At 36.4% G+C, this 72089-nt stretch overlaps 1 long non-coding RNA gene across 2 annotated transcripts; it reads left to right on the top strand.

The window, feature by feature from the left end:
* The first annotated feature begins 4486 nt into the window (after positions 1 to 4486).
* LOC139076386 (uncharacterized) lies at positions 4487 to 36228 on the top strand. 2 transcript variants are annotated; one of them, XR_011527951.1, is made up of 6 exons: positions 4495 to 4744; positions 20435 to 20592; positions 20943 to 21002; positions 30568 to 30646; positions 35534 to 35601; positions 36048 to 36228. It is a non-coding gene; the product is annotated as an uncharacterized lncRNA (long non-coding RNA). The 2 variants fall into 2 exon arrangements; XR_011527952.1 differs by lacking the exon at positions 30568 to 30646 and having other exon boundaries at positions 4487 to 4744.
* The last annotated feature ends 35861 nt before the right edge of the window (positions 36229 to 72089 follow it).

The raw sequence follows: 72089 nt of genomic DNA on the forward strand, positions 1-72089 counted from the left end.
AAACTGTTATAGTCCTTGCTAACCCTTCAAGCTGAAAAATTAATTCAGAACTTCTGCATAATTGTCCCATACCAATAAATTTAGGCTGATTTAATTTGATGTTACTTCCACCATCATTCTTCACTCTTTATACCCTTTCATGCACATATTTCCCAAATTACTGTCTATAAATTAGTAAGCAGCATAGCTCCTTGTAAGGTACGTGTTTTGCCTCACTCTTCACAGCCTACTGGGGCTTGAGTGTGGTTGTCCCTTGGTATCCACGGGGGATTGATTCCAGGACCCCTGTGCATACCCCAATCCACAGATGCTTAAGGCCCTTAGTCATCCCTCTGCCTCCTTGGGTAAGCATAGTACATAACCAGCAGGCAGTTAGTTGAATCCACTGATGCAAAACCCACGACATCAGAGGGCCAACTGTATATTTATAAGTCTAGAAGCAAAGAGAGATGGCAGAGGAGAGTCTTGAGAGGACTCAGGTGTGTCTTGAGAGGCAATAAACACAAGGAAGGCCATTAGAGTTTCTTAGGCAAATCAGGGTTAACCTCCTCAGTCAGTAATGGTGGAAGGACTGCTTCTCCTGGCAAAGAAGACTCAGCAGAGTTTAGGGGTTCAATGTTCACAGTTTCACCAGGATTTCTTTCCATTCTCTCTCAGTGTTCAGTTGAGCACATTCATTTTCTTCCACTGAATTAAAATTTAAAAATCATTAAACTCTGTTGTGTCTGTTTTCTCATATTCTAAACAGAAATCCTAGTTGTGAGAATTAAATGGCTTACTGGGCCCCAAGTTATTTGCCTCTACTTCCTGACATGGCCCCTTCTCCTAATAAGTTTAAAAAATTAGCTTAATATCGTAAATAACATAGGCTTACATATTAGATATAGAGGTGTTGAGTATAGGAAAAAAGGCTTAATACTGAGGTTAATTTATATGAAAATTCAGTCATGAAATATATGAAATACCTAGGATAAATATGGAGTTTACATGTAAGTACAACACTTAATATGGTAAAATAGGTATGGTAAAAGTAGGTAAAGCATAAAATACAGTGTAAACATAGGAACCTAAGTAAACAAATATGAAATAAATGAAAATTATAAAATGCCCATTACAATTATTTATGATATTTCATTGAAGAAAATTATTTGCTATAAACACAAAAAGTATCCATAAGCCTCGGTAATCAACAATGAATGGCAACTTCATCAAAAATTATTAATGTTATACTCTACATACCACCACCAATTTTAGAAATACCTTGGAGTAATTATAGATCACGATTATAAGTAGATTATTAGGATATTTCTTCTAATAAAATTGTTACATGACATTTAGATAAAGAATGAGGAAAAATTAAAGCCTACATGGTTTAATGGTTGGCAAGTAATGGAAGATTATTTTATTTTGTGGTTTTATTTCTGCTCAGTTATATATAACAATATAATTAAACTATTAAAAGTATATTCTACAGTGCCATAAATGTGTTTCTTGGAATTTGAAATAATTAAACATATGTAGAGTATGTGCTTTAACTCTAAATAGATGAAAGCTCCATGAAAATATAAGAGCTAAATTAATTGAAAACTGTTAAATTTAAATTTAAAATGTTTAATATGTCAAAAGGAATAGGAACATATGCCCACATTTATAACATAACTCTGTGGAGTTCACATGCTTAGTGAGATCTTAAAATGGCACACACTTAAACACAACTTGGTAAGTATTCATTGATTTTTTTAATGTACATAAAAGTGTCAAAATTATATATAAACATAGGTAAAACTAACCAGAACAATATTACCGCGGATGGATCTGCAGAAAGTACTACTATAAATTAATAAATAAATATAAAATATATATATAGGGAGAGAGAGACATATATACAAGTAGTTTTATGTTCTTGGCACATTTCAGTCTAAGCAATATGTTTTTTACTTATTAATATATCTAGTATCTACAATAACCTTTTAAGGTATATACTGTCATCATTCACATTTTACAAATGAGGAAACACTGGCAGAAAGAAGTGAAATAACATAGCCAAATTCACACAAGAAGAAATGGTTTTAGCCCAGAGTCAAACCTTAGTACTTTGGTTCTAGAACTGACACTCACCATTTTGTGACATTGCTTCTTCAGGGTTATGACAATTAGAGTCAGTTCTCATGGAAAGTGGTAATAGAGACAAAATTTGCCATCTGCACACTCAGCGTTTTTATCACACTCGTCTGCTCCCATAACTCTAAGCAGCTCTGAGGTTGCTGCCTTTTCTAATTATTCCCAGGGTGACAATTAATAACAGAATATATCACATATTGTTACATTTGTATTTGTTAATAATCATATTAGAGATGTACCTACAGACTTAAAGAAATAGATTTGAAATTGTTAAATGTGAGGTAACACGCAAAACAACGGTCACGATGGAGGCAGGGGTTTGGTAGGTGCATAATAGCAAGCAGCAAATCCTATTTAGTAACCTTTAGATTGCACTGTAGTGATATTTAAATTTTTCACCTATTCATTTTATTTGGCTAGCACTAAAAGTATAATATTCTTGCACATTTGTATTAATCAGGGTTCTCCAGAGAAACAAAACCAATAGTCTCATTCAAGGACAGGAGAAGACTGCTGTCCAGCTCAAGCAGGCAGGCAGGCAGGGGGTAAATCCTCTTTCCGTCCACTCTTTGTCCTACTCAGGCCCTCAATGGATTGGACGACGCCCATTGACATTGGGGCGGGCAATCTACTTCACTGAGTCCACCAATTCTTAGGGCAATTTCATCCAGAAATACCCTCACAGGCACACCCAGAAATAATGATCACTCTGCATACCCTGTGGCCCAGTCACTTTGACACATAAAATAAACTATCGTAATATTTTAATAGCCATTTAAACACATAATTAAATAAGTCTTCTTGGCGTTTTGGAAAAAATAAATTGTAACCAATGTCTAAAACGACAACATCATTGAAGTGGAACCATACTGAGATATGACTTGAAATTGCCAGATGCTATTTTGCAATTGTCCATAAAATAATATTTCTTAAGATTCTTGTCCAAATTCGGCAACTGACTGTGCCACCCTCACCCTGGAAATATGTTGTATTCTTTCAGAGAGAGCCTTTCAAATGGGGCTCATGTACCCTGAAAGCTGAAACAGCTCTAGTGTGGACAACCAAAGGCCAATGACCTTTGCTGTTAGAGAAAAGTGTCTGTTGACCCTTGGGCTCGTTATTTCACACACATAGGCAGTTGGATTAATGTTTCCTAGAATGGAATTACCAGTTTCCAACACAAAGTGATTTTTTTGTTGTTGTTGCAAGGATGTGCTATTTCTCTTTCTCTGAGAGACATTTTTTACTTATGTATAATAAACTTTAGAGCCAGAATATACCCTCAGGAATAGAAATGCAAGATCTGGCTTATCAAATCATTTTTTCCTACAACGTTCAGATCAGACAGTAATGAGGGAAATTAGCACCCCCATAAAAATAATTTGATTTCAGTTATTCTAAAATAAAATATCTCTATAAAAATAATGCGACTTTCTTTTCAAATGTATATTTTATACCTATGCTTTATCTTTTTTCTGTTACTGCTCATTGTCTTTAAAATGTACATTCCAATATCTTTTCAAATGCATATTTTACTATTTCCCCTTTGTTTACAAAATGCATACTTAAATTTTTTCTCAAATGAATACTGAAAACTTGTTCATGTGTGAGTCCTAGGGCTTCCTTACCCTGTGGATCTCACGACACCGTTTGCGGGAAATGTTTCATTGTGGATTATACTTATGCATAAAAGAGAACCTGTAAGTCGCATTTAAGAACTGATGACAGAGAGTCACATAGTTTGATTATAGAGAGTGTCCTAGCTTCCTTTTGCATGCAGATTGAAAAAAAAATGGCAAAAGTTGTATGTCAAAAAAAAAAAAAAAAAAAGATTCCTAGTGTGTGGTGTTATTTCCAAAATGACAGCAGCTTGAACAGAGCCATCAGCTCTCTGGTTCCAAGATCTGTGCTGAAATACCAAAAACAATTTTCCCAGAAAACAAGAAAAATCTCATTTCAGCCATAGAAATAAAAGTTTCCACTCATTCCCTAAAATTTGTAGGTTAGAAATGGAAATGAGAGTAGATTGAAAAAACAAACTAACAAAGAAAACGATAGAGGCTTTACAACTGTCACAAATGCCAGGGAGGAATGACGGGAAATGAGCAGAGAAAAGAGGAGATTTTTGTACAACTCTACTATCACCACTTTTCGTAGTAGAACTCTACATACACTCTCGGTTTGGAAGGAGAAGCCCAGGGAAATTGTCTAGGCCCAAAGGAAACAGATATCTTGGAGTCTCAATATTGAGAACCAGCTATTTTGGAGGTCTAAGGTTTGTGCGGCGGCCATATTGCTCAGGAAGCTGGCAGAATTCATCCAGAGCTATTCCTTGATGCCGTGGACGTTGTTATGGTAATGGAACGTTGCAGTGTCAGCAAAATCAAGAAGGAGCCTGGACACAGTGAGAAGTGAAGAGGCTAGGACAAAGGGTGGCAGAATCTCTAACTATTTCCTGGCTCTGTCACTTAACCAAGCAGAAATAAAGATTTTTTTGACTGTTTGGAAAGTTTGTGGCCCTAAGCCGTTTTACTTAATGTTTAATTTACAACAAATAAACCATTCAGCTTAAAGTCTATGCCTACATTTCTGAGAACAGCCAAGTAGAGAGTGTACGACAGAGGCAAGTATCTCCACCGCATTTATGAGTTAGAACCAGTTCTGAAAAGTGTGTTCTTTGTTTAAAAATTAGTAAGTACGAACAATAAGTAAAGGGAAAGTGAGCCCAATGAATCCATAAGAGTACAGTGTCAAGGAAGCTAAGGAAAAAGTCTTTCAAGAAGAAAGCTTTTCTTCTTAAAAAAAAGTTGTCAAATGGTTCAAAAGCTGGGAAGAATATGAGAACTAAAAATGTTTTTTTACACTCAAGAGATTCAGATCCTTGGTGAATTTATTCAAGATGATTTTAGGGGAGTGATGGGAGCGGAAGCTAGGTTAGAGAAGGTTGAAAAGTCAGTGGGAGCTGTGTGGTAGGCTGAATTATGTCTCCCACCAAAGATGTCTCGAGATTAGAGAGTCCCACAAAATGGAAATCTACTGTTTTTTTAAAGAAGAATATCTCATAATGTATGCGTTCTTCAAATCATCACATTTTATACTTTAAATATCTTATAAATTTAATTTTAAATTATACCTCAATAAAGCTGAGAAAAAGAGAAATATCTTTTGGGGGAGCAGAAATATATGTGTAGATGAATATATGAGTATGTATATGCATATAGCTATTTACGAAGATGTATATATATGTACACACATGAATCTAAATTGTTTTTTGTTCAGCGGAACAGTTATTTCTTTGCATGTGCTTTGGTAAAAATATCTTTTTCACCTATGCTTTAGAATAACAACCAGCAAAGAATATAAGTAATCTGTTCAGTTATATATAGTCATAAAAAGGAAGCTAAAGCTACCAAACCCCTCTTCTATTCACTTCTCATAGAGTAAGGCTCTCAATTAGTGGAAAATCCACCATATGCTTATATCCTTCATTTGAGCTTAACTCCTATTGTGTCAAATTTATACAAATAAATTTAATTTTAAATTTCCAGACCATATGTTGAGTTAAACTTGAAATCTCCTAGGAGGCCTACAATAAGATAAATATTCAAATTGGTGAAGTAAATTTCCACAGCATAACCCCTAATTCTCCTTATTGCATTTCCAACCATTTTTATCCGAGCTGCAGTGCATAAAATAGACATCATATCATCCTAGGCATGCCAATCATATGACTCTAATTAATACAGAAAACCTAATGTGAATCGCACCTTGGCTAACGTTGCTGCTCCACAAAGAGTTTCTCAAAGTACTTTATCAAGATTCTGTGGTACAGACCTTCACAATATAAAATGAAATACTGAAATAAAGTCACTTTCTGAAGAAGTAAGACTTTCAACCCTCATTTGAGTAATCATCACTCTTTGAACGAGGAAACAGAAGAAGCAATTATCTTGCCTGAATGAGCAGACTTCTCCCATTTCAGAGAGGACTCTACTGGTGACCTCAGTTTGCATATGTTTTGCAGGAAAATGAGCTGAGGGCTTTCTTGTAGGAAGGAGTTGGGAAAATAATAAGTGAGGGCTGGGGTAGAAAGGAACAAGGGTGGAACCAAGGAAAAATCCCTCTTTTGAGTTTGTTCAAGAAAACTTTAAAAAGATCTGATATCTTTTTCTGATGAAAATAATGTATTTCCTTAAATATAGAAGCCGTTGCAGTTGCCAAGAGAACACATTTATTATATTGTTTTTGAAAGAGTATAGAAAGTATCTGTATAAGGTCTTTTTACAGCAAATCCAAGCTGCAGGCAAACTGGCCCGCTACTTGAGTTTTATGGCGGTGGAAGTTTCTGGGAGATATGAATATTACAGGAGCCTCTGACAAGCCTCAATAGGGTAATCACAGTGCAGACCCCTAGGGCTTTGAAATAAGACCATGTCCTCTTCTGGAGACAACTATTCCATGTTTGAAAAGCAGCTCCATGCTTGCCATTGGGCCTGACAGTGACTGAATACTTGACGGTGTGCTACTGGGTGACAATGAGATCCTGGTATTACCATGATACTATCATGAGATTGTGATCCTGGTATTAGCCAATCTTGCAAATCTGGAAACAAATAAATAACAACAAGGGTAAGAGAGAGCCCACATTTTCTTGCTAAAAGGATAATCTATATTTTCTATTAATTATTTGTATTTTCCCTCATCCTATTTTCCTCCATTTCTATCATATAGAAGAATATGCTGATAGTGGCTAGTTTCAATTTAGATTTCAGGTAGGACTGTGATTAGGTTGATATCAACCAGTTATAATATGATAACTGATAGGCAGACAAAGAAAAATGTATCCTGAGGGGCAAAATGAGAGAGTTGTGTTAGGTATTCTCATTTTCCATCCCAGATCCACTCCCTACTGCTCTCCGCTACTTTCTTTGCTCCTAGAAGTTGTCCCGAATCTACAGATTCAAATGAGTTCCCTTGTCTTTTAATTGGATGAGTTCAGAACTCAGCTATAGCCACACGTTCTGGGTTCAGAGCTGTGACCATCACAGCTTTGCATGGCTGCTACTTCTGGAATGTTCCAGCAGTCCATATCATTTCCTTTAACTCTGACTACACATGTGTGAAAGCCTCTTCCCACAACTGTCTTTAACTACCTTTTGAGGGTACCATCTGTTTTCTGATGGTCTCTAACAGAGACAGCTGTTTTTATGCAGCTGTAACAAAAGGGTTGGTGAAAAAAGGTAAAGGAACTGTTCTTATGAATTATATGAGATATAAATTGCACATCCCTAAATTTCATGGGACCTCCAATCCTTACCCTATTTCTTATATCCTGCTTACTCTCAAACCCTTGACCAGCGTCTCTCCACTTTATAAGCAATCAGAGATTTTCATCACATCCTTGATCCCAATGGTGCTGGGAATCAGGGATGTGATAAACTTGCAGTTGGGGGAGGATCAGGAATGGAGTGAGGATGTCTGTTATGTTTGTGACATGGCAACTTTAAAAAAAAAAGAGAGAGAAAGTAAAAACTTAATTTTCAAGGTCTGAACAGAATAATTCCCAGGCCAATTGTGCCTGTGCCCAAACAGCAACATCCAAACGTCACGTACTCTACTTAGAGATGTTTCAGAATATTAATATCCAGAAACATGAATAGATAGACTAAATTCTATCACACATACTACAAAATCAGCAAGAGGAAGATTCCAGCTTTCAATTATGGAATGAAATTTTCTGAAGGAGAGTAAAATTGTGAGAAGGTCTTGTTTAACGAGAATACATTTTCTTTATGGATTTTCTGCAGGAGTGCAAATCCACCATATCTCTTTTATAGCATTAGAAATGCCTTTATTTACTTTTCAATATTTATTTGATCCTGATCACTTGAAAATTCATAAGGATTTGGTCAAGAATATGCAAGGAAAAACAAGTTTAGAGTAAGTGAGTAAACATTGGGCATGTGAACTTTTATAAAGCAGAAGATATATATTGAATTTAGATCAACTCTACTTTTGTAAAAGTTTATAGCTATTTGCCAGCTTCTTTAAAAGCAAATACAAGCAAACACCCATTTTCCATATTTATTTTTAAACTTCTCCCCCTGTATCTTTCAGGTGAATATATCAGTTTTGTTTCTGAGGGGTGTGAGCTGTAGAAACATGATGTCATTTTGTACTTCTTAAACTGACAACTATTTGGCTAAAAGTTAGGACTTAATGATAATAGAGGGATTTTTGCACCAGAGTTCCAAGTACCAACCTGACTTTTCTTTCTTCGAATACTTTCTCTTTTACTCTACAATTCGTTTTGAGGCACAGACCAATAACACCATTGTAGGCATAACTACTTTCTTGGAGTCTTTTTGTTAGAGTATCTGAGGCAAATTTTTTTCCATACATGCCATTAAAATCAATTCATGTTTCTGTGTGCGGTTGAAATTGGACCCTGAATTGCCTCTAAATAACAGCGAAAATGGAAAGTTGATCTCCATCCACCATTTTAAACTTAATTCTTTTTTATGCTGTCTTTGATCTCCTTTTGATCTTATTTTTTAAAAAGTTCTGCATTTGTAAACCGTTCTCTTCAATGCTTGATTTGAGATTTTTATAAATCTGAAAAAATAAATGCTACAATAGAGAAATATTGCCAGTAACTTAACATCTTCTTCTCAATGTTGCCATGTTGTTCCTCCTTCAATCCAAACCCACCCTCTTGGATTCTCTCTCTCTTTCTGACTCACTCAGTCTTATTCTTACTTTCTCTGTAACCTGTCACTTTCTCTTGTATGAGGATCAAAGTAAAAATGTTATAGTGATTGAGTCTGATGGAAAAATGAGAAATATATTTCAGAGATCTAGATTACACTCTTCCCTGTGGCATTCTAGCAGAGTGAAATTTAGAGCAAATTACTAAACCAATATTCACATATAATTCAATACATGCATAAAGTAGTTTGAATAAGAACTATTCACAAATGATTCTTTTCCTTTTATCACAATTATTTGAGTTAGAAGACTACTCCTGTAGAGTTAATTGTTAGCTTTTCTTAGGATCCATGTCCACATTTTGATGAATTTTCACCTGTGATTGATGTTTTTGTAAATGTTGACTTATCAGATAGGAGTCTTTCAACAGAATTATATGTTTATATATGTAATTATATTCATAGCAATGTTAATTATAATGTATATGCATAATAATGTATAGATTTAATATTAGATAATTAATTGAATTACAGATTAAGCACATCATTTTATCTCTAGTGGTCTCATAAATAAAATTTATTTTTATTATTAAATAATTTTAGTCGCATACAAGTTAGCCAGCAGCACGGCTTTTAACAATTGATAATTCTCTTAACCCCCCCAGAGCGTTAGTTTCCTTGTTTGTCCACAGGAAACAATGATCCTGGCCTTATGAATTTATTGCTGAATTTAAATACAGGATATACGCAGCCAGTTTTTGCAAAATGACTTGCAGGAGCTAACCACAAATTGAGTGGTGGTGGTAGTGATGGTGGCGGCAGCAGCAGCATTTGCTGTAATTTCTCCGCTTTGTCTTTCAGCAGTTCCCGCAGGTCATTTAGAACTGGAGAGATGGATGTTTCCTTCTGCTGCTATAACAAATTACCATAAACTTAGTGGCTTAAAACCGCTCAATTTTATTATCTTAGAGCTCGGAATGTTAGAAATCCCCACTGGGTCTTACTGGACTAAAATCAAGGTGTTGTCAGGACTGTGTTCCTTTTGGAGGCTTAAGGGAGAATCTGTTTCCTTGTGTTTTCCAGCTCCTAGAGACTGACTGTATTCCTTGGCTCATGTCCCCTTTCTCCATCTTCAAGCCAACAAATTTGTACCTCTCTATGCCTTTTTCCAAACTCTTATCTTCCTCTGCCTCTCTCTTCTGCCTCCATCTTCCACTTTTAAGAAACTTGTGATTATATTGAGTCTACCTGAGCAGTCCACCATAACGTCTGATCTCCAGATCCTTAACTTACTTAATCACATCTGAAGGTCACTTTGCCGTGTGAAGTAACATTTTCATAGGTTTCAGGGATAATAAGAGGAAAGCACTCATGCGCTCACAACTCAGCTTAAAAAACAGAATAACGTGAATATCTTTGAGGCCAGTATGTAGTCCTAACAGATCCAAGTTTCCTCTGTCACACACCCTAGTAGTCGTTATAATGCTAAATGTAGTAGTATAAACATACTTTAGATTTCCTTTCTAATATACATACACATACATCTAAAAAGCTGTATTTTATTTGTTTTTTCCTATTTATGAATTTCTTATATAACTGTTTTTGAGCAACATGATTTTCAAGATGCATCCGTATTGATGCACAGAATGATGCTTCATTTATTTTATGGTTACATAGTATATTTTGTATAAAGACATTGCAATTTATCTCTTCTAATATTGATGAGCATTTAGGATTTTCTTATTCCCTTGCTATTAACAATACAACTTCAGGCACTCTTATGCACATTTTCTGGGGCTTATAAGTGAAGTTTTCTCTAAAGAAGATGCCTGTTATTAGGATTGGCCTGATGCCAGTGTGATAGTCCCATTGCTTAACATTGCTGCCAACATTTGGTATTGCCAGACGTCTTAACTTCTGAAAATATATTGTATATTAATTTACATCTCCTTGGGATTTTAATTTGCATTTCACTTTTCTGTAATGATATTATATACGTTTTTGCATGCTGAGGCTGTTGGGATTTTCTTTTCTATGAAGTACCTGGTTTCCGTATTTTGCCTATTATACCCATTTTGCTTCTTTATTCAAAGGGTTTATTTAATAATTCTGATACTAATCTTTTTTCAGTTAGAAGTGTTGTAAACATGTTTCTGGTTTGAAACTCATCTTTTTATTATCTTCCCTAACAAAAAATCATGAAGCTATTCTCCTGTATTTTCTCATATTTTCAAATTTTGCCTTTGATATTTAAGCTTTAGCTTCTCACTCAAACATTATAAAGACAGGATAGACTCTACAAAATCTCTCTCTAACCATACTTCCAGAGGAACGTTGGGGTTCTAAGACTTGCATACAAATTGGTTTTGTGGGAGCTAATGAAATGAAGATTCGTGATTGGAAGGGAATCTAGATATTTCACTTTCATCCTTTCATTGGTTAGTGTACAGAACGCCATGCTACAGGTGTGTTGAGTGAGTCATGTGACCTGAACGAGTGACAGTTGCTGCAGAATCTGTCAAAGGAGCTATCAGCACACAGGATCGGATGTCCTGTGAACGGATGAGTTCACTAAGGCAAATCTGTAAGGAGGCTGAGAAGGAGTGGGGTAGCAGAAGAATCAGAAGAGCTTAACTTTGAGAAAGTTAAGAGAATTTTGGTTTCAAGGAGGAGGGTATGGTTTACAATGCTAAATGCTCATTGTAATAGATAAATAAGAACTAAGTCTTCATTGGATATAGAAATAAAAACTCAGGAATAGTCTTGCTGAGAGCTTGTTCAGTGGATGAGTAAAGGATGAAGTTGATGTTGCCAAGACTTGAAGAATAAATGGGAAAAGAAGAATCAGATGTAGACATTTTTGATGCCTGTTTCAAGAAGCTCGGCAATGCCATGTAATAGAGAGGGAAATAAAACTAGAGGAGACTTGAAGTGCAAGAACAATTGGGAAACACGTGATGATTTCTCAAAAATGCAAGTAGAAAAAGAGAGAAAGTATGGGGAAAAAAGCTTTAATAATTGGAATGAAATTCCTGAGGTAGCATTCATGGAATCCAGAGAACAAGTAAAGGAGTTAGCCTCAGTCAGAATGAGATATTTTCTTTGGTAATGAGGGAAAGAACTTAGTCATAATACACCATCACTTTTGTAGATGAGGTGTGTCAGGAATTCAAAGGAGTTCTTATCTGATTACTTCTATATTTCTGTGAAGTAGGAGACAAGATATTCTGCTAAGAATGAGTGGGAGGGTAATAGGGTAGGAAGGTTGAGGAGATAAGAAATGGTTTGATGAGATATTACGAAAAGTGGAGAAAAACTTTATCAGAACAGAGAATTGGTGAGCAAGGTAAATGGCCCTGTTGAGCTCAATTTATAGAAGTAACTTTCTGAGGATTTTGTGATTTTCTCTAGTTGGACTCAACTGCCCGGGTATCAGAATAAAGAAATCAGTCTGTTGGATTGTTTCAGCTTTGGATTTGCTAGGTGGGTTCAAAAATGGAAATTGAAAACGGAATTGAAATTATTCACAAAGGCGTGGTTGAAGAAATTGATCAGTTAGCAGGTCAAGAAAGAAGAGAGTAAATCTGAAGTAGAAATAAGATCTTATATATAATTGATTGCATATCACAGAAGTGAATCCAAGTTAGCCTGATGAAATTTAAAGAATTAAATTTTTTGCATGCACTCACTCACCTTGGTCTATTTCTAGGAAGTATTAGATGATTAGGAAGTACTAAAGACACAGACACATATAACTTTTCTGTCAATCTGTTTGATTTGCTTAATCATGCTCTTTCTAACGTCCTTTTGATGGGAGAATATTTTGTCCACATTTAGAAAAAGTACTATCAAATATTTTCTAAACTCTTCGTTCCTTTTCCTTGGAGCACTAATCAATTCTATATTCTTCCTAGATCTTCCTACAGGCTTCTTGTGTGACATTTTTAAGCTGGTGTTTTCAAGCTCTTGTAACCAAGGATACATATTAAAGGATAACACAATTTTAGAAAATCATTTACCCCTTTGATCCACAAAATCTTATAACTTTAAATCAGATTAATGTCACTTATGACATTTCTTAGTGAGATCAAATATATGCTACGTGTTTTGGTCATTTAATTTTGTTCGGTATATATTCTTAGCTTTCTATAAGCCCTTTCCCCTGCTGAATTTTAGTTGATTAAGGTAGTGATTTAGAACTCACTGGAAGACACAGGTAAGTGTTGAAGTCTACACATAAGATTGTTAAATTGGCTTGAGTGGCAGTGGGAAATTTACTAGCTCATTGCAATGGTGGGAAACTTGGGATGGAACAGCGGATGATTTTACCAGTACTGTCCCTCTAAGTCCTTATCTAGATGTTCATTACTACTTCCTAGGACCACGTTCTTGCTGTTGGCACATTAAATATCTTCAGGTTATGATTCATCATTCTGATTATTGTATTGCAGTTTTATTGTACATGAACTGAAACAATTCAGATTTTTTTTGTGCTCTTACACAGATTCCACTCCAACAGTATAAACAAGAAACCTATTGAAAACTGTACAATTACACTGAAGTTGAAAATATTCTTTTGCTCACATTTTGTATTTCATCCTTCTTACAGATTATGAAATATTCAGTATTTTTATCCTGAGACACATTGCTCTTAACATATTTGGCACAGAAGGTTATCTTTAAAATCCCCTCTAAATCTCTCAAATTAATGTTCTGTGTAGTGAGCACCTGCCAGCTTTGATCCAGTTATGGGATTAGACATTTTTGAATGATTTTTGACTCTGAAGGTTGTTTGCATGCTGTTACCAAAGCTGGCTGTGTTTCAGCTCCAGCATCTTCTGCTTCACAAAGAATTTGCTGTGAACATAATAAATGTTTTCATCTAATTTTATAATTATCGTACCTAGGAGGTGCCTTTATTAGAGCTTGGCACTCTTCTGCAGATAAAACTGCTGCCCTTGTAATTGACTTCAACCAAGCGAGTTCTAAGCCACAGTATTTCCTTGGAGGTGGGCTGGGTGGCAGGGAAGGCTCCTCATTATACCTCTTTTTCCCCAATAAAAATAAATAAAAGTTTATTTAACTTCTACACATCAAATTAGATGCCTTAATAAGACAAAGTTAATTCAACATCCATATGGTGTAACAGGTTATAATAATATTATTAAATGGGGAACTAAAACTGATCAGAGAGAAAACATTAAGAAATAAATACTAAGCCAAAGGACAGTGATCTGTTGTGTATAACTTGTCGCTTCAACCTTCAGTGACGCTCAGGATGATGTATACATGTGGCTCATTCATCTTGCTTTATTTCCTAAACTAAATGAAAAGAATCTCTTTTACTTTTTGAGACACGTTTTATCTCCAATAATTTGTATATCTTTGTTTCACAGAGTTTCTAACAAAGAAGGTCTGGATCCTCTTGTAACAGAACAATCATTCATCCAGAAGCTAGTGCTCTCAGAACCAATCTGTATAGTATTTTCTCAATAAACATTGAATGAATTTAAATGGATGTATATGTTTTATCATATACAAAGAAAAAATTCCATTTAGCTACTCAAAAAAGAGCTAAAATTAAAATATACTGAAGTAGAAATTTGTTGAACATTTTATTTCTTCTATACCTAAAAAAAGATATTTAAGACTGTTCCCAACTCCTTTATCAGAGCAGATGGCTACATTAGAGAGTAGGTATCTCTTTCACACTCAACTTCGTGAGACTAAGTCCCCTCAATTTCCCTTCAGCAAAGGTCCCGTTACCCTTAACTTACGGCAACAGGTTTTTAAGTTTGATTTTTTTTAAACTACAGATGCTAGTTCTCTTTCTCAAAACTGGTACCTGCAGTTGAAACTACAATGCATCAAGCAGTAAAATAAGTGATTCAAATTTAAGAAAAAATAATGTCTTACCTGCAAGGAGGGTATCCCTACTGGCCGAGACAAATAAGTAAGTTGGCAACTGCACCAGAGTCTATGACTAGTGTAATGGGAGAAAATAATGGGATGCTAGGAGAGCATAAGAGACATTTTTAACCCGAGGTTGTAGGGGTCACAGGAAGGTCACTGAAGAAAGAAGATCTTTGCTGAATTCCATAGTAAGAGGCCAGGTGAGCACAGGCCCATTCAGACAGACAAACCAGGTAAAAAGATTTAAGACAAGGAAGATCACAGAAGGTTTGTACAATAGCTTAGTCAGTAGACAGCTGTACTTCTCATTGAGATGGGAATCAACACTCTGTAATGTGAAAAGTGTATAAATACATTAAAAATTTTTCATCTTGAAAACATTTAGAACGTGGAAATCATAAGCCTCAAATCCCATGTTGCTAGACCTGAGCTAGAAAAAAGAATGGAAGACAAGTTAGACTTGTTACCAACGTACCGATTTAAATTACTAACATACGTATGTGTTATTACTTTCCAGCACACCAATTTCCTTTCTGTCCTTTACAGAACAGTTGCCTCAATCTTATGCGCATTCTGTTCATGCTATTTTCTTCCAGTGTCTACCTAGAAAACTGTCACCGTTTCTCTCAAAAAACGCATATATAATATTCTTTTTAGACTCGTGTAGAGTTCAAACTCATCCATTAATGAACCTTTAACTCTCGCAGATGAGAGCTTTCCTTCCTCTCTCTCACTCTTTTTCTGTTTCTCTCTTGCCAAGTGGAAGAGAACATGAAACATAGTGACGCTGCTGCCACATGGGTGTTAAGCTAGACACTGACGATACAGAGCAGAAAATCAAAAAAATTTACTCTCCTGGCTGGTTACTCTCAGCCGTGAGGTGTGAAGTGAGGGGTGTATTAAATACTGGAGTGGTCTCACAAGTTCTGGTGCTTGGAGCCCCTGGCCTGGGAATGTCTGGGAATGGAAAGGGGTGGGAATTTGAAAAAATGTCCCCAAGTTATGCGAATTTATTTTCCCTTATTTCTGCCTCCTCCACACTTTGAGAGCCGCTGGTTCTGAGCTGCAGAATCATTTGCAGAGCTACGTTCAAAGGGTCGTAAACTTAGATGGTAAATAAGAGGCAGAAACGACAATTTGGAGTAAATGTTTAAAGGTCATAATCTAACATTTATTTTTGGATCAAAGTGAAGTAGGAAGTTGTTAGAAGTCTGTGAAGAAAGAGCTAACATGAATAGCCATTTTAGGTAGATGGTATAAAATGAAGTAAGCAGAGGGGAAGCTAAAGTTTTAAAAACTAAAATAGAGATGGACCTCACCCGAGGAAAAAGCTGTCAACTCAGAAACTATAAAATATAAGTATATGAAAACATCATGAGATGAATTTGAATTCCAGAAATATTTGAATTTGAATCCCAGTTCTTTCATTTATATGCTGTGTGACAATGAACAAGTGACTTTACCACTCTGAGCCTGCTTTCTAAGATGTTAAAACACATTAGATATAAATATACCTCAAATTGTTTGGTTAGTATTAAAATCACATCATTCATGTTGATGAAGTGGAAGTTTTTGTTATTATAGATATATAAATGCAATTCGCAGATATTTACCAGTCCCTCTACTGGCAAAAAGATTCCAACTCTCTGAAGGCTCGGACCATGGTTAACATTTTTAGCAATAAAGCATTTTTTAATTAAGGTATGTACAGTGTCCTTTTAGACATAATGCTATTGCACACTTAATAGTCTACAGTATAGGCTAAACATAACTTTTATATGCACCAGGAAACCAAAAAATTTGCGTGACTCACTAATATTATTATGATATTCGCTATATTGTGGTGGTCTGGAACCAAACCCGAAATATCTCCAAGGTATGTCTCTATTTGTTTTCAATAATAAAATAGTAGTAATAGGATCATACTAAGAACTATGGACAGGGGCCAGCCTGGTGGCATAGTGGTTAAGTTTGGCAGCTCCATTTCACCAGGTTCACAGGTTCATATCCTGGGTGTGGACTTACACCACTCAACAGTCATGCTGTGGAGGCAACCCACATATAAAGTGGAGGAAGATTGGCACAGATGTTAATTCAAAGTTAATCTTCCTCAGCAAAAAAAACCCAAAAAACAAAAGACAAAACTACAGACATTACAAAAGACATAAAGATTGTGCATTATTTGGCACAACTTAAAAACTTCTATGAAAACACAGATAAAACATCTACTCCTATTTTAAAAATATCTTCAAATATGTGACACTGTAAAGATGTCACTGCTAGCACCTAGGCCCTACTGTAGACAACACATTTTCTCTATAACCTATAGCAATCTAAAAAGGGGACATTTTCCCTCTTCTACAGAGGAGAAAATTGAGGTTAAGAGAGATGAAGTATTTTACATGTGGTCCTGAAACTACTAGGTTGGGAGTCTAGGATTTGATCCAGAGACCATCTGCCTTCACAGCTCATCCCTCTCCACTGTAATACATGCCTGAAATAACTGTTTGTAGGTAAGTTTCAGTCTTTCCTACCTAAGTTTAAGCCCTTATTTTGTTTTACATTCAATATTACAAAACGCTTTCTAATTAGTCTCCACACCTTTAGTTTTCTCTCCATTGGCTCCTTTCTATACCTATTTATTGAGTAATTACTAGGTGCCCGGCACGGTTCTAGGTACCAGGGATACAGACGTCCCTTTTTTCTTGGAGCAGCCACTCTAGTGTGGGAGACACACAACAAAGAAATAAACAAATGTGTAGTATATGATCGGATGATAAGAGTGATAAGTACGACTGAGCAGGGTAAGAGGACTGAAAGTTAGACAAAAGTTCCAATGGAGTGGTCATTGATAATAAAGTTAAAGTGAATTAGAGCAGACAATTGAAGGAAATGAGAGAATGAGCCATGTAGAAATCTGGGAAACTGTTCCCTGGAATAGCAAGGCATGTGAGGGTGCCCTGTGTGGGAAAAGGACAGTGTGGGTGGGGCAGAATTTTCAAGAGAGAGACAGAGAGAGGGATAGGTGATGACATCAGGGAGATAGAGACCAGACCTAGAGCCTCAAAGGCAGAGTAAGGATTTTGGCTTTTTCTCTAAGTGAGTTGAGAAGTCACTTCAAAGTATTAACTAGAGAAGTGACACTATCCAGCCTCTACTTTAGAAAAACATCACGGGATCTACTCTATTTTTATCCAAAATACTGCTGGTTACCTTTCCAAGATACAGCATCAGTCAGGCTGTCCTCGCTCACAAACCCACAGCACCTCATCCTCACATGCCATTGGCTTCCGCTCCTATTCAGAGGCAACAGCTGTTAGTGGTGGTAGTGATGGTAGCAGTCCTAATAACAGTCTCTACTCCATGACCCCCAGCTCTATAGAGCTCTTGATCTATAGCGTATTTAACCTTTCACAAATGTAATTCTTTTGGAGACGCCTTTATTTCCAACGGAATATCCATTTACGTCTCAATGGACATTAATGTTCTTTACAGTTTTGGAAATCCTGTTTTGAAGAATGAAGGTAAAACTCTGGCATTCAAGGCCCTTTTATTGCTGCCACATTTGTTTTTCTCTTTGCGGATGGTCGTTTCTTTATCTACTTCCCATAGTTAAGTTCTAACAGTTCTTCAAGCCTTGCTCAAATCCTACTCTCCCTAGAGAGTCTTATTTGATTTTTTTTGTGAAAGTAACTCCTTTCTCTTGTGATCTTCCGTGATGTTGATTCATACCCTTTTTATGTTACTTACCATTGACTATATTCTATCCTATACATGGTTGTCCATTTCTTATTTCTAATGTAAGGATCCATGAGGGAAGGCCGTGTGCCTAACCCATCTTTGTGCCTAATATAGTGTCTTAAACACAATGGGAAATGAATGGCCATGCCAGCAGTCACTTAATTCTTAATATGATCATATCTATTCTGATTGCATGTATCATTTACTTCCATGATTCAGTCATAATCTCTTTTAAGTAAGAATCTGTGCTTGTCCCTTTAAAGTGTCCCCCATATGCTCGACGTGGATGCCTGTAACTTTACCTTCAAGTCTTCAAAAGTTTCTCGACTGAAGGGCCGATTAATCCTCCAGGATGGAGAAGTTTGCCAGCGGGTTAAAAGATTCAAATCATCCCTAGGGCTCCATTCTCAAAGAGAGATTTCTCAGTTTCACAGTGTTTGTGAAACGCCCTGTGCACTGACAAGAGAGAGCAAGACAGAGAGGGCAGGTTCCAGGCCATTCTCCAGAGGCTCTTTAAAAAGCTGAAATGCCACAATTGGGGTCAGAAACCTTAATCTTTGCCATCGCAGTTTTTATTGCTCTGGCGTGTTTTGATACACTCCAGAGAGAGCTGTCATCTTATCTTGCTTATTCTACAGGTTGGGAAACTGGCTTGCAGAGAATATGGTGAAGTAAGAGGAAGATGTGAAATAAAATCTCCATTCTACTCAGTCTTAGAATATTGTGTGGAGGTGTAATATTCTAGTTATTCAATTAGAGAGATAAAGGTAAATTGCAAGAAAAAATCAATCAATTAATTATGATATATGTTTATTTTCGCTTTGATATTTTTTATAATGTTACTTCATTAGTACAAATTAATAAATGCACCAAATAAGTTAGATATAAATCTGAATGCAAAGTAATAAGTTTTCATAAAACTTTACATCCAATAATTAAGAAAAAACCCTTTATTTTATTTGCCAATTTGCAAATAAACACAGGCAAATGATATGGAAAATGTCAATTCATGGTTTAGGCAGATCCAGGCCAGACCATTTTATATTCAAATATTGTCTTACTATTTAAATTCTACATTATTATAATCTTACTATTTGCCCTTCTATTGCTATATGTCTCTGACACATAAACACTTGTTTGAGATTCAGCCAAATGGACACTAAATAATTCACTACTGAGCTTCCTGCATCCTACAGGGAGTCAAAAGGTAGGATAAGAGAAAGACATAAATTTAGGAAAGAATGAGAGATTCAAGATTTTAGTCCATAGCACAGATAGAAGAGCACAGATGAGACAGGAAAATTTATTCAAAGATACATGGAACAAGTGAGAATGATGCAATGTTTGGTACAAGTGGTAAAATTACAATAATATATTCTAGTAATGTTGGTCCACCAAAATATTATAAGTAGCATTATTTTTTTTCCTTCAGCATCATTTGAGTTTACAATTCCTATCAGAGAAAAATAAGAGCTTGGTGAAACTGACGCAGCATAACTTAGTTCTTTTATAATCTAAGGGAGAAATCCTAATGATTCTTTGAAGCAGGAAGGAAGGCTAGAAGGTTTAATTCGATGGAATTAAGATTAATAAGGAGTAATTTGATGAGCGTTACATAAGAGAAGAGTTTGGCTGGGACTTAGTCCAGAAAATAATTGGAGTATTGAAATTTCTTTTTTAAGGGAACGAAGGAAAGACTATAAATCTCTTTGAATACTTTGGGTTTATTTGTCCCATCTATGATGAAGCTTCATCTTGAACTTGTTCCTCTCGATGTGATAAAGTCTTTTTATTGGGCTTGCTGGTATCATGTTATCTATAATTCATTAAATTACTGCTTTGTAATATTAACTGACTTTTTTTGAAAGCTCTAGAAAACAGAAATAATTCATCCTTATAATAAAATTCAATGGCTCCTGTTTTTAATTTTTATTCATATCACTGTCTTTCAGTCCTGAAAAACGAAAAAACCAACTAAAGTGCCAGCATATCTCAGGGTAAAGTGAGGAGAATAAAGACAACTGAAGACCCCACTTTTTCTCATCTCTTGTATGAAATGCAAATTTGTCACATTGATCCTTATAAGTTTAGAAGATTAAATGCTACTTTGGTATGTCCAACAGAACTTTTTATAAAATAGATTTCCTTTTAATATAATGGCTTAGAGATTTGCATCTGGTTCTAGAAAGACAGCACGATATTCACCTTGCACACCCCTCTTTAGGGCTTACAGTTTCCTAATTTAAAAGGAGACTGGAATGACAGTAGGAAAGGTGGTGATATTATTGTTCTAACTTTGTAATTATTCCATGAGTTATTCCTTATCTTTGATTTTAAAACAAAAATTTTAAAATAATGTAAGTTTTAATGGAAATTATCTTTTGTCGCTAATGTAAACATATTCTTTACACTAAGTTAGAAGGCTTTTATCAGGTAACATGGGCATCTTTTTATCTGCAGCAGTAACAGTTGGCTGGCATTGAAATAAATTCACGGCAACTACAGAGCGCTACAGTCTAGGTGAGTGAATATCCCTAGTGTTGGAGGTTAAGTCCTAGCCTTTGCTGGAGAAGCTTACATTAGAAGTGTTTCTGTAGAAGCACAAGAGTGTGGAGTGGGAGGGTTGAAGTGTTTATGCCTTGTGCTAGTTTAGCGAGAAGGCTTTTTCATCCTCTGTTTGTAAAACTGTGTATTAAGAATTGAAATTTAATGAAACATAAAGAGGCCAAGTCAATCATGAGGCTTTGAGCCTATGAAAGATCAAATAGATGTAGTAGATAAATTCACGCAAGCAGATAACAGGTACATACTCAGTGATGAGGCTTCTCTGTATGCAAAGTGCAGAGCAGGGTGCTGGGGGCAAGTGGAGATGCATGGACCGTTCTCCATGCCCCTAGAAAGCTTTAACATTGTTGAGGGAGACAGTATCTAAACCCATAAAGCATCAAAACCCCAAACAGTGAGCACGTGCATAGTAAAGATGTATTTAAAAGGCATCTAAAATAGATTTTTGCATATAAGCAGCCGAACAATATAGCATACAATAACATCTTCTGAAATAAGAGGGATGTCAAATGTAATTCTAAACACTTAGGAATTTCAATTTAAATTCCTTTTTTTTGTGGAAGAAAACAAAAGCTGTCCTCCAGATTTTTTACACTCTCCATCATTTTTTAGTGCTGCACTTCATCATCATCAATTTGTTTCCCTTTCAATTTACTAGGGCTTGTCTGGTTCTCAAGTCCCTAGTGGAAAAATGAGTACATGATTATGCTATTTGGAACACTTCAGTAGTGACAGGGAAACTAATGGCAGGAAAGAGTTAATTAATACTGTTCTCTGAGGTTCCTTACTATTCCTAAATTGTTATTTTAGATTTAATTATTTTCCACTATGTGATTACATTCATTTAGGAAATAATTTAAGAGAACTGATGCTTAAAACCTATATTAGCAGACATGTATGAAAGGAAAAATACCAATTCAATAAAGGCTATGATTAAGCACAGAAGAAATAATGAAGACAATCAAGAAAAAAAATCAGAATCTATCATATCATGCAATTTTTTCAAAAACCTATCATGTTCTCTGTGAAAATTGTATCCAGAAATTTCTTCAGTTGTAGCCAGCAAAATGGACAGACTTACGATATAAGCACTGGAATGGAATAGAGTGAGAACTGAGGAGACCAATTTTACGTCTTTCTCTCATCTCTTGTGTGACAAGACACAAATGCTCTCTTGTCCTACAAGATCTTCTAAATGATCTTATAAGAGATCATTTTAATCTCTCTCTCTCTCACTCTCTGCATTCATCACTGTAACATTTGGTATTTTATGCCATTCAGTTTCAAATGTGTCCCCACAAGGTAGGGAAAAGGCTAAAAAAATAGCATTTTATTGGAGGAGCACAAGGCTGTTTTAATACTTTCTTTTGCTGGCGTTCAGCATACACTAATTTCTGTTGAAAAATGTTTATCAAGGGGGCTGCTCTTTGGAGAAACAAGGTTTTAGGGAGACAATGAAAAATTTTTAAAAATCTTATTTCACCCATAAAATTAGGTGTAGATCAAGTGTTATGCCAACAATGGATCTGTTCCCTGTTCTTCTTTCCTTGCAGTCAAGTCTTTAATTCTGTATTTTCTATGTTTGAAGGCAGAGACAACACTGGGCGAGAAGACCTTTTACATTTGGTGTAAATTTAAAGGGAGTCAAGAAAATCAGTCACTTTCGAGCTACATGTAATTTTACACTAAAATGATTTTGTTCACCTTGTGTTGCAGCACGATTAACTTTCAAATTCTTCAACATGTTAAATGTTTATTCAGAAGGTAAAAATAGTATTATATTAATTACAAGGGTATGTTTTTCTTTGGAGCCAGACTGCTTGGCTTTAAATCGCAGCTATGCCACATTCTGTGATCTCAGGCAATTTTCCCAAATATCTGCAGCTCAGCTCTGTGACTGAAAAAAAGGAGATAATAATAATAATAATAATAATAACAATTTTCTCATGCTTTCTTTTTTGTTTTTAAAGATTGGCATCTGAGCTAATGACTGTTGCCAATCTTTTTTTTGTCTGCTTTTTTTCTCCCCAAATGCCCCCAGTACATAGTTGTATATTTTAGTTGTGGGTCCTTCTAGTTGAGGCATGTGGGACGCCACCTCAACGTGGCTTGATGAGCGGTGCCACGTCCGTGCCCAGGATCCGAACCAGTGAAACCCTGGGCCGCCCAAGCAGAGCACGTGAACTTAACCACTCGGCCACGGGCCGGCCCCTCATACTTTCTTATCTGAACATTAAATTAGCGTGGGTATGTGTATGTGTGTGTATGGGAGAGAGAGAGGGAAGGAATGACAAAAAGAGAATTTAGAAGAATACAGACATAGAGTAAGCTGTAAATATCAAATATTACTTTTATTATTTTTCATTATTTACAATATTAATGTTATTTACATATATTACTTTTATTGAAACCCTGTAAAAAAAAAAAAGCACTCCTCAGTAATACGCATTAAATATATCACAATTGACATTGGCTATCATCCTCCAAAGGAGGCTTATTCTGATCATTTTAGTAATCTTCCAATAACATAATCCTGCATTCTATAAATTTGAATTTTTTTATTCTTCACTCCTAGCAATATGTTTGGGGATTGCTGTACTATATTTATATGGATATATACATAAACATAAACTATTATTCTTTTTACAAAAATGAAGCACTTTTTGGCATTAGTCTATATCTTGATATATATATCAATATCTATAAATTCATTTAACAATGTCAACGTCAATATACATTTTCTTTCTATTGTTGGATAACAAATTATCACACATTTAGCAATTTCAACAGTACATGTTTCTTATCATACAACTTTCATAGGCCCGGAGTCTGGGCACAGGTTAGCTGGGCCTTCTGCTCTTGGAATTTTCAAGGTGCTGAGAGGGTCTAGGGTCTCATTTGAGCCTCAAGATCCCCTTCCAGGCCCAAGTGCTTGTTTGTATAATTCAGTCCTTGCCACTGTGCATCTCAAGGTGTTTCTTCAAGATGGCAGGAGAGGCTGATTTCTATCTCTGATCTCGCCACCCTCTATTAAAGGTTTCACCTGATTCAGTCAGACCCACCAAGACTAATCTCCCTTCTAATTAAGTTAAAGTCAACTAATAAGGGACCTTCATTATATCTGCAAAATTCCTTCACCTTTGCCATATGATGTAACGTAATCATGGCAGTGGTAGCCCAGTGCTTTTGCCATGCTCTCTTGGTTAAAAGTAATTGAAAGTTTCCACATACACTCAAAGGGGACAGGGTCATACAACATACATAGATCACTGTGTGGTCATCTTAGAATTCTGTCTACCACAACGTTTCTGCAAGAGTGATTAGTCTATTTGAACTTGTTGCTTCTCTGGTTATTGAGTTTCTCACTCTGTTCTGATTCAGCTTCTTTTTCCCCCTAATTTGATTCAGGCTTTTGCCTGTCTGAACACAAAAAATTACACAAGTAAAAACACTGCTACAACATGTGTGAACTGTGCTGATGTGTCAGGCAAGTCTTGGGCGTGTCTGCTTTATGTATGCTTGCCACAGAGTAGAAGATGTACAATAACAAGTAAATGTCCAGCACCTGGAATTGTGTCACTTTCATATTAGGTAATTTTAGCGATGACTGTAAATTTTGGACACTTTTTGCCTGACTTTTTTGGTAAGGAATGAATTCAGTTGTTAGGGATTATTAGTGATTTAACTTACAGGCAGACATGTGTTACTATCCTCTCAAGCATCTAGATCAGTTTAATTGAAGAGTATATTCAGTTTTCAATGGGCACTGATAAAAAAAAATTTGAAACTACTTATCTGTACAATTCAGATTTCTGAAAACTCTGCAATTCAAACAAGATATGGAAATGCATGCTGAGGTTGACATACCACCAATAAAAATCCACAAACCCTGTATGGCCCTGCGTAGCCATTATTCTCTGGTTATTCTTATTTATTATAAGGATCAAAATGCAACCTTCTAAAACAAATATACAGTCATAAGATTCTACTGTTATCAATGGCAAAGACAGTGATTGAGGTAAATGTTTTGAGTGATACTTTGCTTGATTAAAGAGTCTATTGCTCTGAAAAAGTTTGAAAGCCACAGAAAAGGTTGAACACCGATAGCATTGGAAAGATAGGATCTATAGCTAGTCAAAAAATCTAGGAAACTCAGGGGCCTCATCAAGTAAAACAAATTCAATTATTTTTCTGATGTGACTTTTGGAGCTTTTTTATAATCTGACCATATTCACTCAAGCTGAACACAGGACTACTGACATCACCTCTTCCAGTTAAGAGTTCGTGGTACTCAGTTAAGACCCCATTCATGCTCTCCTACAATGATAGATGCTCACCTATCTTGTGTGGCTGAGTGAGCCATATATCTCAATAAATAATTCTCCTACCACCAAGATCTGACTACATGTGTTTTATCACGTAAGGTCAGATCTTTCACGTGTCAGCTATAGTTTTGATTAACTGTAGGCTGCATAAGGTGCATGATCAAAGTTTCCAAACACAGCAGAGTTCTTGCTATGTGCCTCCTAAGGGACAAAGAGTCTTCTCCTGGAATAGAACCAGGTAAAGACCTAAATCTAAACATTCTGAAGTGTTAGGTTTCTCAATGTGTTTTCTGATCTTCCTGAGGTATAATTGACATAAACTAAATCACACACAGTTAGAGAGCATAATTTGATCAGTCTTAACATATGTACACACCACAATCAAGGAAAGGAACATTTCCATCAGCCTCGAAAGTTTCCTTGTGTCCCTTTGTAATCTCTTCCTCTACCCACTTCCCCACAGAACTACTGTTCTACTTTCTTCATTACAGAATAACATTTCTGGACATTTATATAAATGAATCATTCTGTATGTGCTCTTTTGCTTTTTTTTTTTGCCTGGCTTCTTTCACTCAGCTACTTGTTTTAAGATTCATCCATGTTGTGGTGAACATCAATAGTTCATTCTTTTTTATTACTGAGTCGTGTTCCACTGAGTGGATATGAAATGTATCTTGATATGTTTTTGAAATTATACCTTAGAGATAATTAATATAAATATCCATAAATCCACCTGATTATATTGCAATGGCTGCATAGTATTAAATAGCATGGAGACACTATTTAATATCACTTGGTGCAGCAAAAAACCTATTAGTACATGCATCTTTTATGCATGTGGATATTTCGGTAGGATGGATGACAAGAAGTGGAAGAGCTATCTCAAATGACATGCCCTGTTGCATTTAGATGGATATAGTAATATAACTTCAAAAGTTGTAACAATGTACACTGTAACCAATTTTGTATGACACCCCATTTCTCATACTCTTTCTAAAACTAGTTTAATATATAATTTTAATATTTGCTAGTCTGATAGGTTAACAGTCATATTTCATTAAGAAATTCCAGTTTTACTTACTAGTGAATTTGTACAACCTTAATAAATATACCTTTATTTTGTATACTATTTTTAACATTGATTCTTCATATCTTTTTTCCCAGTTTTTGTCCTATGAGATTATTGACTTATTTTTATTAATCAGTAGAAACTATTTTGTGTTCTTGATATATCTCTTACATTATTAGAAATCTTCCTCACTTTATATCTTATACTTAAATGTTATTTACAGTGAGTGCTGTTTTTCATACAGAAATCTGACATTATAGTACAATCTAGAATACTGAGAATTATCTTGATGGAGAAAAGTATTCTCAATTATATTTTTATAAAAATATTCTCCTTTATTTTATTAAAACTTTTATAAACATGGTTTTATTTAGTTACATTATAGTTAGGGGAAAACTTAAGTTTATCCTTTCTATATGAACAACTAAGATTTTTAACACCAATTACTGTCTAATCTTTTCTCAATCATTTGAATAGCCAACTTGTCTTATTCAGAGGTCTTCAGTATTTTTGCATCTGACTTCAGCATCTGGTTCCTTGAAATTATGAAATGGCCTGAGGAATTGAAATGGAAGAAATTCAAATATCTTTTTTTCAGATGATACAATTGTATTAATAAAATACACCAAAAAAGGACCAAATATAAATTAAATGAATTAATAACAGAGAGTAGTAAGGTCACTGGACTTTTAATTATCAAGATACCAAAGTTGATTAAACTGCATTTATAAACATCTGCAGCAGTTAGAAAATATAAGTTAAAAAATATAAAATACAGAGGCCAGCCCAGTGGCATAGTGGTTAAGCTTGCATACTCTGCTTCCGCAGCCTGAGGTTAGCTGTTTCAGATCCCGGGTGTGGACTGACACACCACTTATCAAGCCGTGCTTTGGCAGGCATCCATATACAACGTAGAGGAAGATGAACATGGATGTTAGCTCAGTGCCAGTCTTGCTCAGCTAAAAGGATTGGCCAAGGATGTTAGTTCAGGGCTAATTTTCCTCAAAAATAAATAAATAAATAAATAAAATACAAAACTATATATATAGATAATGATTTTAAAAGTGTATAATATTTTATGCAGAATTGGAAAAATGTATTGAAAGATAGTGAGAAAAATTTTCATAAGTAAATGTCAAGATACGTTGTGTTTTTTATAGGAAGACTGAATATCATCAAGTCAATTCAGCTTTGTTTTGCTTATAAAAACACATAAAACAAAAAGGATATTAAAAGATAGAAAGGATATAGTAATAAAAAGCTGTTGTGGCTTTATTAAAATTAGAAAAATTAGAGTTTGAGACCAAAAACTTTACTAGAGATAAATAGGATATCTACACAATACTAGTAATAATAATAATAAAATGCAAAAAGGATTTTTTAGAACTTGATAAGATGCTTTTAAAATATAAATGAAGGGCCAGCCCAGTGACTGAGTGACGTGGCTCCGCTTCTGCGGCCCAGGGTTTCAGTGGTTTGGATCCTGGGCAGGGACATGGCACGGCTCATCAGGCCATGCTGGGGCAGTGTCCTACAAACCAGAACAAGAAGGACTGGCAACTAAGATATACAATTGTGTACCAGGGGGATTTAGGGAGATAAAGCAGAAAAGGAAAAAAAAAAAGAAGATTGGCAACAGTTGTTAGCTCAGGTGCCAATCTTAAGAAAAAAAAAATTTCAAACATAAATGAAAGAGCAAAGAGCTAAAAAAATAAGAGACTCTTGACAGAGTAGAAAAAGGAGAGGGCATGCCTTGCCAGAGACCAAAATTTAATATAAACGTATAGTTATTAACATCTATTGGCATTGGTACAAGTATAGACAAATGAACCAAGTAGAAAGTGTCAAACCAAATAACACAGACGTGTAAATTTGGTCCCTGAATCTCTGGGCGTTGCGTGTCTATTACAAAGGGTTAAGTGATGCTGTGATAATTGTTTGTGCGCATGAAAAATTTTCATTGGGCTCCTAACCTTGCACCATACAAAGAATGTTAATTCCAGGTGGAAGTACAACTTTAAAGCTGTGAAAGAGAATGTCCTTTTTTTCAGCAAAGGATCATAAAAAGCTGGGAGAATATATACTGAAAAAAATGGTTACTAAACAATATACACATATACATGTAAAAAACTCAAAGACAAAAGAAAAGCAAACACATAGAAAAAGTATGTGAAAGATATGTACCAGAATTTTGTGAAAGAGGAAACAAACAAAAAACTCAATCTGTGAAGCAATCTTTCAACTCTTTAGTAATCAGAAAAGTAAATATTAGAACCACAATAAGATACCATTTATATCCACGATATCAGGATAAATAAAAGAAATTGGGCAATTCTTACTTTTGTTCCCAGTTAAATGGAACTTTTAATTCACTGCTATGAGGAATAAAAGCTGGTACAACCAATTTGAAAGACATTTTGGGATTTGTTAAAAAAGTTGAGCATTTGCATAACATTGACCCATAGTTCTGCTTTTTTAATATATTCCCTAGAGAAGCTCTTATAATATGCCCCAGGAGATATGTACAAAAATATTAATAGCAGCATTATTTGAAAAATAAATATTGGAAACAACCCAAATAGGTGTCACAAAGGAAACATGTACATAAAGTGTGGTATTTTAATTCAATGAAACTATTCAGCAATGAAAATTAATAAATACTAACTATATACCTCAATAAAGTTGACTTCAAAATCAAAATTTTAAACAATGGAAGAAAGTTAGAGGAAAGTTGTCCTATTTATATATAGCCCAGAAATAGGCAAAGTTAAATATTGTAGTATTTAGAGATAAATTTGTGGAAGGTAAAAAGAAGGTAATGATTAGGACAAAACCTGAGGATGATTACATCTGTCGGGGGAGGGTGATGCAACGTGGGAAGAAGCCACAAGGGGTTCTTATGTACTAATAATATTCTACTTCTTGAGTTGAGTTATGGGTACGTATGTCTATGTTTTATATTTTAAAGTTTTATGTCTTTGTTGAAATAGTCTGTCTTTCATTAACATTCTCCATCTTTCTGTTTATCCTTTTTGGATCTATTAATCACAGATATTTTAAAGCCCTTTTTTGTTACTTGTAATATTTTATTTTATTTTATTTTGAGGAAGATTAGCCCTGAGCTAACATCTGTCACCAATCCTCCTCTTTTTTGCTAAGGAAGACTGGCCCTGAGCTAACATCCATGCCCATCTTCCTCTACTTTATATGTGGGACACCTATCACAGCATGGCTTGCCAAGTTGTGCCATGTCCGAACCCAGGATCCAAACAGGCAACCCTGGGCCGCAGAAGCGGAACGTGTGCACTTGACTGCTATGCCACCACCAGGCTGGCCCCAGCTACTTGTAATATTTTGGTCACCTTGGGTCTACTTCTATTGTCTCCTAAATATTTTTTCTCTCTTTTGGATGTTGATCATATGGTCCTGTATATTTATATGACTACAAAGTTTTTAATGAGTCATAGACACTGTTATTAAATGGATCATGAGGGCTCCAGTGGTTTTTCTTCAGAGAGAGTCCACCATTTCCTTTTTTAGGCAGATAGAATGAGTGGTTGATCACCTTAATCCAATCAGGAAGTAATGTAGGTTAAAGCTGAATTTAAGATATTTTTCTTTTCTTTGTTTTTTGGTGAGGAAGACTGGCCCTGAGCTAAAATCTGTTGCCAATCTTCCTCTTTTTGCTTGAGGAAGATAGTTGCTGAGCTAACATCTGTGCCAACCTTCCTCTATTTTGCATGTGGGTTGCAGCGATAACATGGCTTGACAAGCGATGTGTAGGTCTACGCCTGGGATCAGAACCTGGCAACCAGGCCACCAGAGGGGAGCGCACAAACTTAATAACTACACCACTGGGCTGCCCCTGAATTTAAGTTTTGATAACACTGGGTTGACATCTGGCTCTCTCCTATTTCTAGGGCTCAGACTTCTACAGTTTGCAATTGAGAACTTTGAAGCTCCTCAGCACTCACACACTCTAAACCTTTCCTCTCTTCTTTCAACATGTTTTTAGCTTAGCTCTAGCATTCTGCCCAGAGCAGCTCTGATATTGGCAAATCTCTTGAAGAACAGAATATTTGTTCATGTAACTACGTAAAGCACTGCTGATTTCTTTCTGTTCCAGTTTTGCTTCCTGCCTAGGACCCACCCAGATGTTCAGCCTCCTGCCTGCATATGAAATTGGTCATTTCTTCTACTAAAAGGCAGGTGCCAATTTTTAGCCTAATTCTGAAAGATTTTTCCCTCACTGAAATTTTAATTTCTTGTCCTCCATTTTTCCATAGCTTTCTGATGTCTTCCAAAATAAGAATTCTTTGATTTATCTATCTTTTCTAGTAATTTTCATGGTAGCATTGACTTGCAATGAACTACTCAATCCTACCTAGAAATAAAATCCTTATTTAAAAAGAAAATACATGCATACATATCTTCCCGAGGAATGACAAAGTTGAGTACATCTTTATAGATCATTTGGGTATCCTCTTTAGAGAAATGCTCGTTAGTGTTTTCTATTGTCCTGCATCCTTTTCTAGTGATTTGCAGTAGTTCATTATGCAATCTTCTCCCACTCTGACTAGACAGTTGTTCTAATTTTAATGTCATCCAATTAGTTGACTATTAAGAAGAGAATTTTGTGTGCTGTTCAAGGAAATTTTGCGTACTATAAGGTTATTTGATATTCTCTTGTTTTCTTCTAAAAGGTTTATTCTCTTACTTTTCATATTTTTGTCTGCGACCCATCTGGAATAGATATTATTATGCAACATGAGGTATGGGTCAAGATTCATATGGTTCCATGGACATTTCTGTAGGTATGAAATATTTCACATTAGAAGATTCATACATTGGAATAAAAATTAACCATAAATATCTGAATAAGAACAAACAAGGATGTCTATATTTTAAAATATAATTATTGAACTTAAAGCTCAGTGAATGTTTTAAAAACTCTATAGGGAATTCACAAAATGAAGTTACCCAAAATACAGAATAAGAGACCAAAAAAAAAGATCTGAAACAGAAGATAAAAAAATATGCAATACAGAGTGAAAAGACTAATTCTGTCTTTTCCAAGGGGATCAAAGGGAATCAATGAAAGAACTGGGGAAGGGGCTACTTGAGGGGATAATGCTAAGAATTTTTCAGATTTGATGCAAGTCTTGGATTAAGAAAACAAATTAGTTCAAGCAGGATGATTAAAACAAGTCTTTATGCAGAGATAGTCTAGTGAAACTACAGTACCTAAAAAAAGAGGGAAAAAGTAGACAAGTTAAGCCAGGAAAAAGAAAAAAATTGGTAACCTACAAAATAATGAAAACAAACTTCTTTACAGCAACAATAACAAAGACAATAGGATGCTATCTTCAAAGTTTTGAGAGAAATGTCAAACTGGAATTATTGTTCCTTAGATACTATGTTGCAAATATATATTTATATCCTTTGGGTATTTTGTGAATAAAGCAAAGACGTGCTTCTATAGAGACACAGCTGAGCCAAACTGGAAAGGGAAGTTTGAGATCGATCTAGAAGACTCCTAGACCTTGAGGTTACTGTGCTACAAAAAGTGTTACAACAACGAAGATGATCAAGAAGGACCGCAAGAGCACAGACAGGGTCATGGGGACGAGCCAGATCCAGCTGGATCCCCAGGCCCTGCAGGACAGAGACTGTCGGAGGACTGTTATCTCCGTGAATGGGATTGAAGTGAAACTCTCGCTCAAGCTCACCAGAAGAAAGTTGAGCTTGAAAAGAATGCCTTCCTGGAAACAGACGGGGGTCTTCAGAGTCGGGATTGCCGCGTTCACCAAGAGTGAGAGATCCAAGGTGCCCATGATGCACCAGCACCTGGAGGAGACTGGGCAACCGGGTGTGGAGGAAGTGAGCATCTAAGGCGTGTCCGGAGTGACCACGAACACCCAGGCGCTGACGGGAAACTTTGACGTCAGTAACAAGGATGTGTCTGTGATGATGAGGGAGAGGGACATCAACGCCATCGCAGGGATGCCGAAGTTCTACTTCCACGAGCTGCGGGAGCCCCTCTTCATCGTTGAGTTCCAACCCAAGTTCCCCGAGGGCATCGCTCTTTCAGACCCAGTTGCAAAGGAGAGCTGCCTGCTGAACTTGCTGCTGTCGCTCCTAGAGGCCAAGCTGCTGACTTTTCTCTTCCTTCTGAACCTAGGGAGGCAGAAGAGGAGACGGTGAATAAGATGGCGCAATGGTCTCCAGCCCCAGGCTGCTCAGAAAAGAGAGCAAACTCCCTGCTAACTGCAGCCAGCCCACCTCCATTACCGACAGCTAGTCCCTCGAGCTCATGTCCCAGGTCCAGATGCTTCTCTACCTTCCGGAGCTGGAGGCCATCCCCACCCTGAACAGCAAGAGACAAAGCATTTTATTCTCCACCGTAGTCTAAAGGCCCATCTCCGTTTCCAAGAGACCGGCAGAAGGACCTGGAAACCTCCCAGCAAAAAGAGTCATCCACAGATCGGCAACTGAAACTTCTTGAGGAGCAATTGGGCCATCTCCAAGGGCTGGACCATCTGCCAAAAGACAGTCATTCAAGACAAAAGGCCAAGTGGCATGGGCAGTTCTGGACACCCCCGTGGGTCTGCAAGCTCCCGGCAGGCCTCAGACTGTGGTTTTCCACGCTGCCACCAGAGGGCGCTCCAAGACAGTCGTCTCAGGGCATGGCTGACTGGGGAATAGACGACGGAAATGGTTTTTATGAATTTATGAGAGTTTATAAGATTTCTACTGGATCACTTGTCAAGATGCACCTTCTCAAGGGAGAAGGGAACACGACCAGATAACCCCGACTATCGTGTCTTGAATAAACACTGCAGCTGCTTTACTTAAAAAAAAAAATAGTAGATGAAATGTACATATTTTCAGATAAGCAAAGACTGCTTCACCATTGGCAGAGACTGTCACCAACAAATCCTCATTAAAGACACTCTAAGAAATACTTAAGAAAAAACAATTACTATCAAAATCTCCTTTCTTTTTTTTTACTTTGTGTTATACTTTCTTATTATATCCCTCTGATGTTTACCATTATATATCTAAACACATTTGAAGATTTCACTTTATTTCCTGTCAAAGCAGGTTGTTAGTCGTGGTCTCTATCCTCCCCATAAAAAAGACAAGAAGGTTCTGTTCTCTCTTAACCATTGCCTTTGTTGCAAGCATCTTGACTTTTAAATCTAGATTGTTATCAATTATTTTACATTATGAATCAATATTAATCTAGAATTAACTCTATTAATGATATACTTGGGCAATATTATTTCTTACATTTCACATTTTTAAATCTTGAATTAAATCCTCTTTCCTTTGGCTGTAGGGAAACATGGAGTAATCTCCTAGGGAAAGCCACTGGGTTGAATTTTTTTTACTCTCCAACATTGAAACCAGTTTGGCTGTGTATACAAAACTCCATTCAAAATCTTTTTACCTTTAATGATATCGCTGCATGGTTGTTTGGAATCAGGTGTTGCATGTGAGAATCTTCATGCTAATCAGATTCTTTTCACTTTTTTTCTCTCTGAAAAATGAACGTCATTCTTGATTTGCTTAGAGATCTATGTCGTGTTGTAATCTAGGTATGTTGGCACCTTCAGCCTATACAGTGCCCAGTGTGGCCTTTCCATTTGAAGCCTCATGAGTCATGTCACATCTGGTAAATTTTATTCTATAATTTCTCTGTTATTAGATGTTTTTCAGTTTTATCACCTCTGTTTTACATTCAATGCTTCTATAAATCATATCAATTCATGGATTGAATCTCTGCTTTACATATACTTTTCATACTTTTTGTTCTCTATTTTTGCATATTCTGCTTTACTTATTAACTTTATTTTTTGGATTGTTAAATTTGTCTGTGTTCATTATGTTGATATTAAATTATTATAAATCATATTTTTTACCAATTTTTAATTTTGTCTCATTTACTTCAGTAAAAAGTGTCCCTTTCAATAAATATTTTTTTACTGAGTCTCTCCAAGTATACAGTTTTTAACACTACCAAATATTTAACATAAATGAGTAAATAAAGTGAAAAATAAATAAGTAGACATATTAAAAGAGATGATCCCCAATGGAATAAAATTAACATAGGATACAGGAAAGATCTTAAAATAAATTCGCTGACTTTATTCTCAGTGGTTTGAGAATATATAACATGAATATGACAAGAACTTGTATAAAAACACCTAATACACGGTTTCAACAGAAAGTGGGTATTAAGAATGTCACTTATTATACAAGTTAGCTCTGTTTAAAAATCTACTTTCTCGTATGGAAGATGACTTCCTGTTACTAGAAGTGTAACAGAAAACACTGACCAGATATACAAGTATTCTTATAGAAACTCACTAATGTGGCATCAGAGTTCTCTAGCAATTACGTCAGTCTTATAAGTTGCTAGTTTTATATGAGTTTAAAAGGTAGTTCCAGAAAACTTTAAAGGATTGCATGTAATATTAGCTCAACCATTATGGATACTGCTCTATGTCGTATATACAATTACAATAGTAATTATTTATTAATTATTGTCTACATAAACTATCAATATTATATTGAGGTTTAAGAAGTTCTTTTATAAAATTTTTACTGAAATTACACTGCCAGTCATGAACTTCATCATTATCAAGTTCTGTCTAAGTCCCATATTTTCTCTGTGCTTTGGAATAAAACTAAGCAGAGAGATAGACTCCTGCCTCTAAAGAGATATCAACCAGAGTTCTAACAGTCATGCAAAGGCATTGATGACATTGAAGGGCACTCCATCAAACAAATGCAATTCAAAGGCTGAAGCAGAAGAGTGTTTTCTTTCTTTTAGAAAGAATGAAATGGAAACGAATGAAATGCAATGGAACTTTAGCACCATGATGATTCAATGGTAATTACGTTTATAAAAATTGTCCTAAAGTACTAAGAAGTTCTTAAGAGTCTTATGAATATTAAAAAGCATTTAATAGTAATGTAACTTAGTTTTAATATTCAGTGCATTTAAAGTCTCTTTCAAATTTCTTTGAAATTTTGTTATCCCAGATATTTGACTCAACCAGAAATCTTACTTATTCTCTCACCAGAGTCGACATTCAAGTGTTTGGAAAAAATAAAAGAAGGAAGAAATAAAAGAAAAGAAAAGAGAGAGAATGTGAGAAGCTTTTCAATTTGGCTATATTTTTTCAAGGGGACTCTGATTTTGGATGATTTATAGTACTTTTTTCTTCTGGCCTCATCAACCATATTGGTACTACCACATAAAGTCCAATTCATTTAAATTACTTGAGTTAGTGAAACTTTTTTCTTTTACTTATTTGTCTACTAATGAAATAATTGTTTGTTGTACATTCTTAATATTTCTTTATATGTATTTTTATTATGCCTTATCTCTCTCTCTCTCAAACACACACACACACACAGGAATGATGAAGTACTCTGCTCTGTGGATAAATTTTCTAAGACATGTATTTTGTTTAGAGTAGTCCAACAGACTTGACAACATTCTACTCCTTCTTTGATAACAAAATGACGGACTAATTAAAAGTACAGAAGAAAAAAGGCATTCCCTCCTTATGTTGCTCTTTTCTATCAATACAGGAAAGACGTGGTTTTCCGTGCACTCTTCTCGGTAGCATTTGGGTGGTGAAGCAATCAATGGTCGCAGTTTTTGACAGCAATGCATTATATGGAGAGAGATACTCAGCTCTAATTCTTTACCCTTTCTCCAAGTTTTGTAACTAAATAACCTTTTTAAATAAAATATTGCAACAGTCCTGCATTTTGAGGATGAAAGTGCTGTTTTCTAAAAGGTCAATTCAATCTGGGAAATGTTTTCGGTTTAGACAATCCATTATAAACTGTAGAAACCCGTGGCAATTTTCAGCGCCACTAACAACGGGAAGTAAATTTCAGTCATTCACAGTGAGACGGCAATGTGGTGACATTTGAAGCCTGGACGTGGGGTCTTACATTCATTGTAGGTGACTGACTGCTGTGCGGCAGGGGCCTTTCTCCAACTGCCAGATGAATTTTAGATATAAATGAAAAAGACGATCAGGACGATTTACAAAATGAGTGAGACCCCATCATCGGAGTGACAATATTCTTCTTTTTACAGCAGGCGAAGATTAAAATACATCAAATTAATAAATCCCTAGGAAACCAATAATCTCACATTTGCTGAACAATTGTATCTTCTAGTAGTTATTATCTTTGAATTACAGTGAGCCACTATCTTTGTTTCATTTTCCAGATATATGTCCTTGTCCATCAAAAGCTATGGCAGTTACACTACACAGTCAAGCAATAAATTTATGAAACATTTCTCTGAAGTGCATGCTTGTTTCTTAATCCTGATTCCATATCTTTATTTACTTCAAAATATATGGAACTGTCAGCACGAGAGAAGATTACAGCACTTTCTTTGTTTCTTTGCTAGTGTTTTTATTTAACTTGAAAAATAAGCTGCAACACCAAGGGAGTGATGAAATAAAGGATATATAGAGTCACGATGGCATAAAAATAGTAAACACACAACTACAGACATACCGTAAGAAAGATTGTCATATCAAATAAAAGAAAGTTTATATCAGTAACTCACACAGGCAATGCACACACCATCTTAATTAAAACTCCTAGAAAATATAAAATCATATGCAAGAGCTTTAAGATCAGTAGAAAAAGCTTCTCCTCTCTCTGAAATTTCTCATGGTATCATTTGGCTTTTGACCTTAAGGCATTGTGTACCGTGAGTATGAGTCTCTCTTATAGTCAGTGATGGACTCATTTCGCATTTTTAATGTACCAGGGCTTAAAAACAGGAAACCTCATAGGATAGCACATCTTTTAAAAAGGCTGAGACTCACTTGGAAAGGTTATAGATAAATAAGTTGGCAATTTTAAATTCAGGAGAAATACCTCATGAAAACTAGCAAAAGGCATATTCGACTGGGCATCAACGATACATTCTTACTATAGAGCACTCTGATTTGGAAACATTTACAGTTTTAGAATTCAAAATAGCCTTTACCTTAATTCCATCAATAAAGAAAGCATGTCTTTTTAAATTTCCTCACTACATAAGCTATTGCATGAATTAAATATGTTGAAATCAATTTAATTACATGGTAGATTTCCAGAGACGATGGAAACATATCAGCTGTACATTTCTATGTTTAATTTCTATAAATATTTTTGAAGGTATTAGGGGCATGTGGGAAGCAAAATAATTTTCCTTCTACCCTTGAAGGTTCTTAGCTGAGACATCCCCTGCAGTAAAAGACAGATTAACAGGAGAAAAACAAACAGAAATTTAATAACATGTATACTTTCTATATAAATAGGAGGTACCCAAGAAAACTGAGTAACTCCCCCAGATGGCCTAAGCCATCACCTTAAACACCATCTCCAGCTAAAGACAAAAGAGAATGTTGGGGGAAAGGCCAGTTAAGGGAGGTGACCAGGAAAAGCACAGTAAATAAGGGTAAGGTTGATATGCAGATTTAAGTCCTTGCCTTCCTTGTTGACATGTTTCTAGTTTCTAGAGATTGAGGGTCATTTTCTCTTCCTGATACAGAGAGGGAGACACCCTTACAGATGGAGATTTCTCTTATACGTGTTAATTTATTTTATAAAAGGGTAACTTCCACTTAGTTTTCAGAGCTTCTCCTGTGTCTGCTGTTTCCTAAAAGTAACCAGGTCAAAATAATCCTTACACCAGAAAGACATAGTTTGGGGTGACATTGTTACCAAACCCAGGTTCATTTTCGCCCACCGCCCAGAAAGCCAAACACTGAGAAGACGAGATTGCAGCAGAGAGAGGGTTTAATCACAAGGTAGCCATGTGAGGAAGCAAGAGCATGAGCCTCAAATTTGCTTCCCCGAAAATAGGGACTCAGGGATATTTATGGGGTCGGGGCCAAGGTGGTCTGAAATGTGAAGAGAGGTGATTGGGGGTGAGGAGAAGTGAGGTAACTGATGATCTGTGCAAGTGTAGTCAGACTTCATGACTCTTCATAGGACACATGTTCACAAAGTGACGGTGTTAGCATGGTCTGAGGGTGGAGCCTCTTGATGTCAAAATATCACCTATGGGACATCTGCATGGGCCCAGTTGATGAGTTGGTGGTCTCAAATGGCCTGAAGTGGACAAGGAGTTCTAATTCCTGAAAAACAGCTCACACACCCATTACCATGGTGACCCAGGCTCCAGGAAGATGTTATCTATAGGAGCCTAGTAGGAGTCAGATAGCATATTGCCTAAACAGCACAGTTAACAATGGGTGAGTTAAACAGCTAAAAGCTATAATCACTAATTGCAAAGGGAAAACAAACTTTAGGGGCCAGCCTGGTGGCGCAGTGGTTAAATGCACACATTCCGCTTCGGTGGCCCGGGGTTTTCTGGTTCAGATCCCAGGTGCAGACATGGCACCACTTGGCCAGCCATGCTGTGGCAGGCATCCCAAGTATAAAGTAGACGAAGATGGGCATGGATGTTAGCTCAGGGCCAGTCTTCTTCAGCTAAAAGAGTAGGATTTGTAGCAGTTAGCTCAGGGCTAATCTTACTCAAAAAGAAAACACTTTAGTTCCCAGCTACATAACCGTCAATGGTTAACTCTCTGTCGGTTTCAATTCCCCCTATTTCTTGATCATTCCCCATCCTTGAGGGATTTGGGGGGATGACCAATCAGGCTACTTCTTGCTGAATTGGGGCATAGATCTGGGTTAGAGGAATGAATCTGCTTAACACTTATTTGGAAATATTCTCTTGTTTCTGGCTTCATGTTGACATTTTTGTATTATTAGAATTTTGCATCTTGCTACACATGTCAAACATCTAAAAAGCACATTTTATAATCAAGTGTCTGACCAGCAGGATAAGCAGTATAGAGAACCCAAATTTTAAGAGTCCCGGAAAAGTAGGCCTAATTCCAGTGGGGCCTTGATATGATCTCCAGGTAGCGACAGACAACTGGTCTCAGTTCTTGATAGCCTTTTGTTTTGCTGGACATGCATCAGAGACTGGAGTAATGGCCTAAACTCTGATCTTTCAGTTGTCACTGATGATGGCCATCAGCACAGACTCTCTGCCTGGTGGTCACCACATTCCTAAGGAACACAGAAGAACAAAGTTATCAACTTATAGCAGCTGGGAGGGTCCACAAAATCTATAGAGCGTGTCTGGGTTAGTTAATCAGAGATCACTCAAAGTTACAATATGGATTCTTTTCTACAATATGGCTTCCCTTATGTCAACCTTGTGTTGAGCCACTATCAATTCACGCTTTTGTTGTTCATCTTCAATCTTGAGGGATATCCTGTTGATGAGAGGCATAGGTTGCCCTATCTCATTGAATCAGTCTCTTAGTAAGACAGTGATGCAGGTGGGCTCCCAAAGTTCAGCTTGTATTGTGCAAGCAAGTAATCAGATATTTAATAATAAGTATTTCTAGAGAGACAAGAAGAACAACAAGGTTAATGGTGGGAGCGAATTATAAACCAGTAAATTATTTCTAAGTCCAGGTGGCAGCCAGCCAAAAGATCTCTAGGGGGCCAGCCTGGTGGTGCAGCAGTTAATTTCACATGTTCTGCTTCTTGGCAGCCTGGGGTTCTCTGGTTCAGATCCTGGGTGCAGACATGGCACCACTTGGCATGCCATACTGTGGTATGTACCCCACATATAAAGTAGAGGAAGATGGGCATGGATGTTACCTCAGGGCCAGTCTTCCTCAGCAAAAAAGAGGAAAATTGGCAGCAGTTAGCTCAGGACTAATCTTCCTCAAAAAAAAAAATAAGAAAAATAAAATAAAATAATTTTTCTAAGTGTCAGAGGCAAAGCATCTTTTGCAGTTTGAAATATCTCTGATGATGTCATCAGGTGTTCAGGTATCTTACACAGCAAGAGATATGAATCTGTCTTAAGTTTATATCAAGTTGTCCAGCCTCAGTTTGCAAGTCTTCAGGAAAAACAGCAGGTCCAGGTCTCAATGATTCCAAATGAAAATGATGGGAAAAGATTGAAAATGTAAGTTTGGAGATTTGTAGCCTGATATTTCGAGAGACTAGAAGAATTCAGGATCCAGTCAGTTAAGAGATACAAAATAAAAACCTCAAAGACAAGTAGAACATAATATCCATGAACGTGTACTATATTTTTTACTGAAACATAATTTTTCTCTCCAAAATCACCCTCATTTTTACCAAAGATTGCCAAATTAAGACTAACTGATTTGCAAACTGTTTAGTTTCAATAAAATTGGCCCAATTATTTGCATGAGTACAGCAGGAATAGCCATTGATCATATAGGCTCTTTTAAATCTGCTTTGCTGGAACTTTTTATAAGGAATCTCAGATTGAACTTTAAAGGCCTCTCAAGGCTAGGAAAGCCAAGCCAAGGATTTGTCATCAGGCTTCACCTGCAATACCTTAGATTTTGGTGACTTCCTCTCGTCTCTTGAGGTTCCCCAAAGTATTTCGAGGTTCCAGGCACCTGCCAGATAAGTGACCTTCCTTACTTGCCCTGTTTGCTAGAATCCTTGTAAACAAGGTACCAGGCCAAAATTTCCAAGTGGCTTTATTCCTTCAAGCCAATCTATATTCCTCAAAAGCTGTCTTGTCATATCTGAATCCGTATGTTTCTCTCAAATATGACTTTCCAGTCAAATCTTTGGTAAGATAACCAATGTTTCCAATTGTGTCCTGTTATAAGGAGAACAGATTCCTACTGAAGTTATGCAAATAACTATATTGCCATGAGAACAATACTCACTAATTAAGAGTTTCCAAATCGTGGAGGGATCAGGTAGGGAGAGAAATAAATGTTTCAAATCTGCTTACAAAGGTATAATTTATCAAATTGATATGTCATAGTTAGCATGAGAAAAAAAAAGAGAGAAAGACTTCCTTAAATCTGGAAACAAAACAGAAAATCAAAAAATCAGCAGTATCTTAAATGCAAAGTCATATAAATTGTAATGATCCTCATCAGTTCATTCAGACCTGCATAATCAATTCTTGACCTTAATCTTCTGTTGGCAGTTTTATGAGGTCATCAGTTTCTCTGTTAGAGTTCGGTAATTTCTTAGCCAGTTCAGTTTTACAATCTGAAAGTTTATCAGAAACTTGTATTATAGAGTGTGACAGTCCTTTCCATGAATTTCTCTGAAGATGAAACATATTTTGCAAAAGCATCAGAGTTAAACATTAACTGTCTGTAAACAACAATATTCCAAAATGGCAACTGACAAAGAAATTTAGTTAATTTTGTGACATACAATACTTTAAAATAATAACCAGAATTATGGCTGACAACCAGGACTGACCAGAATTTTAGGAATGCTATATAATTTTTAAAAATGTGTATCAATAACATTTATCCACATAATCCCACCTAAGAAAATTTATCATCACTTATTTGACAATGTTTCTCATGTAATCTAACATACCAAATAAACCTAATTAGCTTAGTGTCTTCTTCCTTATAGGAAGAGAGAGTAAATCTCTTTTACAAGTCTCAGGGGCCCTCTGAAAATCCTAAGAGAAATTCTCTTCCTTCTTCCAGGCCAAAATAAAGCCTTTATTTAGGATTTGAATATTTTGGTGGAGGGGGAGCTTGTCAAAAATATAAAAAGGTTTTAAAACACTTGTTCAGATAGGAAACAAGTCGCAGTTATCTATTCAAAGCGACAACAGAAACAGTCAAGGGCAAACAGATAAAACAGTCAAAAAAATCTTAATAGAGAGACCTTGGTCTTTCTGAACATAGGAAATTATTTTAACAAAACAGATTTTGTGTCTTTTAGGTAGGCTTAAAGTTAAAGAAAAACATTTTATAACCTCTTTATCAAGAGCAGAACAAAAGTTCAAGAAAATTACCCTTTTGAGAGAGAACAAAATTTTAATTTTTGTACCAGTTCCTTTTTTTTCATTAAAACTCATTTACTTAAATGGATTTATTTTAATCTTAGCTGACTTGACCAGGCATAAAACTCCTTTCAGAAATTCTCTTTCACAAAGCTTCTATAACTTTCTTTTTACATTCAGAATTTGTCCCATGCTTCTTATTTTCTTCTTCTAGTCCTTTAGGACAAATTTATCTGTCTTAATTCAATAACAAAAAAAAATTTCCATTCTTTAAACATTCTTTACTGAAAACATACATTTTATTTTCCTTAGACACAAAGATGTTTTCCTTATTAATTTTAGTAGCTTTAATTAAATGTACTAATTAGAATTTTAAACCTTAGGGACCCTAGTAAAAATTAAAAACTAAACAATTATGAATTGTCTTTTACATTAGCATACTGTGCCTTGGAAAATTTATAAATTCTTTTTATAATTTCTAGAAACATGCTACTTCATGGTAAAATCTTAATAAAATACAAGACATGTTTACTAATAGACCCAAACACCTTTTAGTTTCTTTGTGATAAGAAGCCAAAAGTAGATAAATCTTGACATTTCTAATGATAATATTTCAGTATTTTATCTTATTTGAAAAATGACCCAGATATTCAGTGAGTTTTTAACATTCAATTTTACCTAGCAATACTTCGAAGTTTCAAGTTGCCAGAAAGATTTTGGAGGTTATTTTAAATACACATGTCATAAGACATAATTATTTTAAAAAGTTTACCCAACACTTTTATCTTTTTCCACATCTATTTAGTTTATTCATTTCCAATAATTATTTAGATTGCTTATAATACTTCATGAGACATTAGGCAAAATTAGCCACCATTTTAAGTTATTATTTTTGCTAATCAGTTTTGTAATAGAGATAACAGTTTATTTGACCAATAAATGTAGATTAAAGGCTGCATGTCTGCATCATATCCAGTGCTAACTCTAGAGGACATGTCTGTTTTAATCAAACCAAGAAATTTAAATAAGCTTTCAGTTACCAAAGATTAATTTATATCATGTTAATTTAAAGACATTTGGGTTAGTTTTTGTTATATTTACAATTTACGTAAGCACTTGCTTTTAGCCAATTAAACAGAGCTCTTAATTTTGGCCATACCATCTGGAGGTAAAAATATCACACACATCTGACATACGTATAGACACACATGCACAGAGTCTCCACAGCTATTGTTTTAAAAATTACTGCTATGAATCAGGTACAGTAAATAGAAAGCTCCTTACGTATGATTACAAATTTCGTTTTGAGTCTTTTTCCTAACGTTTGTGGAGAAGACACTCAAGATCCTAGACTTTTGGCAAGGGTGCTCTTATGGACATTTTTTGGCATTTTTCCTTTTTTTTCCCTTCAGTCTTAGAAATTAGTGATGCTATACATAATCCCCAGAGAATTTGAAAGCTCTCAGAGATAAGGGAAGTGGGTGAAACTGCTTCTAAAGCTGCATTTCCAGTCTCACAAGGATTTTTCCAAGGACAGTTGCCCTTGATTTCTCAGAAATTGGGTTGTAACTCAAATGACATTATGGGTTGATCTATATCACAAAGGCATAGAGAAACCACTCAAGTTTTCTCCAAGATGGAGTTTCTGGGGCATAAGCCATCCAAAGTTGAAAGCATTTCCAATTAATTAAAATGTACCCGAGGGGTGAGTCTCTGGAAATGCTTGGGGCATTCCCCATGGTGGGAAAGCACCATCAGTATCTCAGTATCTCACTGACAGCAGGCTGGAGAAGGGTGCAGAGCCCAACTGCAGGTGTCAACATAGTTATAAGATTTTATCAAGTCCTAGGGGCTGGCCCCGTGGCCGAGCGGTTAAGTTCGCGCGCTCCGCTGCAGGTGGCCCACTGTTTTGTTGGTTCGGATCCTGGGCGCGGACATGGCACTGCTCATCGAGCCACGCTGAGGCGGCGTCCCACATGCCACAACTGGAGGGACCCACAACAAAGAATATACAACTGTGTACCAGGGGGCTTTGGGGAGAAAAAGGAAAAAAATAAAATCTTTAAAAAAAAAAAAAAAAAAAAAAAGATTTTATCAAGTCCCATTTAGCCCAGGCACTTAGTCCCAGACCCAGCACAAGGAAAGCCAGGGAGGCAGGAGGCAAGAGGCAAAGGCCTGGAGTGGGCCGGAGTGGGCTCCTAATGCTAGGATTGAGAGTTAAGTCCCTGGCAGAAAGTTTTTCAAGTTTTGATTTTACGGAAGGTCTAGGTGTTTCTCAGATCTAGCTTGAACTGAACCCCAACTTGGTGACAACAAAGGAGGTGATGAATGAGACAGACAAATAAGGGAAAGACATGATCAGGCCTTGCCCTCCAGGCCTCTTCCCAAGAGTTATCAAGGTAAAGGCCATACAAAGAACAGTTCCCGGGCAAGACAGTTTACAGAATAAATTACAGGTCTCCTGTCCCCACAACTGACTTAGTAGCCACCTAAAATACTCAACAAGCTCTTGACAGGAGACAAAACGGGGTTCCAGATTGTCAGTCAAATGACTGACCAAGGGGCCAACCTGGAATCATTCCAGGTGCCCAAAAACCAGAGGAGAGCTCTGGGGGGTGGAATGAGGACTCTGAAACCAGGCAGAGGAGAGCTCCCTGGGTGGGGGTGGGGTGTGGAGCTTTCCTTAGCATCTGTAACACCAGGAAAGGAAGTTGAGATTCCAAATTTGATTAAGTTCTTAAGACTAGTCATCGGGAGAGCTCTCTGATTGTGGCCACATGGTGTTACAGAAAAATACCATCTTTTTCTTTTTCATGGACTCATAACTGAAAGTTGCCCAATTTTGAAGATTGCACCCTAGGGGGCTGCAGGTGGGAATCAAATTAGTATTACCCATTGTTTCAGAAGTGAGACACAGCCAGTCAAAGTATACTTATGCTGCAGCTAGAACCAGATCTCAAAACCAAACCAAGCCAAGCCAAGCCAAGAACACAAGGGAAGGCCTGTTGAACTGAGAATGACACTATATTGGCATAGCTGCAATTATATCACTATAGCAAAACTTTACTCTGTAGTAAGAAGAATTAAAAATGTTAACTCCATTGTCAAAATTTTATTAGTGTTTGTCATGATGAACTTGAGTTTTTTAATAGAAAACATAGTGGAAGATCTTATTCACTGGAAAATAAGTATTTTTTTAAGGAATAAGATAAGTTGAGCAACATGGAAAGCAAGACCTCTGTCTCCAGCTGAGCTGAAGAATGCATCGATACTCAGAACTTCTAGAAATATTTCTCTTTAGTTGCTGATATTGTCAATAACATAACTAACTGTAGAATCTTAATGTTTGGCAAACTCTTATCTATTTAAAACCTACTCATTTGTGGGGCCGACCCGCTGGTGCAGCGGTTAAGTTCACACATTCTGCTTCGGCGGCCTGGGGTTCGCCATTTCGGCTCCCAGGTGTGGACATGCACCACTTGGCAAAAGCCATGCTGTGGCAGGCATCCCACATATAAAGTAGAGGAGGATGGGCACGGATGTTAGCTAAGGGCCAGTCTTCCTCAGCAAAAAGAGGAGGATTGGCAGCAGTTAGCTCTGGGCTAATCTTCCTCAAAAAAGAAAAAAACAACAAACCCTGCTCATTTAAAAAAAAAAATAAAAATACTTAGGACTGAAGGAAATAATTCCAAAGGAAAAATATAATTATTATATGAACATTTTATATATTAGATAAAATATGTTGCTGACTTTTTGGGCCTAAAATATTTTAGCCCATCTTTCTAATAACTTCATTGTGAGTCTTGCTTTTGAAACCCACTTGTTTTACTTCTCATAGTCTATATCTATATGAAATCGTTGATGTGAATCTAAAGCAAATCATGTTATTCTGAGTCTTTTAATTTATACGTGTGATATGGTGAGAATGTCTAAACCATATTTATAACATTGTACATACAATATGTATTACATAGAGATGGCATGTTCATCATATATTAGGTGGTGTTACTTAGATAAATAATACATATAAAAATCTTGCTACACAGAAGAATAACCAAACTGAAAACTCTTTAATCTCTACTGACGTGAAGTAAATATGTCATTTTAACTTAAATAAAATGATGCTTAAAGGGAAAATTCCAGCTAGATAAATTTAAGGTGCTGAATAATTTCACTTCACAATTTTATCTGGATTTCAGTCTAAAGTATTTTCAGTAATTCCCATATTGGACAAAATTCTGTAATCTTTATGCCAGTGCTTCTTGGTAATTTCTTCAGCTAAGAGGAGGTGACATATATTGATAGCCTTTATAAAATTGTCACCGCTTACTAAATAACTAAATTCAATAGTATTTTTATTATTAAAGACAGATTTCTGCTAGGTAACTCATTATTATTTAATAGCCATACAAAAAGTATGAATCACAAACTACATTGATTTGCACAATATCCATCTTGTTTTTCCTAACCCACCTAATCTCAACCTTTCTCTATAAAATAATTTACAAAATAGAGAAGTCTCTACATAGTTCAAACTCTGATACAAACTCTGATGGTTGACTTTGAGGCACGGATGGGCCAGTAGAGATGACCATAACAGTGATGCAGATCCTGAGCCGTCTGCTATTCATCAGCATACCAGATCTTGCCATCTGTCTCTTTTCTTCAGATGCAAAATCCTCATGGCATAGGTCTGCTAAGTTTTAATTTTGGTGCATGCTGGGAAATCATTTGATGGCTTTTAACCTCTTCTTTTGATGTAGTGTCCAAAAGGTAGAGATGAAGAGCAGGAGAACTGGTAGAGGGCTAATTCCTCTGCATTCTCCTCTGAAAAAATTTGGTCTGCTTGTACTCCTTAGAAAATTCCTCCAAGTGCTGCTGCCATGAAGTTATTGACACCTATTTTAGCATCTCTGACTTTTGTTCTTATTTGAAATTCAATTTTATTTTTTCAACATTTTGCAGTATATGCATATTTAAAATTTCCATGTCCACCTCTGCAGAGGAGGAAGAAATTTTCCTCTACCCTTCTAGGTTCTTCTGGCGGGTCTAAGAATTAAATTGACAAGAAGCAGAATAACAGGAAAATCAAACAAAGTTTAATAATGTGTATACATGGAAGAAACCCGGGAAAGGTGAGTAACTCTCCTAAATGGCTGAAGCAACCACCTTCATTACCATCTTCAGCTAAAGACAAAAAGGCTGTTGTGGGTAGTGGTTTGAGACAACCACTTTTGAGGAAGGCAATTCACATGGGGATAGAAAAGCAAATGTTTCATAAACAAATGTTTGCCATGCCTTGCAGAGACAATGGTACTTGGAGAGGACTTTGATCAAATGGGCTTAGCTAGGTTCTTCCCTGTTTACCACACCTCATTCATATTATACTATAGTTCTCTATGGTGCTAGCTCCTTCCTGGAACAGGCCTTCTATCTTAAACTCTTTTAGGCAGTTAGAGGGCAGGTCAAAGTTTCTTCCTGAGTCTTTTGTTCTTAAAAATAAAGAAGTTCAAGACCTGCCCAGTGGTGTGGTGCTTTAGTTCATGTGTGCTGCTTTGATATCCAGGGGTTCACGAGTTTGGATCCCAGGTGCAAACCTAGCACCACCTATCATGCCATTCTATGGCAGGCATCCCACATATTAAAGAGAGGAAGATAGGCATGGGTGTTAGCTCAGGGCTAATCTTCCTCAAAAAAAAAGAAAAATCAAGTCAAAGAGACACGTTTTAGGGTTGCAAACTCTGCTCTTCTACGCTTCAAATATATACCTAAATAATATTGACCATATTCCTTCCATATCAACTTTCCTTCCAAAAATGTCAGTGTTTCCAAAATTGCTGAAACTAATGTCTAGCACATAGTTGATTCACATTAATATTCACTGAAATGAATGTATCACTGTTCAAGTCTCTATAATTTAAGATCCTCTGAGCTTCCTGACTTAAAATCCTCTTCTCGTCCAATAACACATTAAAAATAGCATGCCACTGGAGGATTACTCTTCCTAATATGTAATTTTCACCTTATCGCTCTACTATCTAAGAATCTTCAGTTGCTTCTGTTTCTTTACTACATCAAATCTACATATTTCTGTTTGTATTTTTAGATACTCAATCTGATCTCAAGCTACCTGACCAATCTGGTTTTCCATTACTCTCCAATATAAATTATACGATCTAGCCTTTAAAATAAAGTTTTCACTATACTTGAATATTCCGTATGAATTCTATATCCAGTTTTTGTTCATGGTTATATTAGTTAAAGTGTAGTTTTCACTACAATGACAGAGACTCAATATATATAAAATAGAGAAGTTCACTTCTTCCTCTTACTGGATTGGTTGGTTTGGTGGTTTCATGGACTGAGGTGTTGTTTCACCACCATGTCTGCATTCCTGCCAATGTAGAGGAAAAGGGGAAGTGGAGGTCATGCAAATTCTTTTTAATGGCATAACACAGCAATCACATTCATCGCTTTGCTTGTATCTCATTGGCCAAAGCATAGTAAGTCCCACCTCTCCATAGTGTTATGGCGCAGAGCAGCCTGACTGGTATCGAATTTCCTCTCCTACCATATATCCAAGTTTGGTGCTCAAACTTTACCTTCTCTAGCTTCTAATATTTCGTAGATACCTTTGAATCACTTCTTTTTCATTTCTCATTCTTACAATTCTTGAAGGTTTAAAATCTTTTAAATCATTTTTCATTTATTTTGTGGTATTTTGTGAGTGAAAGCAGATCTCATAATACTTGGATTCTTAGCCATATAAGAAACCAAGTATTTGATTATTTATTCATTCACTGAACAGTTACTGCAGGCAAACTACAATGATAGATGCTTGTAGGACTCAGTACTCACAGTAAACATAATTTCTGCCCAACACAAACTCTCTATTTTAGCTGTTAGTACTTAGCAGAGCTGGTTTTCCACCGTGGAAATGGTATACATTTCCAATGGGTTCCTTGGGATCTCAGAGGTCAAGTGATTTTTATGTAAACAATTTATATACAGTGCTTTTTTAATTTGCAAATTTTAACATTTTAAAATACAGAAAGATCCAGCAGAGATTTATGGAGAAATAAATCTTTTTTTTTTTTTTTTTTTTAATTTGTAGAGATGTCTCAGTCAACAGATTGAAAGAACTATCAAAACACTGGCACAAAAATTGACATAAACAGAAAAAAAAATCAGTTGAATGTATATGCTCTTCCCTGTGTTTCTAGAGTCTTTGTCATAAGTGACTCTGAGTGATGACTGTGTTTACTTACTTATTTACATAGTCTCCATTTAAAAAAAAAAGATGAGGAGTGAGAAACATAGAGATGGAGGCTAAATGGGCATTGATTTCTTATGCCCAGCTGCTTCTCCACAGCCGTGAGAGCCAATTTGATGTTACCTTTACCAAGTACGTACTTTATTCATTTCTAAAACAGAAATCTTTCTAGCTGTTGCCTTTAAAGGAAAAGGGATATTGCAGAAATTTAAGGTCATCTTTCAAGTTGAATGATTTTGTACATCCAGTGGAAAACAAGTCTTACAGAGAAGCCATTTTAGACAAACGAATGGGAAGGACACACTTTCAATTGCATTTCAGAACTGGCATTGTTTTTGACCTTTAAGTGATTTCCTTAAGCATTTAACACTCATGAAAAGACATCAAATTGGTAGCTGATTGACAATATAAAAGGGATTAACTGTACTCTAGCCCCTTAGAGTCTGACTCATAGGAAGCTAATCAACCAAAAAAAATAAATAAATAAAGTGAGAGGTCATAAATGCATGAATGTACTCAGACTGATAAAAATGGGAGAGAATCTTTGTCAAGTTCTGTGCTGCCTCCCTGGAAACTAAGGTAAATGACAACCATGCTTTTCACACAGGTAATCCTAAAACTTCCTAACAATTGTAGAAGTTTCTCACATGATTATTATAACAGTTTACATTTGAAATTTTATCAGTAGATATCACCTGGGTTTGCCTTACAAAATATGAATTGCTCTATGCCCTATTTGTAACAAAGTAAGCTTGATGCTTGCATTTTTTCCTAAACTCTGAAACTATAGGATATAGCTTATTTAAATGTAAAGTATATTGCAGTGTATTAAATCGGGCAATTTTTATGTAAGCAAGTTAACCTTCAGATAACTATTTTAAGTGCAAATAAATAAGTAGTTACAACTTCTGTAGTTTAGTATTTTATATATAATACTAAAATCTTGAAGTGGTGAGGCACAAGTTACATTTGTATATATATATTAGAAGTAAACAGATGCTAAGGAAACTTTAAAAGATAAATTTCTTTGTGCTTTGGACTCAGATTTCCTAGAAAAATGCATATTTATTCCACTGTGCCACAACTGTGCCTAATCTACTCTATGATTATGGATGCAAATGTTCGACAGGAGTCTGACTTTAAGGACAATTAAAATTGTGGGAATTTAACTTGACCCAATAAATAAACAGCATTCCCAGAAGCAAGTTCCAATAACAACGGATGTGAACAATTCACTTGTCTCTGCATTTTTATGCACTTTGTCTTTCCTACCCTTCTTCTATTTTATATTGAACTTCTGCCTTTCTACATTTCAATTGACCACTTCTCTCACTGCAAGTACTGGCCCTCTAGGACCAGTTCAACTGACCGAATCTTATCAACAGAGTAAATAAGTGTGTTTTTTTAGGAACTGAGACCCCTTGTCCAGTTTAGGCCAGTTGAGACCACCAACCCATCAACTGGACCTGTGCAAAGGCCAGATAAGTGACCTTTTTGACTTTAAAGGGCTAAAAACTCCACCCGTAGGTCATGCTAATGCCACCATTTTGCGAACACGTGTCCTATGGAAAGCCGTGATGCTTGACCACGTTTGGCAGATCGTCAATTACCTCACTTCTCCTTCCCTCCACTCATGTATCTCCACACTTCAGACCACCCTACTCTTCATCCCATAAATTTTGCCCCAAGCCCTGGATCAGAGAGACAGATCTGAGAGCACCTCTCTCCTGTCTCCCTGCAGATATATCTCACAAATAAAAATACTTTTTTTCCCCCAAAACCTGATGCTGTAATAACTGGCTTTTTTATGTGCATCAGGCAAGAGAACCCCAATTTTATGGGGTAACATCACCATGACTATGAGTACTCAGAATTGACCTGATTCCACAGACTTCACCCCATGATTTTGTTTTTAGACATTTATTCTGTGAATTGGAACCATTAGTAATCCAGAATGCTGTTGTCCCAACAATATCAATTGCTAAACTGCTTGATGAGTTCAAGATTAGCAAATTGTTTTAGAGGAAACTTAATAAGCAGATTTGTGTTGGGGGGAAATGCACCAGTAAAATTATAGCAATGCAAATGAAATAAAGCTGCCAGTGAGTTGAAACGATTTTTACCCAAGTGTATTTTTTTTCTATTCACATCATGTATAAGAACCTCAGAACCTGTGTTTTAACCGAGAAATAAACTTCTTTCTTTCCATTCAACAGTTAAGATCTCTTGATTCCTGAACACGGTGAAAAGTAAAAGTCAACGAAGAGTGATTTCTGGCTATGGCAGAATCCAGATGTCAGTAAGTCCTCTCCCAAAAAATCAAGAATAAAACTGGACAAAGTTGTCTAAAACAATCATTTGTGGGCTCTGGAATTTGACATAAAATAAGCATCAAATTGCAAGATGTTTATTCATAAAAAATATCCAAGAACAGCTGGGGTCTATGGCCTTTTTGCCTGAGGCTCTTCCCCTCCCCACACTCCCTATCCCTCCAGGTGAACTGGTAAGAACAATTTTTTTCACTGTAAAGTTTGACTGGGAAAAGTAGTAACTATTACAGTCAGAGGAGACAGGCTTTATTTTGGGTGGACGGAGGGCAAAAACCTGCTGTCATTGTCAACAAGTGGTGAACTTGGTAGCAAATGAACAGAGAAAACCCATAGTTCAGAAAGCCTGTAATTTTGGTCACAGTTAGGGCAAGCAAGTAGACCAGGTGGAAAATACAGGGAGATCATGAAAATGAGAGAGCAACAGAAGGGCAGGATGACGTCTCCACACATCCCTGGCAAACTGGAAAGCCATATACAAATACAGGGGAGACCTGAGAAATTCCTGAAGGAAATGAAAGCTGAGGTACATAAGAGAATTGACTGAACTTTGGATGTGCTCCCCAGCTATACACAAAAGATCTGCAGAGGTTTGAAGCCTTGAAGTATTTGAGCATATCCTCTCCCCAAATCATTGGCTGATCACTAAGCCATGCAGAAATGGCCCTAAAGGGGGAATTCAGAATCCAGGATTTCTATAAGGTTTTAGAATATTACATTTTGACAAGATATCAAAAGACGTAAAAAGAAAAAAGAATGTGTCACCCCTACTCAGGAAAGAAAAAAAACCAGACAATAGGAACTGATTCTAAGTAGACCCAGATGTTGGACTAAGCAGACAAAAGCTTCAAATCATCACAAATACCACCCTAAATGAAACTATATTCAAGGAGTTAAAGAATAACTGATGACGATGAACCGTGAAATAATCTCAATAGAAAATTAGAAACTATAAATAAATAGAAATCCCAGAGTTGAAAGTGTACAGTTACTGAAATAAAAAGTTCATTAGTTGGGCTCAGCAGAGATTGAGATAAGTCAAGAGGAGTTTTTCAAATGGAAAAAAAGTTTATTCCACAGTAAACACAAACTGATTCTAGAACTCTAGGTGAGGCTGCACTGCACCACCCTTTTTGGGACTTGCCAGAGACTCCACATAGCACACTTATTCACTCCTGATACCTTGAACATCTTTGGATGTTGAGGGTCATAAGATGAATCATGAGACCTGTGTGATAGGCCCTTGTGTGGCAGCCTGGACTTACCTCAAAATTCTCATTTGAAATGGGCAGCCTTCTAAGCCACTGATCAAAAGTTTGCAGCAACATCCCCAAATACAGTACATCCCGTCTCCCAAATATTAGGACTCTTTCTTAGTGTTGGGAGGTACAAGGTGTGATGATTTTTCGCTTACCTAAGGCAGAATCTCCCAATATAACATTTGTCGCAATAGAACCTTTGCCCAGGATAGATCCCTAATTCCTGGAGTTTGTCTCCAGCTCTCTGGCAGGCATGTGTCTGAGCAGGGCATCCTGTGTACCTGACATTTCATGCTTACGAGGTCAAATTAGCATGTTGCAATTAGTATAGTAGAACAGTTTGATACTGGTGGAATGTCAAGACAGTCAAGGTCTCAGTTAACTAGATTATATCTAATAGCAAGAAATGACATAATTCTGGGGCCAAAGACTGAAGGTATACTGTTTCTGCTTTGTAAAGGTGAACGTTTTTTTTCCCTTCTCACTGTCAAGAATTGAAAAGAACATGTTTACCAGATCGAAAGCTATATTCCCTTATGATGTGTATCCAGTAAACATACTTAATACAGAGGACAGCTATTATTGGTGTTGCCACCTGGTTAAGCTTACAGTAGTTTATCATCATCCAACAACATCCAGCTAGTTTTTTACAGGTGTAAAATGGGAGAATTAACAGGACATATTAAGTAACCACTGCCTTAAATCTTTAAGAGTGGCACTAATCTTTATAATTCCTCCAAAAGTATGGTATTTATTCTAAATTAATATCTTGGTTAGATTTGCAATTTCAAGGGCGTATACTTGGCCCTTCCTACGATCATAATCTTACTCTATAGGTTAGAGAAACAATGTGAAGACCCTTCTAGTTGTTAAATACATATAGCCCAATTTTATAATTGGAGAGTGGAGTCATAACCATAGTCATTTGAATGTAGGGCTATACTCAGTGTGTTGTCTGACTTGCTAAGCCTCTCAAACTAAATGAAGGTGCATGATGGCATCTTGGGTGCTCTGGTTCCAGTGTCAGCTCAGAAACTATTTCTGTCATTAAATAATCTGGGCATTTTCTCCTCAGGTCACTTTCTGAATTTACAGCTTTTCTATTCAAGGACTGGGAGATGATGAAGTGACATTGATTTGAACTAAGTGAGGAGCTTCAGTTGTCCATTGTCGAAGCTGACATCAGCCTCTACCCACCATCAGTTGTCTTTTATTAGACAAGTTGAGTACCAACTTATTTTGCTGTCCATCTTGACCCCAGTAATACCATGATCTATTAGTTACTGCCACAGATCCCTGCAAATAAAGATGCTGATTGCGGTTGTGGCCTCAACGCCTGTATCCACATTGTCTCTGATGGTTAAGTGGTTTTTTCCTTTTTCAGCATCTACTACAGGCAACTCTAGCTTACAAAGTTCAGTTACCACCGAGCTTCTCAAAACGCCAGTTTCTCCACTCCCTCCCTTAACATATTCAATATTGGATTTCTGAAGGGATGTAGTCTGAGGCCTCACACAGAACATAGTTATACGGTGCCCTTTTGGATCTTGTGTAAAAAATAAGTTCTAATATTCTCGTATATATGAGACTTCTTATACCTTCTATATATATATATATATTTTTTTTTTGAGGATGATTAGCCCTGAGCTAACTACTGCCAATCTCATGCTTTTGCTGAGGAAGACTGGCCCTGAGCTAACATCCCTGCCCATCTTCCTCTATTTTACATGTGGGACGCCTACCACAGCATGGTTTTTGCCAAGCAGTGCCATGTCCGCACCTGGCATCTGAACTGGCGAACCCCCGGCCACCGAGAAGCAGAATGTGCAAACTTAACTGCTGTGTCACTGGCTGGCCCCCTACATTCTATAATTTGCCAAGAATATTTGGTCTCTCTCCTAATTCACTATAGGTCATTCTGAAAGTTTTGAGGTTTTGGAGAGCCATCCAACAAAATATTGAGACCAATTTAGCCCCCCATGCCAGAACTTTAAATTGTGAATCATGTTTGTGTGCTCACACATCTGTAAAATTTCTTCTATCAAGCCTTAAATTTTTTGTCTCTTGGTGCAAAACTCTCACAATCCACTCCCAGATATGTTCACAGGGTTACTGACAATACACATGGACTAAGTCCTGAAATTCCTTCAACATGTGAGCTACTTTCTCTCAGAGCTCTGGTTCTGCAAAGACTTTACCCTGGTTACCAAGCTAGAAACACTAAGGGGTGGACATGCAGAATCTGAGGAGAACAAAAATCTCCATTGAGGTCGTGCCTTTAGGAGAAGCCGGGCTACTCTGCCCCATCAAGGTGGAGAGGACTTCTGCTGGCCTGGGCGATTCAGGTGATGTGAGGAGCTCGTGATTTGCAGGCTCCCCAGTCAAATGCCTCTATTTTAGATCTCAAGGATCTACTTTTTTTCCTACTAGAGCCCTGATTCAGACACTGGAGGCTTATTCTTTCATTGGATTAAAAGCATTTAATGCCTCAGAAGATAACGTAAAATAATCTTCACAGACATAGCAGGGTTACAATTTTTGAAAACTGAGATTTTTGAATTGTTATCATGAATGTTTTGAAACTGAAAATAGCAAAAACCTGGAGGAAGCCAAATGTAAATTTTATGCAATCAAGAGTAACTGCTGGAAAAACTCAGGTTCCTCATTTCAGACTTGAACAAACAACTTTGTCTAAGCTGGGAGAGAAGGAGCTTTGGAGTGACGGAAGGAAGCCAAGACCTGTGAATATGCAAAGAAACACAGCTAGAATCATCAGAGTGATCCCACAAGGAAGACACATGCTCCTGAAAGAAAGGCCAAATTTTAAAGTTTTGTGATCAGTAAGTAGAAGGCAGCTTGGCTATTCAGTCTAGAACTCTAGAGGGCAGCATACCTGAGGATACTGTCTATATGTAGCATGTTCCCTGTTGAACGTTGGCATCAATTACTAGCAACATCTTCCTATTACCATAACAAGGCGGGACATAGCAGAAGGGGCTTACTAGAGTACCACTTTGTATGTCTCTGGGCCCATTTCATGGAAAGTCCCTTCAACTGAGATTAAGAAGCAATGAGTTGTTCTCCTCATTCAGTCTAAAATGGCATGGGTATGATTCTGAGATATTGCAACTTAAAGGCTGTCTCTCCTCTGGTGAAACAAGACCTGAGATAGAATGGGTTATGTCTTACCAATTTTCTTTTAATTTCTTTAAAGATTGGCACCTGAGCTAACATCTGTTGCCAATCTTTTTTTCCCTCCTTCTTCTTCTCCCTAAATCTCCCCCAGTACATAGCTGTATATTCTAATTGCAGGTCCTTCTAGTTGTGCCATGAGAGATGCTTGACAACAGTGCTAAGCCTGTGCCCAGGATTTGAACTGACAAAACCCTGGGAGGTCGAAGCAGATCACATGAACTTAACCACTTGGTCTCAGGGCTGGCCCCTGTCTTATCAATTTTCAAGGGAGGTCATGGACATGCTCACTCATTCCCATCATTGCCTGGATAGTATGGAGGGCCAAGGGCTCTCAGATGCCAGCCTGCTGAGAAAGAAAGAAACAAACTGACTCAGCTTACCCAAACGGGACCAAGTATAAACCTGAAATAACTACATCAGACTTCTGTCATGAGGCAGAATAGAGGCGAGAGTTAGAAGTGAAAATCTGTTGAAAAGAAATATACTATTATTTCACACTTGGGCTCATATGAATCTAAAATTCGCATTTGCTACATTTAGTAAGATGTCAACTGGAAAACTATGCATGGTGAGATATAGGAGAAACTACAATTAAAATCAAGATGTTGCATTTAGTTTCCAAATTTCCTAATGCAAATACGTTAGTTTTATTATCAGAAAAAGGCTTTGTAAAGAACTTTGAATATGATTCTATTTTTTTCTATGAAATATTAAAATGTCTGAAGAATTCAATAGGGTTATAGACTTTGTGCTAGTTATTTTGGTGCTCCATAAAATATCTAACATTTGAGGGCACAACTAAGTTTAACTTTACACAATTTCAGAACATAGAAGTCATGTAAAATTTACTAAGCAATGCCATTGAAGTCCCCATTGGCATGATGGATTTTTATAATGATATAATCCTTAATGAATTATACTTCCATTTAACAAAGTTGTAATAAGAGATTTCTTTTGCTTGCATTGTTATTAATTCTCTCATCTGAGTTGCCTTGGGCAAGTCTGCCATAAAATTGTTCAACATAATATTTCTTTCTGTGTCAATCATATAGTACATGCAAATCTCCCAACCATGAATAAGACAAACTTCATTTTCTGTAGAACACATACCCAGCTTTCAGAAAACATTTAGGTTGAAAATTAAGATGTGTTGAAAGAAAACTATGACTCGTTTAATGGACTAATAGAGTTCTGACCACAGATGCATTACCATAGAGTATTTTCTGCTACTTTTTAGAAATGAAAATAGATGGAATCTATATTATGCTTTTCGCATTAACTCTCCCTTTCAATCATGCATTTGTTAGTTTTAATTTAGCTCACACCTCTATGAAAGCATTTGTATAGCTTCCATTTGCACAGATGACTAAAATAGATCACAGAAGACTGTAAAAAACCTGCCAATAACGAAAGTGGTGATGGGAGCGAAATTCAAGAGTTGTTCATAATTGTCTCTTTTCTGAGTCCTCTCTGACACGTTAATTTAATTTATGATTCCCGGCCTTAATCCAATATTCAGTGTTGCTCCACTGTGCTTTCGTTGTGTTTCTTGATAGTTCCTCATTCTATTTCTTTCCTTAGCTCTTCCAAACCTTTATCATTCTCTTTATGTTTTCCCTCCTTATTTTCAGCAGACAACAATGTTTTCTTCATAGGGATTTTAAATTTCCACACAGAAATCTTCTGCTTCCTTATTTCCAAGCAACCAATAGAAGCAACAACAAAATTCCTAATTTCTCTGCAGTTTTACAAAGAAAGATTTCCTTCTGTTTCTGGCAAAGGGTCCCTTCTATCTGCGTTCCAGTTACCATCGCTTCCTGCCACAGTTAGGATGTTCCCATGAATTAAATCCTCTTCTTTCTATGTTTAATTTATAGCTTTCTGCTTGAAAGTCCCCATCAGTTAAATATCTCTAAAAATTTTACAGAAAAAAATTAAACAAATGTACCTCTCCTCATTTTCAGATATATTTGTAGCTACTGTCCCAACTCACTTTCTCTTTTTCAACTGATGCATTTGGTAAGTATGGGATATGTTTGCCATATGGACTTCTTTATCTACTGAGAACCCCATACTGGTAACATATTGAACCACACAGTCCTTTCCCCATCCTTAATCATGTATCTGTGATTTACTTACACTGTTATCGCTGCCTGAAATATTCTCATTTCCCTTTTCAGCCTGGCTAACTTCTTGGTAACCTAAATATCCATCCTATAAATACTTATTTGGCATGTCTTATGGGTAAGGTATTCTTCTAGTTTCTGTGACATATCTGCAGTTGGTTGCTGTCCTGAGGATAATCATTTAAAAAAAAAAAAACCAACAGCATCTAGAACATAGGTGGCAGTTGACAAATATTTTTAAATGAATGGATAGAAATGCAACTGTGATATGAGCCTAGGGTATCAGTGAAGACCTTCTTGGGGGAAGTGACATCTAAATTGAAAACTGAGGATAAGAGTTCATGGGTGAAAGGAGTGGGGTGCACAGAAAAAGTTTCAGAGGGAAAGAATGTTTGAGGGGCTGGAAAAGAAAATAATAAAAATCATATGTTGACGAAATTCAAAGAAGATCAAAGAAACTAGAGCAAAAGGAAAAGCAGAGTGAACAGTGACACTAGATAAAGCCAGATATAGAAATGCCTCAGGTCACACGAAAGTTGTGATTCATTGCACGTACTTACTTTAACCCAAAAGCAATGGAAAGTCATTAAAGTTGTTTAAGCAAGAAAATTTACTTGATCAGGTTTGATTTCTCAAATAAATCTTCTTTAGCTATGGGGAAAAATGAGACCTAATAGCAAACTCTTATAGATAGAGCTGGTGATCTAGACAAAGGCATTGGCGATGGAGGAGTGAGGTAGACAGAATCAATAGCTGTTTAAAAGAAACAAATGATAGCTCTCTTTGGTGGGTTCTTGGGAGTTAAATGAGGGAGGAATCAAATAGATTCGAGGACAGAGAAATGTTACTTCAGTTTTGAACATTCTCAGTTTGTGGGAGACACGTGTTAGAGACGTAGAAGAGCCAGTTGAACTACAGACAGCGGCTCTGAAAAAAATGTCCCAGCTACTGAGAAAAATTTGGAAGCTTCAGGCTTATCCTTAGGGGGAAAGAAGTTTCTAGTAATGATGAGATCAAAGGTGGGGCAATGAGTGTCATGCATAATATAGAGGAAAGAAGAGAGAAAAATTCTTTCAGTTGTTCAGACTCTGTTTTACTAATGAAAGGATAAGCAGCCTTAGAGCCAGTCTGAGATTTTTAGTTTTATCCGGATAGAACTCTAGAGTCATTCGTACTTATTAAGTCCTGCAGAAAGATAATGCTGGGCTAAAGTTGGAACTTTCAAACCCTTTTTCAGAATTCTCATTGATAATTCCTGTAACGATTACTTCCTTTAACTTGTACACATCACAATCAAGAGTTTTTCAAGCTTTGTATTTTTATCATTGGTCATGAGGAAGTCAAACAACTAAGAGATCATTGTGCTGGATGGATCGGCTGCATGGTTATTGAAGTTGTTCATCAAAAAGATTTGACTCAAACATCATTTATCAAAGGAATTCTCCGCAGCAGTTCCTGGGGTTAAATAGGTACCCCTCCTCTAGGCACCATTCTTATTTTCTGCTGGCCATGACCATGGTATTTGTTACTCTTTCTTCTAATTACTCCTCAGTGATGTTGGATCCTCTTAGACTCTGGGAGGGCAGGGTCTTTGGTCTTCTCCCTGTCATCTAGCCAAACAGCTAGCTGGCACATGGTAAGCACTTATTAAACTAATTAAATTTAGTTTGTGATGTCTTGCCCATCTTCAATGCAAATGAAATCAGGCAGCCATCTCCATCCATGTGTCTTAAAATATTCACTTATTTGCCCTATGTACTTTTTCTTTAAATCTCATATTTAATTTTTATCCAGTATTGTCACTTCCCAAAACTTTGAGAAGAATTTGTTTTTCTATGTAATTCTTGGGTTCCTTCATTTCTTAGCCCTACCCTGTTTCTCAGTTAACACAAATCATTGCAGAAAGAAGGATAAAATATACCATAGCATTTTTTTTTTTTTTGAGGAAGATTAGCCCTGACCTAACGTCTGCCACCAATCCTCCTCTTTTTGCTGAGGAATACTGACCCTGAGCTAACATCCGTGCCCATCTTCCTCTACTTTATATGTGGGATGCTTGCCACAGCATGGCTTGATGAGCGGTGCTATGTCCCCACCAGGGATCCAAACCCGAGAACCCTAGGCCGCTGGAGCAGAACGTGCAAATTTAACCCCTGTGCCATGGGGCTGGCCCCTACCATAGCATTTTTATGATGAGTAAGGTAGCATCAGAAAGAAGGAGAACAAGCAAGGAGGGAAGTCTCAAAGGCAGATGAGATGGCCTTTTTCCTCAATCCCACAAGGAAGGTAGAAATCAATCTAAGGGAGGGAGACAAAGTGCCTCTCCAATTTTAGAATTTTAGAATTTTAGATGTTCCAATCCGAGGAAGTGACTACTGGAGGGCAAAACCTCCCTGGGGGAAGAACTGGGTTGGCAGGTACAAGGCGCTAGGGAGGAGTCACTGGGAATATTAGAAAGAAAGCCCCACAATCCAAAAGATCTCATCTAAAGGAAGCCAGACAACTCAAATCATTCTGCCAGAGAAAGAAGGGATTTGAGAAGCTGCCAGAGAAGACAATGGCAGGAGGAGAGGTTTAAAATGTAGGTGCTGTAGCCCACAAACACCTGTGCTGAATCCTGACTCCAACACCTACCAGATTGTGACTTTGGTAAATTAATCTCTTCAAACCTCAGTGTCCTCTTTCATAAAATGAAATAGTGCTGACACCATAAAGTATTATCATGGGGCATAAATCAGCTAATGCATCAGACAACAGGACATAGTGGGCACTCAACAAATGTTTAGCAACTATTAGTGTTATTAATATTATTACTATCATTTATACGATGGCAAAAGAGAGCTTCTGTTTCGCTTCTTTTATTTTAGCCACCAAGTTTAGAATCATGGAAGAATAATTTCAAATTCCATTTGGTAGTATGGAGGGAAGTGATGATATTCTGCTGTACTGTGTTTCCATGGAATTTTGCACAGTGAGGAGTCCTGTGTTGGTGCCTGTATGCTCATCACCAGAGGCTGGGAAGAGGTCAGCACTGACACAGAAACTGAGATTGCAAGGACACTCTTTCACCCCGACCCAGATGCTCTTGTTAATAAGCAAGAGTTCTGCACGTACCTTCAAAGCAGCCACATTACATCAGCGGCACCTTGAGGGGTTTTTTTTCCTGCTGTAAAGGCACAAGTAACTAATCGTATACAATTTTCAGTGTATTTTTCTTGTTTTTACTTCTTCATCGGCAAACAACATTTCATCCTGTTTGTTTACGGCTACTTTTCCAAATTTTTGAAGTTTTTTTGATTTCTAATCTGATACTGTCTTCCAAGGGGTTACCCATTTCACCTAACTTGATCTAATTCACAGTTTGTAATTATATGCTATTTAGGGAATCTTGTTACACCAAAGAAGAAAGAGGGAAAACTGAAAAAAGTTCCTAAATATCAGACAGATCTATAATCATAAAGTGTACTAAAATTCTGCAACGCTGTTTAAAAAGCAATCAGTTTCTTTTAGACTAGTGAGATACTAAACACTCTTATGACATTGTGAAATATCTAATTTTGTCCAAGCAAAACAGTTTAGCATTAAGCAAACACCTAGACTCAGCTGTAAACATTTTAAAGCTTGATTCAAAGTATTTATCAACATTTAATAATTATATTCTTGCACACATTTACATAGACACACAGAAACACACATACATAGAAAATATAGGCATATATTTTTAATTCAACATTTTAAAGAATGTGTGTGGGTTTCACTCTTTAGCCTCTAAGTATCCCCAAAACTTAAGACACTCATCTCTTTCATATTCCCTTCCTATCTCTCTTTGGGTTAAATTCACCAGACAGTCGCAGAAATATATAATGTGAGAACACACCGACTTTGGACTCAAACATGCCTGCCTTCAAATATTGGCTTTGGCACTTATTAGACGAATGACCTTTATCAAATTACTTAACCTCTCTTATCTTCAGTTTTCCTATCCATGTGTGGGGATGGTAATACCTTTTTGTCTGAAAATTAATTAGATAGTCTATCCACAGTGCCTGGGACATAATAGGTACTTAGGACATGGAAACTATAATTACCATTAGAAAAAAGACTTCTAGAGAATTTGCATAAGCGTGCCATTTGGCAGCGATACAATTTCATGGTCTTATAATACTAATCACAACATTTATCAGTTAGGACAAAAATAAAATCAAACCTCGTCAATCAATTTCCTGACATAACACCTCATTTAAAATGAAGAAAACAGAGAACGTCTACAATTGGAATATAATATTTTTATGTTTCGCTTTTTCCCTGTAAATAACGACCATTATTTTGATTACATTTACATACAGTAGGTAATTATTATTACGGTGTGATTTAAGGTACAAAATCTTCCTGCTGCAAAAGATTTGCTTCTTCTACCTAAAATTTTCATCCATGGTATCATTGTTTGGGATTAAGCAGCACTTCAGATGAAATTTATTATGTAAAATACGTAAAACAGCAGCTAGCTAGGATCCACAATAATAGTAGCATAGAAATAAGTTTAACAGATTACTTATAAGTGTTGCCTAGGACAGGCAAATCACAGTGAGGGGGAAAAAATTGTTTTTGTTGTTGATGGAGGGGATAATGGAGGTGGTATCGATATTCACACTCAATAACCACCACCACGCTGGGGGAGGATGGTTAAGTCTGTGTTCCAAAATGATGAATTAGCCGAACAGCTTAAAGAAAATCACTGACAAGGCAGACTGTATCTTTCATCTCCATGTAAATAAACCTCCAGGTGACTCTGCTAATTATAATGAGATACTGATAAAACATACATAAATTTCCAAGTACGTCGACAAACTAGGTCCACATATCACAATGACAGAACCACAGATTAGGTACTTTTGGCCATGTAGGACTTTAAAACAAATATTTTGATGTAAAACATAAAATTTCAAAGTATGAAAATGAACTCTCTATAAAAGGCAGCAAGTCCTATGTAAGAAGTAAAACTATTGACCTAATGCCCAGGGAACTCAGCCCCGGTAGTTTATGAAGAATGCAGTCAAAATATCCTACCTCCGGATAAAGAATAACTTAGATTCTACAACCTTGACTGGTAGGAGATAGCTATATTTTTAATTGAATCCCAAGGATGAAGATAAACTAGTCAAATTACTGTTGCATTCTTAAGAAAAACTTGTAAAGATGTTGAGTTAACATTAGAGTAATAAAATCAGAATAAGAATAAAATGCTAAAATATCTCATTTAAATCTAAAGTGTTAGCTCCTTTTAAAATTGATTTCAATATTAAAGCCAAAATCAATTTTATACAGAATATAAGTATATTTTTATTTAGAATACAATTAAGGTATCTAAAATATTGATTGTTTAGTATTACTATTAATAAATTGCACAATTAACAAAGTATAGAAGCGAATTGAATATTCTATTCCTTATCAAAAAGACCCTTGGAAATTATAAACACCAATGTGACACGGTTATTTGTGCAAAAATCTCTATCCTTTGTATTATTTCTTTAGGATAAATTACCAACTAGAGTTTTGGGTCAAAGTTATGATGAATACTGAGGTTATCCCTCCAAAAATAATGTATCAATGTATAATCTCCCAACCATGTATGAATTCACCTTCGGTTTATATTCTACTCGTTTTTGACCCTTACTAGAGCTTGCTTGCATTTTTTTAAAATCTTCTACATCTTTAATCTTTGCCTCTCTTGGGGACACTTTCTTTGTTAGTAGCCATCCTTAAATCTTTTCATCTTAAAAAGGGAAACTTTCTTGGGCTACTCCAGTTTTCTCCTTTCAGACATGGTAAACATATCATCTTTGTTCCCTCTCCCTACTTCCTCACTTCCCTAAAATCTCAATTCAAACCATCGCTATGCCATTGAAATATCCTAAATGCTCTAGAACATTTTCCTTCTTGCTTTATTTCACTTCTTAGTGACAACTACTCTTGTGGGGGACTAGAATTGGCCACCCCAAGATATCTCTTTGGCATGAAGATTATTTTGGGCTAGTTACTTTAAAACTACAGACAGGAAAGAAACCCTGAAAAATAGAATTTACTTAGCCTTTGTTAAGAGACATTTACACTGTAAAGGAAATCTCCATCTGTAAAGGTGTCTCCCTCTCTGTACCAGGAAGGAGGGATGACCTTATCTCTAGAAACTCTTATCAATGTGGAAGGCAAGGACTCAAGTTGCATAATAACCTGACTCTTGTTTACTGTATTTATGTGGTAATCTCCCATGATTGACTCCCCCTTCAGCCCCATCTTTAGCTGAAGATGATATTTAAGGTGGTGGCTTCAGCCATTTTGGTGAGTTGCTCAGGTTGCCTGGGCCTCTCCCATGTATACATGTTATAAAGCTTTCTTTAATTTTCTCCTGTTATTCTGTCTCATGTGAATTTAATTAGTTCTCCAGCCAAAAGAACCCAGAGTGGGTAGAAGAAATGTCTTCCTCCCCTACACTCTCTTAATCACTTCTTTCTACTTGACATGTAACCTTACTTGTGGTCTGTGACATCTTTTTTTCTCCTGGTTGAAGAAGTGATGATTGGGGCATGTTTATCAAAAGTTTGAAAAGTAGTACTTCTTGAAATTAGTATTTGGAGCTTCACTTACAGATAATTAATACCAATTATCTTGTTAATTAGAATATTAACTATCCAAGTGTTCATATATTGTTGATTTGCAAATAGCATATGCTGAAATGCTGTGGCACCAATGTTCCTCAAACTGTGCACTGAGGAAACTAATAATCCATGCTCTAATAAATGATGTCTTATAAAGGACTCTGTTATCAAATAAGTTTATGGAATGCTAAGTTAAAAAACTATTAGCAGATTTCCTTTTTTTTAGGAGTAAACTGAGCTTTTAATATGCAAATACCCAATTTACTATTCAGCTCTCTTTTCCAAGCTAATTTGAAAATACAACCCTATTTCATGAAACTCATTGTAATTATCTAGTTAATAATGACCCAGGAAACCAAGTTTTGCAAACATTGATCTAGAAGAAAGAAGAAATTATGTACATGTAGGTTCCTATCCTAACCTAGTCTATTTTTCTGGCTTTGCAATCTTTGGGAAACATTTTTAACTGCTTAAAGTTTCAAGTTATCTCTGAAGGAAGGCTACTAAAGATAGATTAAAAAGCTGTTGTGAAGGTTACATTTTTTAATACAATGAGATTTGAATATAGTTACAGTGCAAAAAATTAGTCCCTCTCTACCTCTCTCCTCTGCAGTCTGTGAAATGGAAAATCTTTAAAAATAGGGTTAACACGACAAATTTGATAAGTAAACAAGTCAATTTGACACTTGTGTTTACCCTTTCTAAGATATTTTACCTACCCCCTCACTGTATATATCTCTATCCCACTGTAAGCACAGCCATTCTTAAAGAAAGAATGATATATAGTAGTTTATGTCTAAGTGAATTTATAATGATGTACTCTCCATTCTAGGATGATGGAGAATTTAATTTTGTTCAATTTATTAAAACCTCTCTTTTGTGCAAGACTTGAATAGACACTTTGACAGACACCAAGCTAGGTAAGAAAAAAAAAATCAGGAATAAGTGAGCCCTCACAAGTCTTAGGAATAATAATCAAAGACATAAATTAAAAGGTCAATTTCCTTTAAAAGAATAATAAATAGTGTTTTAGGGGCACAGAGAACAAGAGATTCATTTTTCCTAGCTGTCTTAGTGAAGGATTATGGAGCAAGTAGAAAAAGCAAAAGAGGAACGGAGAAAGGAGTGGACTACCAGAATTCTCACATTCATGTAGTGCCAGCTATGGTCTCCCCCATTAACAAGGTAATAGTTTTCAAAACTACGTTTTTAACTGCAGAATTTCTTATTGACAACAGTCTTATCACTACACGTAAAGGCAGTACTAATCCAATTAAAACAACAATGGCTGCCTACAGCCACGCCCATTTGCCTTCCCCGTTCGAAATATTTGGCCCAAGGAACAAAGTTATAAGACCATAGTATTTCAGGCTCCTTCACAACCTTTCCAGTCTATACATTTGGTTTTATCCCCACCCTCCTTCTCCATTAGAGCTCTTTTAAAGCAGCTGTATTGAGATATAAATGATATAGAATAAACTACGCACATTTTAAGTATACCATTTGATGATTTTTGATTTATGTATACGTCCATGAAGCCAAAATAATAAACATATCCATCATTGCCAAAAGTTTCCTTCTCCCTCTCTCTATCCTCCTCATTTCCATCCTCAAACAACCACTGAACTAATTTCAGTCACTATAGATTAATTGACCTTTTCTAGAACTTTATATAAATGATATCACACAGTATGTGCTCAATTTTTCCTGGGTGCTTTTGCCAAACAATTTTAAGATTTATCCAAGTTGCTGCATGTATCAGAAATTTATTCTTGGGGCCGGCTGGTGGCGCAACGGTTAAGTTCACACGTTCTGCTTCTGCGGCCTGGGGTTCACCAGTTCGGATCCCGGGTGTGGACATGGCACCACTTGGCAAGCCATGCTATGGTAGGCGCCCCACATATAAAGTAGAGGAAGATGGGCATGGATGTCAGCTCAGGGCTAGTCTTCCTGAGCAAAAGAGGAGGATTGGTGGCAGAGGTTAGCTCAGGGCTAATCTTCCTCAAAAACAATTATTCTTTTACTGATGAATAATAATCCATTGTAGGGATGTATCATATTTTGCTTCTCTATTCATCTGTTGTGGACATTTGGCCTATCTAGAGGTTTTGGTTATTAAAATAAACTTATTTGTGCCTTTTTATTTAAAATATATTTTTTAAGAATGACATATAACAGAATTGTGTTTTCTATTTCTGTTCTTTGTTCACTTTCTCTTTTTTCTGTCTTCTTTTAGATACTTTCTAAATCTCATTTTATTGCTTTTGTTGGCTTCTTAGTTGAAGCTCTTGTTCTATCTTAGCGGCTGCTTTAGGGTTTATAGCCTACATCTACTCTTCCTCACAGTCTTCCTTCAAGTGATGTTATACAGCTTCCTATATGGGATAAGGACGCGAAGTCAGTGTGCTTTGAGTTTTCCCTTCCAGCCCCTGTGCTCTTCTTGTCATACATTTTATTTCAACTCATGTTATAAAGTACCAGTACATTTTAATCATTGTTACTTTAAACAATTGACTATCTCTGAAGTCGATTTTCATAATAAGAAAAAAGTTTGTTTACGAACAGTATTACAATTTCCAGCACTCTCTATTCTTAGATCTAGAGTTACATTGGCCATAATTTTTCTTCTGTTTGAAGGACTTCCTTTTACATTTCTTGTTGTGCAGGCATGCTGGTGATGAATTCTTTCAGCTTCTGTATGTCTGACAAAGCCTATTTGTTTTTTCCCCTGGGCAAAAAAAATTTCCTTAGATTGACAGGTTCTTTGCTGGCACTGTTGTTTGTTTTTTTTAACCTTTCCTTACTTTAAAGATGGAGATCCCCTGTCTTCCAGCTCACGTTGTTTGAATGAGGAATGTGAAACATGTTCTGATCCTCATCTTTGTTCCTTTGTACATAATGTGTCTTTTTTTCCCCCTTTGGCTGCTTTTAAGTTTGTTTGTTTTTTTACAATTGCTGGTTTAAAGCAATATGATTATGATGTAACTGTGTAATTTTCTTCACATATCTTGTGATTGGGATTCATAGATCTTCTTGAATCAGGGCTTTTATAGTTTTTATTAATTTGGAAAATATCAGCCACTATTTCTTCAAATACATTTTCTGTTTCCCTCCATTCCTTTCAAGTGTATGGCTTCGAGTTGTCCCACAGCTCACTAACAGCACAGCTCATTTATTAATTGTTTTTCTTTTTTTCTGTGTGTTTTATTTTGGACAGCTTCTATTGATGTCTTCAGGTTCACTAATTTTTCCTTCTGCCGTGTCTATTCGACTGTAAATTACATCCAGTATATTTTTCATCCCAGATACTATAATTTTCAGACCTAGAGTTTTGATGTGGAACTTTTTGTATCTTCCATGTCATGATTTAACATGTTCAGTCTTTCCTCTAGCTTCTACAACAGGCAAAATAGTTACAATAACCAAGTTAATGTCCTTGTCTGTTAATCTGATCATCTATATCAATTCTAGGTCAGCATCAATTGACTGATTTTTCTCCTTATTATAGATAATAGTTTTCTTCTTCCTTGTATGCCTTCTAATTTTTGATTGGATGCTAGTAATTTTGATTTTACTTTATTGTGGAATGGACATTTTTGTATTTCTAAAATTATGAATATATATATCTGACATCAGTTCTGGGATGCAGTCAAGTTACTTGGAAACAGTTTGATCCCATCAAGTCTTGCTTTTAAGCTTTCTTAGTTAGAAAAATAGGCTTTGGTCTAGGACTAATTTTCTCTACTATTTAAGCAATATAATCCTGATTACATGCTGCCCTGAGAATTGTGAGATTTCTACTCTGGCTAGAGTGAATAGGCACTATTCCCCAGTCCTGTGTGAATGGCAGAGACTGTGACCTCTAATCCTTGCTGGTATTTTCTTTTCCTTAGCCTCAGATAATTTCCTCACATACATGTGGTGATCAGTGCTGTGCTGAAGCCTCAAAGGGGACTCTGAAGATCTCTCGGTAGGAAGCTCTTTCTTCTGTGGTACTCTGCTCTGTGTACCCCAGCCTCTTTTGTCTCACCAGACTCCCAACTCCATCCTTCTAGTCACAGAGCCAGCAGGGCTCGGCTTGGGTTGCTCCTTCCTGTGCCACAGCCTTGGATCATATACCTATTGCACACTGGCAAAATCATGGGGCTCAGTGCATTTTTTTTCTGTCTCTCAGGAATCAGTGTACTTTGCTGACATGTTTAGTGCCTTAAGAACTATTTTCTTTCTTCATATATCTTGTCTCTTCTTTTAGTTTTTTCAAGATAGAGGATAATTTCTGTTCCAGTAAATTCATCTTGTCCAGAAATACACATCTTCCTTATAGCTTGTCTGGTCAAAACAAATTCCTAGCTCATTTCTTGAGTACACCATGTTCTTGCATACACCTGCATATACCCATGCCCCTTGTCATTCCCTCTTGTATGTCCTTACTTCCTTCTCTACCTGATCAACTAACCAACTTAATTCCCAGACCACACTCCCATTCTCTGATTAGTTTTTCTAGAGGATCTCAGGTCTAGTTATTCCTTTTTTCCGTCCTCACACAGTACTTTACTTATTGCTTCATTATAGCTCCAAGAACAACTGTATAATTATTTATTTAGTTGTTTTTCTCCTTTTATTCAACTAAATGATGTTCCACTACTTGCATATTCAGAATATAGCACAATGCCTAGCTCTTCATAGGAACCCAGTAGAATTTGTTGACTGAATAATCCATGCAAAGCATTGCATCCTTCCTCTGATCAGGAGCACACATAGCTAGCATAATAAGGAGAAACTGAAATAAGATGGATACACTTTTTAAAAATTCCTTTAAGTTTCAATTTGTTATATAATATTCATTTGTTGGTCAAATACATTTACCTATTGCATACAAAAAGAAAATAATTGCTTACTTAGATTTTCTTTTTAAAAATTTTGATTTATTTACAGATTTTTTTTTTAATTTCTGGTCTGGAAAAAATATGCATAACTTATACAACTACCTGCATAATAGATTCTTATGATTTATTAAAGCTATCTCAGGCTCAAATATAAATGTACTGCCATGCTGTGTCATAATATACAACACAAAATATTTTGTTAACAAATAAGGAGGGATTGAGAAATGTGTTAGTTGATAAATAAGCAAAACCAGTTTTTCAGGGCATGATTACCAGCACCATGACAAAACAAAGGAGGAGGGAATATGTGATGAAGCTCTCACAAAAAAAGTAATAAATGGACCCTGGTCTACTATTCCAGTCTCTTCTCAACAGCACTGAGCTAATCAGGTCAAATGACTCAGATTACTATTTGTATTTAGCTATATTCTGAACTATAAGCTTATTTATAGATATTTACTATTTACCCTTCTTTTGTTTTTTGATTTATGTTGTTTCCCCCAATATTTTCAGATAAAAAATAGAATCATCTGGTCTTCCATCTTGTAACCAGCCATTTGTATGTGGTAGATCTGTTTTGGGATCTAAGAATCTGTTTTCAAAAGCACCACAGGCAATTCTGATGCAGCCAGGCTGGAAATAAGTGTTTGAAAACACTGCCTAAGGTCGATACTTCTGTGGTGTAAGTTGTGCAAAGGGCCACACAGCAATATGTCGGGAACTTCCCTTCCAAGAAAAGTGAGAATGGATCTTGATGTTGAGAAATGTTTAGAGATGATATTGTTTATAAGCTTTGAGTCTCAATCATTGTTATATATCAGCAATTGGAAAACGAGAATTCATGAAAATAAAACTTACACAATATAATAGTTTACTGATATCAAGTTGTTACAATTACTCACTAAAATTTAACCAATCCTCGCCTGCATGCTGTATGGGTAAACATCTTCAATGGAGTGATAGAGTGGGCAGCTTTTATGCTGGCAGATCTGTGGTTTTACTACACTTTCCCCTCAGAGAAGAGTTTATATCTTTCATTGCTGAAATCTCCGTATTCTGCCCTTGTGATGCTTCCTGTTCATGTCTGCCATCAGAAAAGTTTTGGATGGTAGAATAGAATCCCCAAATGTTAGTCAAGTAGATATTGGCTTGAATTCTCAACAGCCCTTAAAGAGATTTTGGCCACAAGACTAATTTCTAGAAAAGTGGAAGTATGGTGTAAAATTTCCTGTCCTTCACTCTTCCTCCTGGCTGGAATGTGGAGGCAGTGGCTGGAACTCCAGTAGCTATTTTGTACCTTGCAGAAAGTGACCATGGCAGGAATGGCGAAACTAAGGGTTGTACAGTAGTCGCCCCTTATCCACAGGGGACACATTCCAAGACCTCTAACAGGTGCCTGCAACCACAGATAGTACTGAACCCTATATATACTATGTTTTATACATACATACATATGATAAAGTTTAATTTATGAGTTAGGCACAGTAAGAGATTAGCAACAATGACTTCTCTTTGGCATATCTGAATTGCCAGCATCATTAGTCTTGCACTTTGGGGCCGTTATTAAGTAAAGTAAGAGTTACTTGAATACAAGCACTGCAATACCACGACAGTCAATCTGATACCCAAGGGCTACGAAGTGACTAAAGGGCATGTAGCCTATACAACGTGGATGCCCTGGACAAAGGGATCGTTCACATCTTGTGCAGGACACAGCTGGATGGCACAAGTTTTTATTACGCTATTTAGAATGGCACTGCAATTTAAAACTTATACATTATTTATTTCTGGAATTTTCTATTTAATATTTTTGGACAACAGTTGACTGCAGGTAACTGAAACCATGGAAAGTGAAATCACAGATAAGAGGGGACTATTGTATTGAGCTGGGTTTCTTACAACTTTGTGAAACTCATATAAGCCCTGGATTGCTGATCTCTGACCACAATAAATGAGATAATAAAATTTTATGTGTTTAGGCCACTGCTAACTTGAGTTTACTCTTGCATATAGCTGAACCTAATCCTGATACCCTGGATTAGCATATCACGTTGCCCC

The sequence above is a fragment of the Equus przewalskii genome, chromosome 16 (genome assembly GCF_037783145.1).
Source record: "Equus przewalskii isolate Varuska chromosome 16, EquPr2, whole genome shotgun sequence".
NCBI lineage: Eukaryota > Metazoa > Chordata > Mammalia > Perissodactyla > Equidae > Equus > Equus przewalskii.